The sequence below is a fragment of the Andrographis paniculata genome, unplaced genomic scaffold (assembly GCF_009805555.1).
Source record: "Andrographis paniculata isolate CXL003 unplaced genomic scaffold, ASM980555v1 Contig69END, whole genome shotgun sequence".
In the NCBI taxonomy this organism is placed as follows: domain Eukaryota; kingdom Viridiplantae; phylum Streptophyta; class Magnoliopsida; order Lamiales; family Acanthaceae; genus Andrographis; species Andrographis paniculata.
The window spans coordinates 7,899,418-7,951,537 of NW_026137605.1; the positions used below are offsets into that span (position 1 = coordinate 7,899,418).

The 52,120-nt window shown below is 25.6% G+C and overlaps 3 protein-coding genes across 3 annotated transcripts; all 3 read left to right on the top strand.

The window, feature by feature from the left end:
• The first annotated feature begins 30,153 nt into the window (after window positions 1-30,153).
• On the top strand, window positions 30,154-31,470 carry LOC127264086 (AP2/ERF and B3 domain-containing transcription factor RAV1-like). The gene has a single exon (XM_051293463.1). The coding sequence runs from the start codon at window positions 30,232-30,234 to the stop codon at window positions 31,300-31,302; it is 1,071 nt and encodes a 356-aa protein (XP_051149420.1). The 5' UTR covers window positions 30,154-30,231; the 3' UTR covers window positions 31,303-31,470.
• A 3,292-nt stretch (window positions 31,471-34,762) lies between these two features.
• Window positions 34,763-36,118, top strand: LOC127264233 (allene oxide cyclase, chloroplastic-like). The gene is made up of 2 exons (XM_051293693.1): window positions 34,763-35,233; window positions 35,392-36,118. Exons 1-2 carry the CDS (start codon window positions 34,996-34,998, stop codon window positions 35,916-35,918), a joined length of 765 nt encoding a protein of 254 aa, XP_051149650.1. The 5' UTR covers window positions 34,763-34,995; the 3' UTR covers window positions 35,919-36,118.
• Window positions 36,119-43,707: 7,589 nt separating this feature from the next.
• LOC127263347 (transcription factor HHO3-like) lies at window positions 43,708-45,776 on the top strand. The gene is made up of 5 exons (XM_051292329.1): window positions 43,708-44,166; window positions 44,244-44,539; window positions 44,628-44,883; window positions 44,962-45,038; window positions 45,324-45,776. Exons 1-5 carry the CDS (start codon window positions 44,016-44,018, stop codon window positions 45,669-45,671), a joined length of 1,128 nt encoding a protein of 375 aa, XP_051148286.1. The 5' UTR covers window positions 43,708-44,015; the 3' UTR covers window positions 45,672-45,776.
• Window positions 45,777-52,120: the final 6,344 nt, after the last annotated feature.

The following is a 52,120-nucleotide window of genomic DNA, read 5'->3' on the forward strand; positions in this document are numbered from 1 at the left end:
CTCAAGTGAGCCCGTTACTGCTTTTTCCGCTTAGTCAGACTCATCTATAATTATTCTTCTTGTTTCATTTCATTATTGCGAACTTATGAGTTCAACCTGATAACTCGTCATTATAAAGAATATAAATATATTTTTGAAAGAAAAATTTGGGAACTATAACTATGCTTTTCATTAATATTCGATCATTTACAATATGCCATGATCCGCACTCGTATCACTCAACATCACAAGACCCTTATTTTCCTCATCACACAACTTCTTATCTTTTGAATTTCACCCGACTACAAAATTTTGTGGAATACATTAGCAAAAAAAACTAAACTAAATTTAATAATAATAATAATAATAATAATAATAATAACATCATTATCATTATCATTATCATCATATTTGAATATATGTCCGAATCCTACAAAGTAAATCCATGTCCTTCGAATATTAGAACGATAAATTAATTAACTTTTTGGCACTTTTGTTTTTTGTTTTTTAATCAACCCGAGATTGTTTATTGAAAAGACACATTGATTTGTTGATCAATTCCAATTATTATCCTCCATTATTTTTACTTTTTGTATCTCCTAATTAATCTAAATTATTGATTAAATATTATATATAGTTCAATAATTGCATATATATGTCATCCCAATGGAATTAGAGCAGGCTCGTGAAAGTGAATAGTAGCAATAAGTTTGACTAATTATTGAAAATGGATACTTAGAAGATCATTCTCAATCTACTTTAGTGGCTAATAAGATTTGGGTGCTTTTATAATCTTGAAAAATTAATTAAAAAAATATCCTCAAAATCTTGCTTTGGGGATTGTTACCTGGGTTATTATATATAATAATCCTAATAATCATTGAAAAGTAGCCTAATAATTACATATTCATATAGGCTTTAATTTAAATCCAATATAGGTATATATCACAAATCATTACTTGGATCTAACTAATAATTAATTTACTAGATGCTGAAAAAAAAATGAAAAATAAAATTCTATTTGGTTATTATTTCAATTGTAGTTGGAATTTTAATTTTACTATTGGCATGAGATATTGTTTTATTAATATTTGAGTTATGATACAATATGTATTTAGTTAAATAAAAAATAAAATAAAATGTGTGTCCAATTGTTTTAGAGACTATATAAAGTATATTTAAACTTAGATATCATTTGGTAGACAAAAATTAAATGTTATAGTAATAACTACAAATATATATATTAACAACATAAAGTAGTTTTTATAAGAACTATAAAATTTTAAAAGTATATAAATGCATTTATTTATTTATAAGAGATAAAAAATAAATATCATAAGTAGATTCTACTTCAATAGAAAAATATTATAAATGAAAAAACTGAAAGGATATTGCCAATTAGGATTGAAAACAAAAATCAAACACACATTCCGATCAAACAAACAAACAAATAAATAAATAAATAATAAAAATAAAAATAAAAAAATCAAACACACATGTGTATATATTATAATATTTCATTTTGTTGTAAGGGAGTAGGAAAGGGAGGTTTTTTTTTAGGTGAAATAATTATTATATGTGATATTTTGGGTAATAAATAATAAAAAAGATTGGGCATGAAATTGGAATATTTTTGAAAAATTAAAAAATAAAATTGACAAATTAAAAATAAATAAATAAATAAATATTCAAGAGCAATAAACCCTCAGTACATATATGGCCTCACTTTAACATAAGAAAATACACAACCAATGGAAAATATTATAATCAAACTAATGTTTCTCAAAAAATTTAAAAATACTACAAGGGAAAAAAAATATTATAATAATAATAATAATAATAATAATAATAATAATAATAATAAAAAAAAAAAAATCAAAATCATCATCATAATTGAATTGAACTTCTATTATTTTATTCCCCTTTAGGTATGATGATCACAACGTGTGAGAAAAATCACAAGTTGAATTAATAATACATGGATTGATGTCCACTTTTACATTTTAGGGGAGCTGTCCCAAAAGGAAATTAACAAATCATATCCATATGTAGAATTATATATTCATGCATTATTATATGCTTATTGTTGCAATAAAATAAAACCCTTCCACTATAATTTCAAACACACATATATTTCAATAATACATAAAAAATTGCATGAAGAAAAATAAAACCCTCATCGATAAAAATTAAAACCCACAATTTCCCACACACAAATAATAAAAACTATCACAAAATGGAAAGACAAAAATGGCCACAAAATCTTCATACCAAAAACCCAGAAAGAGGGTTTGTTCGAAACAGATCGATCATAACAACTGATCTTAGAATTATTACACAACAACCCTCTTAAGTATGAAGATTATTTTGCAGCCCTTCTTTGCTTCTTTCCATAGCTATTTACAGCACACACACACAAATATATATATATATATATAGAAAGAAAATCCACGTGATCTTGGAGATGGATCAAACTGGATAGAGTTCATCTTCATCTTCATCTTCTTCCTCCATGGTTAACGATCTAATCTAATCATGGTAGCAAAGAAGCATTACAACGCATCGTCGAATGATGTAAAGCCTCGCCCTTTGCTCCATCAAACCCCTCTTCATCATCTTGCTCATCGTCTTCATTTCCCTTTTTTTTTTTTTTTTTTTTTTTTTTGCTAATTAAGAATCCTAAGAGGAAAAAAAAGCACAAAAAAACCCTTAATTTTTGCTGTCTTAGAGAGAGAGAGAGAGAGAGAAGGGTCTTTTTGTGTTCTCTGGTTAGGATGGGAGTGGAGGGGGTTCTTATAGAGTAGTGAGGTTTCTTGGGAGCAGATCTTGGCCGTTGGGAACGTGGGGTCCGCCCCACGGACGGCGTTGATTGAGTCTGGAGCTGGAGTCCAGGGACCGGGTGATTAGTTAAAAATGGTCGTTTAATGAGGCGACTTATGGGTCATGTATGAGCGTGCACTGCCTTAATCTCACCGGACAATTTCTCAATTCTCTGTCCCAATTTTTATTCAATAATTCAATAAAAAAATCTATCTGTCACACTATTTCAAGATTAATTTATTTAGCTAAATAATAATAATAATAATAATAATAATAATAATAGAGAGAGCTCAAAACACGAGTAAGTGATGACGAGTTATACAATATATACTTGAAATTGCATTAATTTATTTAATTAATCAATTGTATTAGAAAAGACAAATCAAGAAACCGCTTAGAAATAAAGTTTTAGAAGTTTTGACGGGTTAAAAAATTTTAAATATTAGATATTTGATTATATTTAATATAATATTTTTTTACAAAAAAAAAATTATTATTGAAAAATATTTATGTAAATAAAACCCACATAAAATTAAATAATAATTGTTTGTAACAAAGCCCTTTGGTGTTCCCCCCATTCTACACTAACGACATACTTTCCAATTAAATCCATTCTTTCATATCATTATATAATCGATTAAATTATGTGTGTTTGTTAAATAAGTGTTGGTTATGTGAACAAGAAAGTAAGGCCACACGTGAGGGTCACGTGGGGTTTAGTGTAACATGGTTGTCTCCCTCACGACATGATCAAATTAATAATTATATCTTCATTACTTATTAGTCAATTTTAAAATTTCATTTAATTTGGTCACATATATTTGACTAAATTTCCTAATCTAATCTCCATCACAATTCCAGATATTTTGGATTTGCATGTTTGATATAATTTGGATTCCATCTCTCATTATTTATCGGTTTTTATTTTATTTTATAAATCTTTAAATCAAATATTTTTTTCTTATTAAAAATATCCTTCAAAAACCTATTTTAATTCAAAGATTTTATATTAAAAAACTTCAAACCCATCCCCAATCTCCTTCCAAACAAAGCCAAATTTGAGTTGCTACAATTACTTAGGGTGTGCTTCTTTTGATTTTTATTTTAGATGTGTTTGGGTTTGGATTTTGAATAATAAAATTTTGAATAAAAATAATTATTCAAGTGATATAAAAAAATATGAATATTGATGTGATTTTTTTTAATGTAAAATTAAATTTAGTATAATATAGTAAAAAAAATGTATAATTTGATACTCCCTTCGTCCGCTTCTAAAGATCATATTCACCTTTTGCGTCATTGTACTTAATACTAAAAATATTTTTATATTCGTATAATAATATGTACAAATAACCTTCTATTAGTATTATAAGACACTAATTAAAGTATTTTTGCAATTTTTTTTATTTGTACTAAGTTTTTTATATAATAATTAATATTCAAATATCAACATATAAAAAGTAAATGTAACCTTAGAGCCGAATGGAGGTAGTATTGTTTAAGAGAAAATTTTTTTGTTATAGTGAAAACCAATTAGAACTCCACAAACAAACACAAATTTTGATTTCTTACTAGCTATTTTATTTTTACATTTCTAATATTTCATTCATCCGCAAAAATTAGTCCCGTTAGACCCGATGAGGAAATTGGGAAAAATGAGCATTTTACTATAAAAAAAAGTAAGAAAAGTAAAATAATAATTTAGGATGTTTTTAGAAATTTAGTTGGCGATTAAAAAGAATTGAGAGAAAAGATATGATAAAAGTAATGACAATTATGATAAATAAATATTGAATAAAATGCAATAGTTAAATATTCAATTTTGACTTTATCAAATTAGTAATGAAATAAATTTACCGATGTGAAAAAAAAAAAAAAAAAAAAAAGACAAAATAAGTCTATTTTTCAATAGACAAAACAAAAAGGAAAATAAGTCTATATGTTATGATATATATTTCGAAAACAAACATTATTTTATGTAAGACTTAACCCTCCAAATCCAAATAAATATTAATTGGTGAATAATTGGGTTATTACCTAATATATATTTGATAAGAATAAAATTGAGATATATATAGCCCCACAATATACAATATTTGTATTTTATTTTGTAAGATTTTTATATTTATATTTTATTTTGTTGAACAATTGATATATATTTTTATCAATCCAAATATTGATAAATGTAGTTTGAACAATTAGAATATTTATAACATTGGAATGGGGAAACATTGATAGGTAAAGAAGAATTTTCATACAAAAAAACAAAAACATGAAAATATTAAATTTACAGTAAACAGGGTGTACAATAAAACTATGTGAGAAAATCTAATTTAAATTAGCTACAAAGCTTGAAAAAGAAGAAATATAGTACTGAATGTCTAAATATGATATATGGTTCATAATGACAATTTCCTGCCTCTCTGTTCTCAAAATTGATCTCCGAAAGCTATTTAAAAATTTCGTAACATACAAGTAAATTCAAGATTTGAATTCGAAAGAAGACAACTATTGTGAAAAAACAATCAAATGACGATAGATAATCAAACAATGCAAATTTAACACTTCATTAAATAAGATTCCCAAATTACCAACTTTATTTCAATATCATTATTTAAATACCAAAATATGATGAGAGACACACAAAGAACATACATCCAAATAGAATTGCTCGATGTTGCACACATTAATTGTTATTTATCTCGAACAACTTATTATTGAAAAATTTGTCTCACATAGTGAAACAGCACCTTAATTCATTAGTTGTTATCAATATTGATTTAATCACTAGTTCTCAAAGTTGTTGAATCAAGCAAGCATATGTTTATACCTACTGTTAATTAAAGATGTGATCACCCACACAACTGCATCTATTACTGTATTTCAATACTTGTATTTGCATCCATTGGCATTTATACACAACAAATTAACAAATTTAAACCCCAAACACAAAGCTCTCTCTCTCTCTCTCTCTATATATATATATATATATATGTGTGTGATCTTAATCAGTAATGAAGCAAATGACATGTCATTTTCCCTTTAAGTATCAATCGGTCTCATGACCATCAAATGAAACATCATCATAGTCAATTATAATCACTATCAAAAATAACTATTCATAGTTCTAAAACTTTATAATAAAATTAGCATCACTTCCATTTTTAATAATACAAATCAACCAAATTGATTTAGAAAAGTCATTTTTGGTATTCGATCAATATCTATTAACATTTGCTCAACATAACATTTAATATTCAATAATAATAAACTAATCAGATTGACGTAGGCCATTAAAAATTGACGGAAGATACAAAGAATTTGCTTGCTCAACTCATTTTAATCCTCCCAATTTTCAACTTGCAAATTTCAAACAATTAGTGATGAATTCAAAATTTTGCATAAATTGTATAAAGAAAGCAAATTGAGAGTAGTATAATCGAACTCTAGACTCTAAATCCTACAAGACCAATACCTACACAAACGCTTTTGACTGATTTGGTCATTGCAATAGAAAAAAGAAAGAGCAAATGGTCTACGTCAAATAATTACATAATTGGCTTAAGCTAAAGAGGGAGTGAAAGCGGAAAAATGATTTTCGGTCGATCATAGCAGAATCGGCCATAAAGGAGAGGGAGAGAAAGATCGACCCAATTGAAATAGGAGGAGGAGAAAATCGACCTAAAATAGTTTTTCTCACAATTCGATTTTGGTATGTTTTTTCTCCAAACTGTCAATCGTATGTTCGAGTGTCGAATTTCGATTCAAACCAACACCTTCTAATTTTTTATTTAAAATACTCCATCCGTCCACAAATTAATGTCCTACTTTTCTATTTAGGATGTCCAACAACTATTGTCCTATTTCCTTTTTTAAATACAAATTTTATATTTTTACCCTTCATTCATTTATTACTTTTAATCTCTACCATACACTGAAAGGCAAATTTGTTCATTCATAACAAAAAGACAATCACCTAAAAAACCGTGTAAATATACTTCAGGACAATAAAAAATGGACGGAGGAAGTATGTATTAAACTGGTCGGCCACTAAGCATCAACTGCCGAAGCACCTACAAGAGCATAGGGTGAGTGAAATAGTAAAGAAGGAAATAAAGGAAAAAAAATAATGAATAAAATATAAGAATTGAAAAAAAGAATATAGATAAAACTTTGTGCAGTGCAAGTTGTGGTTGTAAATGTGTTATGTTTTGGTTATGATATATTTTTAAAATTAAATTATATAGATATAAATATATATATATATGAAAAAAGAATTGTGGTAAAAAAAGAGAAAAATCCGACAATAAGAAAAGAGCATAAATCGGACAATATAAATAAAAATATATCTTTTGTAAAGGAATAAGCGAAAATCGATCAAAAATAAATTTGTTTGGTTGATGTGCAAACAATCCAATTCAAATTTGGTGTGAGATCATGTGAGGTGTAATTAAGTTCAGCAAATGTTAAACTTAATTTTAACCATAAATCTCGTATAAATAATTTTAAAATTAAAAATAATAATTACAATGAATTATTTTGATTGGGTTCAGCCATGTTGAATTTGTTAATTCAGCGTGGGATCCATCTTGTTCACTACAAAATAATAATAATAATAATAATAATAATACATTTGTAACAGAATTCTTTTCCTAAAGTTCACGTAGCTAACGTAATTCCATTCCTATTTCCCTCTCTAATATCATTAGTAACGGAAAAAGTAGATTTAGAGACAAAAAAAAAAAGTTTTGTTACAAAATTGATTTTTTCTTGTAGTGTTCAAATTTTTCTTTTTTTTTTTTTTGGTTTTTTAAAAACATCTTATTTAATTATAGTTTTTTTTTGCTTATTAATTTTTTGTATTATAAAAAATTTTATACTCTATAAAATAATATACATATTAATATATTTTTTATTTTTAATTTACTCTTTAAATTAAAATTTTAGATATAAATATAAATATATATGAAATTTTAAAACAATTTTTTTATGAAGAAATGAAGAAAAATCGGACAATAAGGAAGAACAAAAAATCGGATAATATAAACTATTTTTAAAAAAACTATGAATAAAATTAAAAATATGGCATACGCATTACGTGGCTTAAAATAATTTTTTTAAAAAAATTAGAAATTAAATCCACACTTGTCATACAGTTTAACTTTAAAAGTAAAGAAAAAAAAACACATAACAAAAATTCTCTCTCCTACAACAACAATCAAATATAATTAACATTGAAAAAAATAACTGTTATCTTGTTCATCAAACTAAATGTATATAAATTAGTTTTGATGTTTATTTCTAATAAATTTAAAGTGAAACCACTACAATACATTCAACAGAATTTTTTCATCGCAAATATATTCATCAAGATAATCATAATTGATGTGAATTAAAATATAAGTTTGAGGCAATAGATACTGTGTGCATATAATTTTATTCCAATCACACGTGAGGTCACATCAAGTCTTCATTTGTTGCTTGTGTTTAAATTTTTAGAAATATTAGAAAAGTAATTATTAAACATTGACAATACTATAAAATCCAATCATTTAAAACAAACAACAAACAAACCTCTGTAAGTCTTCATATGACATTTGTTTTCTACACTATGTTTTTTCCGACAAGATAAAGATTCAAGAACATTGAAAACAAATATCATTAAGTACTTCCCAAGATGATTAAACATGACAATCAATTTTCACCATACAATTAGTATATGCACGGTAATATCCATTAGCAAATCTTTGAGGTTAGAGAATCTAAGACCCAAACAGAAAATTGTACAATCTACTTTTCAACAATTAGAGCTGTGTCATAGGACAAGACAATATGTAAAATTTAGCTTTGTTCCAAACCTACGGTAAAGCAACTAACACCTCAATTATCAACTTGAACCAAAACGACTTTAAAAACTCATTCATCCATCAACACATACCTCAATTACACTCAAATTAACATAAATTGAAATTTTTCTTACATAAATATCATACCACAAAATTGATTAACACAAAATTCAGATCTTTCAAATTTTCAAACAATGAATTCCTAAAAATGACAAAAAAAATCTACCAAAATCACCATGACCTAAAAATAAAAAAAAAGGGTAAGTACACAACAAAATCTTCACAAGACTAAAATGTGTACCTGGAACTGTGTCTTAGTTCAAGGAACTTGACATTGTCCAGCTCCAAAACTTCAACAATAAACAAGTGTACAAAAAAATTTAAAAAGACCCCGATTCAATCGACGAAAATACCAAGAACTGTCTAGCATCATCACATCATTCGTGAGAAAAAAGTATAATAATGATCATAATCATAATTTTGAAAGTAAAACATTTTCTTACCTTAAAAAATACGCAATCTATGAAATTAAGTATTGGTGAAATAAGTTAGCAGTCATATGAACTATCTTAATATTTCTATGGAAGACTTCCTTATTGTGGCAATAGTCGACAACATTAATAAGCTGTTGGAAATACTTTCTTATTTCATCTTCTTGCATTTTTTCATAGTTCATCTTTTTTGAAATTTTTACTCATATAAAAGCTTATATGCCCCAAAAACATATTTATTTTTTTTTAAAAAAATTAATCAGGTAAACCATATATATATATTGTATGAGTGGCTTTTATAAACTGAAAACTGTTTCCCTTCGTATAATCATAGAAAACAATTAACTAAAACATCTCAAAGTTCAATTTTTCACACCAATTTTTGTTGAACTTAAAACTACACAACTGAATTCAACTTTTAAAGTCCCACTTCTACATCAAATCCCTAAATCCTACTTCAACACATAAATGCATCTAAACTAATAATTCAAACGAATAAGTTCACGATACTCAATCCGAATCAGCAACTTCGAAATATCAAATTTTCGGAACTTTCTAAGCAACACGACCAACTTTTGAGGAAAAACGGAGAAAGTAACCATAATCAACTTCATCAAAGAGCAAATAATCATCAAAACACTAAAACACCTACAAAATTAACAATCAATCGATCCATTCACAAGCTTACAGTTACCTCTAAGGTTTTTGTTGCAGAAGTGTTCCCCAACACAATAAAAAAAATCAGAAAATTAGACCCAAAATAGACTTTATCAACGAGAAACGAGCCTAAATTGAATACAAGAAGAAGAATAGCTGGTGAATGGATGACAGACGGATGAACTGCGGTAAATTTGGTGTATGGGTGGTTGCGGTAAGTTTTCGGTCAACAAAATAAGGTAACAAATATTCGGTCAACGGAAACAACATTTAAATCGGATAAAAAATGAATTTGGTTTAAAGAAAATTTTGAGGTATAATTTATAAATTTGGGTAATGATACAATATGAATTACACAATTTGACAAATAAAGACAGAAAAATTTGATATTGTGAGGGGCACCAAGGTAAAAACAAGTAGTCATTCATACACTAAAGTATATATAGGCATTCAAGATATTGAAATATTTTAAAATTATACCTTAATATATATATTTAATAAGAGAATATATCATTTTATAAAAAAATTAAATGATAACAATAATGTGTAATTGTCCCATAATGATGTATTATACCATCAAAATTCAATTATAAATATTGATGATGTGTTTGGTTTGGGGATTTTTCGTACACTAAAGTATATATGGATATTCAAGATATTAAAATCTTTTAAAATTATACCTTAATAAATATATTTAATAAGAGAATATATCATTTTATAAAAAAATTAAATGATAATAATAATATGTAATTGTCCCACAATGATGTATTATACTATCAAATTTCAATTATAAATATTGATGATGTGTTCGGTTTGGGGATTCTTCACCAAATTTTTCTGTTTATTATTTTTTTTAAAAAAAAATATCAAATCAAATATATATTTTTGTTAATTTTTATATTAAACTAAATATTGATTTACATTCAAAGTAATATATCAAAGCATATTTATATCACATCGTACAACCATTCAAATTAAATTTTTACTATTCATAAAAACAAATACAAAATAAAAAACTTTAACTAAACACACCATAAAAGTAAATGCAGTAAAATAATGATCAAACTCTTATGGGCTGTTTGGTTCATGGATTTGGTGGGATTGCATGAGATTTGGATTTTAAAATTGTAATGAATCATATTTGGTTATAAAATTGATAATGGAATTTTAATCCTGCATTTGCAGGATTTTTCAGTAATAGTGTACCCCATTACTTTAAAATCTCATGTCATTATATTTTTCATTTTAATATTATATCTCCCATAAAAAAAATCATATTTTTTTTCTTTTTAATATTAAATGTATATAAATATATATTTACATTTATATTATATTTTATTGATTTTATAAAATATAATATTATATTTAACCATACTACTACAAATCATATATTTAATTATAAAAATGTTATATATATTTAATTCTTTTACTAATGATAATTTAAATAAATTAATAATTTAAATTTATTTTAATGGTGTATTAATTTTATATTTTTAGTTTAAATTGTTTTTTTTATATTAATATGAGAAAGAATGTCGATAGTATAAAAAATAATTAAATTGTCGTATTTTTTAGTGTATAGATTATATATTACAGTATATATTTTGTTTGAATATATATATAGGAGTATTATATCTTTTATTATTGATCGAAAATCGTATTAAATTTTTTTTATTAGAATACACTAAATTTAGCAAAAAATAAAATTTACGGGAAAAAAAATGGATGTAAAATTTAATTTATCACAATAAATAAAACCCGTTGAAGGATAATTACGTCATTTAAAATATCAAAAATCAAAGTCCTTGAACCAAACACCCCCAACCAAACACAGAATAGGATTCCAAATCTAAATACAATAAATCCTATCACATATAAATCCTACGCAAAATCAAAAAAGTCCTAAGACCAAACAACCCCTTAGTGTTTTTGGTATTCAAATTTTGTCGTCCATGTGTTCCTTGAGTGACAAATAAATCACATAATGAAACATATATTAATAAAATGCAAACAATACTCAATGTTTGTTTATTTAATTTAGCCTCAAATTTTGTTTAGATTTGAGATAGCAACTCAGGTTTATTCTACTATATTATAATAGAAGCAAGATACAAAATACCATGCACAAACTCTATCTACAACAGTTACAAACAATCAATAAATATGCATTAGTTTTTTTACCAAATGCAAGTACACATTCCTTAACAAAAGCAAACATGTAAAGCTTTAACTTCAGTTATCATATACTTTGAATTAGAACGTTAATTGTAGCAATCAATCAACTTTTTCTCATTCAACACTTCTTTTAATTTTCTTTCTTTCAGCTCGCTATATAAACAATAGTATTTCTTCTCTTAAAAGACTATTGGAATCATATTTGAATAATTTCCGACTTTTAAAACCCAAAAACAATGAACAAGGTTCTATATAAGAAAAATATTAGAAATCTTTCTAAAATTTTTTTAATCAATACATGGATAATTTTACTATAAATTCTTTAAAACGGAAGGCAAAACTTAATTTATAAAAACATAGAATTAGATCATATAAAAATAATAGTACGAAGAACACTCAAGCCTTTCAACTTACTCTCTTCTCAACACATAACATTTTTTATTAGTATTATTTTTTCTCTAAAAACAAATTGTGAAAAGTTCACTAAACAAATTTAATAGTTTATATATCTATATATCTCATGAACTCATTTTTACCAATTAGTATACAAAATAATTGGTGTAACATGCAACTAATAAGTAGTAGACGCAATCTAAATTACTTTTCAAGACTCTTGAAATATGTTCAATATGCATCAAGTCCACTAATGTGATGTTGCATCACTTACCATTTCGAGTAATATTTCATACACATTAACTTTTTTTGTTGATTTTATTAATTTGATGCAAATATTTTTGTCTTTGAATTGTTTTGAATAATTAATTGAGTAATATACCACATGAAATGGCTCATCTAGTTCACCATATCACGTGTCAAAAACTTTAGCTCAGCGAACCTTACATAGATTAAACAGACATATAAGAGCAATATCAATTGTTTGTTATTATAGATGACCTTCCATATTAACAAAACTTCTTTTTTCTTTTTCATGTCAAATAAAAAAAGAAGCAATGATTTTGTTTGAAAACCGAAATACATAAGCAAGTGAGTAGAGTCCGAGCCTCGTGCAAGTAAGGCAATAGTAAAATATTTTTTAAATCAGTTAAGTTTATATAATTTTTTGTTTTCAAAATCTATAGTGTAATTATTTTTGTTCAATCCGTTGATCCAGAATTTTCTTATGTCACTTTACAGCCATGTAAGTCATTCGAGATTTTTTTTTTTTTTTTCAAAAACAACCATTGTGTATGCTTTAAGCAACATTTGTTGCTCATCCAGTGTTAATACAAATTAACGGTATAACAAACAAAATTAAGTAACAACAAAAATGTCTAGAAAATATATATGTTTCTCCCAATTGAATCTGTGTTTTTTTTTTTTAATAAATTAAACAATAAAAATATTTTATTGGTAAATAAAATAATGTAAGATGATTTTGATATTTTTTTCATATAATAACAAAGAAAATGATTATTTTTTATAAATGCTAAAGGTACTTTGTTATTTATATATGTATTACTTTTATTATATGTTTTATATTTTTTTAATAAAGCATAGGAGAATAATAACAAAGATAGTTTGAATTTAGATGGCAGAATTGTATTCATTTTGAAAAATATTTAAAATAAAATGCATAGTGTCAACAACAATGTAACTGATAACCAACAAAGCAATTTTAATTTAGTCTTTTTTTTTTATAAGAATTTCAAAGTTTTGCAGTTTGGTTTTGTGAAATCAAATTTCTTACAAAAAAAAATTAATATATTACATAAACTTATTTTTTTATATTATTTACACAATTTTTTATCTCATATAAAAAATATTCCTTTGAACGATCTCACAAAACAATCAAACCTTTGAGTTTGGGATTTGAGAATACTAAAAATATTGTATATTTGATGTAATATTTTGTTATAAGAAATAGATACTTGATATAATATTTTTTAAAAAAATTAATATTAATAATAATATCAAAACTAAGAACAAAATCATATATAATCATATGCATAAAAATATAATATTTGTACATAATTAATAAAATGATTTTATAGATTTTTTTATTATTATTCATTAATGTGTCAATTTTAGTCTTTTTTTTTATTTTATAATATCAATTTTAATTTTTTTATTATTTTTCAATTAAATATGCTTTTAGTCCTGTTTATTCACATCGTGTCAATTTCAATTCATATATTATTAAAATGATATTTTTAATCCTTTTTATTTTTATTTATGTTAATTTTAGTCTATTCTTTTTAAAATGGTAATTTTGATCTCTTATTGATTAATATAATTTAGATTTTGTTTATAATTATCATTTTAAAAAAAAAAAAATAGATATACTTATTATATGCATTGCCACAATCATATTATCCTTACAAAAATCATTTTATAAAAATTACACTACAAAAAAATATATATACTTGTAACGGAATTTCGTTCCAAAAGTTCACGTAGCTAACATAATTTCATCCATAATTTCATCTCTAATATCACTAATAACGGGAAAAAAATGAACTTATGGACAAAAAAATCTCATTACAAAAATGATATTTTCTTGTAATAATTACTCTCGTTATAGTATTTATCTACAAAAATATGTGTATCACTACATTTAATATTGTGCTTTTAATTAGCTAAAAAAAAAAAAAAAGAAGGCTCTTTCGTCTTCATATGTTAATAATTTAATTAAGATAATCAACTTGCAACTAAACTATTTAGACGAATGATTTTTAAATTTAGTGTTTAAATTTATTCTAAAATGACTTGTTTGAAAGATTTGTGTAAATATAAATTAATTTAAATAATAAATAAGAACTTTTCCAATGAAAACCATATACTACCTTGGTCATAAAAATTATGTTTAAATTTTTTGACATAAATTTTAATATAGTGTGTATTTATTCTTTTTATCTTTATAGTAAAATATATGTATATAATATGATTTTTAATTAAAAATAAAAATAGCCATAAGTATAGATGATAAAAAGAAGATCATTGTATTTTTAGATCACCAAGAAAATGGTGATTATATTTATAATTTTTTTACAAGAAACAATAATTAATTATTAAAATTGAACTATTTAATTAATAAAGAACCAAAATTATATTTTTAAATAGAAGGAATAAAATTGATATATTAATCAAAATTATCATTTTAAAAATAAAGGGATTCAAATTAACCAGGATATAGAAAAGAAGGATAAAAACATATTTTACCTACATCTATTATTTGAAGTGATGCCTAGTGAAAATAATAATAATAAATGTTTGATATAATCACTTTTTAATAAAAAATAATAATAATAATAATAATAATAAATAATGTTTGATATAATCATTTTTGAAAAATTAATGTTAATAAATAACATCATTTTTCTATATAAAAAAAAAAATGTTTATATCACCAGAGTGATTGATTAATTGATCTAGGGGAATATGTCATTTGTTGATGTGTGTTGATCTGTACAACAAACAGGGGAGGAACAATGGGCCTTCAATGGGCCCAGAAAGTTTCCAATGGCCCAATTTTTAACCAAATTCAAATAATCAGCCCATTATAAAATGGGCTTTGAATGGTACCCACCAAACTGTCTACAGTGGCCATTGACACACACATATACATAATACTTAAAAGTTATAGTACAACTCGTGTATCTATATAAATGAAAGTTAAATTCCTAAAAAAGAATAATAAAAATAAATAAATAAATAAATACACTTATTATTTCGTGTAACTAAATTTTCAAATAATTGATGTTAATTGTGTACATTTGCAAATTAGAAAAATAAAAATAAAAATATATACTTTATAGTTTACAAATATTTCCTTGTATTGTTCCCAATAGATCTCATTATTATTATTATTATTATTATTATTATTATTGAGATCCCTTACATATATATTTTCTGCTAGTTATTGATGATTTTCTTGATACATTTTGGGTGTGTTTGTTTCAAAACTTTTAAAGAATTTTCATTATTCATATATTTTTTTTTTCAAAAACATCGAATCAAATATTTATTTCTTATTTTTTGTTATATTATGTTAAAAATCAATTTTAAATTCAAAACATCGCATCAATATTTATTTATATTACATCATATAATTATTGAAATTCAAGATTTCAACACAAAATTCAAACTTCCAAACTGTTTGATTTTTATATTGCACATCTTGAAAAACCATGAAAATAACACAAATGCAATTTTGTTCTAAATTAACCCAATCCATTCACAAAAGTAATTAAGAAAAAATAAAACAGAAAAATTAATAATATGAATCTACTTATTAAATTATCAAGGCAAAAAATAATAACAACAACTCGTAATAAAAATATATATTACTCTCTCCATTCCAAAGTTTTTGTTACTGTATTATTTATAATTATTTGATATTTTCAAAAATTTTACGACTTCTTTATTTACACACATTTTTTTTCTTATTTTATTACCCTAAATACATTTTATAAAATTATTCTAAACACAAAATATATATATATACTTCATCCGTCTTAATACAATAGTTTTGTTTATCATTTTTATTTCCATAAATAACCATATCATCATAAAACTACTCATACTTTTTCATTTTTATTACACAATTGTCACTACTTTTTACACTAATACAGTCACAATTTTTTTACCAACTATTAATATAATATCAATATTCCTTAAATCTCGTGTCCAACCCAATTAAAACTATATTTATAGGACGGAGGGAGTATTATTTAAAAAATTTTGGTGTAATGGAGTACAATTTATCCAACGTGAATGACTAGATGCATGCATGCAGTCACGTGATTTATTTAACTAATTACATGTTGTAACCATTTTCTTGTTAATCAAATACATAATAATAAAATAAAATAAAATAAAACATTAAACTATAGATTTAATAAATCAAATATAAGTTAATTAGGTAGTCGTACGCATTTGTCTTTTTTTTCTAAGACTATTCAAATCAAAGCTGACAATTTTTAAGACAAGACTGAGTCATCCACGGTGCATAGAATTAGATACGATGCTATTAAATATTAATATAACTATTTAATAATAAAATATACATACATAATTTTAAAATTTTTAGAATTTAATTAAAAGGGAATATTATGAGTGTTCACATTGACATATGATGCAAATAATAATAATAATAATAATAATAATAATAATAACATTAATAATGTCGTGTTTATTTATTAAAATAAAATAATACTTCCTCCGTCTCACCGGAATTGAACCATTTGATTAGAGACACCGTATTTAAGGTGAAAATGTTTAATTACTTAATAATAATTAGTTATGATATTATTATATTATTTTTTGTATAATTAATAATATTTATAGTTTTAAAGTAAATTTAATATATAGGATTAAATATTTAAAAATTTAGTAGAAATTAAAAAATATATGCAATATATATGGATATCATTTTGCGGAGAATAAAATCTTTTATAATACAAGTAAATAAAAAAATATTTTTGTTTATTTATAATTAACATAAATCAATTTTATAAAAGATGTATAGTTTTAAATATAGATAAAAATATTTATTTTTTTTAGGAGAGGGGTAGAAACAAAAGAATTTTGAGGGGATCCTACGTCATTTATGATGTTGTATGTTATGTAGTTAATTAAGTTGATTTATATTTGTTAAATATATTTTTGCTTAATAATTTTTAGTAAAAATAAAAATGTATCAATTATTACGGGACAGACAAAAATGAAAATAGTGTCACTCGTGGTCGGAGTTCAGTGGTGACTTCTGACTCCAGAAATTAGGCAACAAAAAGTCCCAAGTTGACAATTTTCTATTCATTCATAACAAAACCATATATGATGGCTTTCAAATATATAAATATTATTGACTTTTTGGGTTCACAATTTAAATTGAGGCCAATTTATTTCTTCTTTTTCTTTTAATTATTGACCCCTTATAATTAGTTGGGGAAAAAAAAGGAAATATATATTTTTCAATTTAGTAACTTTTTTTTATAATTACATCAAATATCAAATTAAATTTTTACCATATATATATATATATATATAAAAACATCAAATTTAAAAAACTCCTATCTAAACGAACCTAAATTAATCTCATTCAAATCGAGTGATTTGAATATTAAATAATTTGGAAAATGGTAAGAAAAAAAATAGTAAGTGATGTATGATTTTGTGAGATGAAATAGGTTTGATGGACTTTTTCGAAATATTTACTATTAATAAATAATACCAGAATTTTATTTTTTTTATTATTGTCATCTAAATTTATTTTTTTTTAGTAAAAAATACTATTTTTTATTATAAAAGTTTAAAAAAAAAATTCTATTTTTACCAACTTTTCTTAATTTCTGTGTCTGGTCAAATAAGAATCGACGGAGAGGGAAGAGTAAAACTTATAAATACAATTCCTAAAATGAAAATATATTTAAATTGACATTTTTTTCTGTCCAATAAACAATATAAGTAAGGTTAGCTCCACGTAGACTACGACGTCGTTTGCATGATTAATTATTAATTAACTAATTAATATCAAATCTCAACTACCAATTAGTCTTGCCTGTGATAATTGGACAACATGATCCAACAAAATATTATTATTATTATTATTATTATTATTATTATTATTATTATTTTAATAAATCAATTAGTACAAATGTGGCAAGAGAAATTTAATAATAAAAAATAATAAATTTATTTCTTAAAATAAATGAAGTCGCAGAAACACGTTGACCGATACTTGTTGACTTATTCCATGCAAATATATAGTCTCACATGAAGAGATCACGTAATAAATTTATTTATTTTATTAAATGTGGCAAATACATTATTAGAATTTTTAAAATAATACTTAAAAATGATGTGATTGCACAAACCAGTGATGGAAATTATTATCACAATTGGAAATTATTCCTTACACATCGTGTGATGAAAAATAATACTACCTCCATCCTACGTATCGTATCTGCTACACTGTAGATACGGTATTTTAGGAGGGGTATAATTAGTAGATAATTAAGAATATATTATTATAAATTAAAATTAATATAACTAATTAGTTTAATTAAAATTTTTAAAAAAATAAATTAAAAAGTTTAAAATGAGATTAAAGTGTGTAATCATTTTTCAAAAAATAAAAGTGACATAATATGTAGGACGAACAGAAACGGCAACGTGGACATGGTATGTGAGATGGAGGGAGCAGTAATATTCATTTATTTAAATAATTATGTGACAAATAAAATTAAATTTAGAGAAGGAAACAAAAGAGAATTAATTGGCAGGGACGTTGACAGCCCAAGTTGTGGTAAGGATGTTGACTTTTTTTGGTCTTAGCGCGTGCCACGTCAGCAACATATACAGCCAGCTACGCGTATTTGTACGTATTACCTACTTCATTAAATACGTGTATACATATATGGTCCATCTTATTTTGACCAATCTATTGTTACAGTTTTATATAAATATATGTTGATCTAATATTTTAAATATTAAATTGATATTTAATATAATATAAAAGATAAAAATAATAATAATTTATTTTTCCGAAAAAAAATAGTGAATAATCAAATTCTAGATAAAATCCTCCACAAAAATACATATACACCGGTAATACTGTCCATTTACTACAATATAAGGCTTTAATTTCTTAAGAGTGTTTTATTTTTCCTTTAATTTATTTATGATGCAGTTTCACTAGTCAAGTATATAATATTATACACATTTATATTTTATTTCCACTGTTCACTTTATTATAAATATATATTTATTTTTTACATGAAATTTAATAAATATTATACTTTAATGATAGTTATTAATAGTTTGATATGTAGAAATTATTTTACTCCTATATATAAAATTATTGTAAAGGTATTGATATAAATAAATATAAATATAAGAGTGTTTGTTAGATGTAGTAGTGTTCATATTTATTAAAAAAAAAAGAAATTAATAATTTTTATTTGAATAATAAAAACTAATAAAATATATACTTATCTAAAATTTTATGTATACTGAAAAAATATTTATATATTGATATAGCAATATATTGAACATTTAAAAATTATATTTTAGTATCATATATAAATAATAATAATAATAATAATAATAATTGGTACAACAACCACCGGTACCAAAAATGTTAGTATATACTAAAATTGTCAATAATTGATTAATAGATTTTTAGTATAATATATTATGTCCGTTTTGTAAAAATATGTTCATTTTATCATTTTAGTATGTCCGTCAAATGTGTGTTTTTTACCTAAATTATATTTTTGTATTTCAAAATTTATATCATAATCCTATAAAAATTCCAACTCTAATCCTTATAAAAAGTAAAATTATATATTTTCTTCGTTCGATTCTAAGGTCTTTCATTTACTTTTTACTTTATTATATTTAAAATTAAAAATATATTTATATTTATATAATTTTTATATAAATATTATTATAATAATATTATAAAACACTAATAAAAATATTTTTATTTTTTATTTTTAATTTATACTTATATTTTTATATAATAATTAATATTTAAAAATTATCATACAATCAAATAAAACTGTTGCCGGACAATGTAATAATATATATTAAAATATTATTTCCTGATTTGCGGTGCCAGCGTTACTTGATAAGTGAAGAGTGAATGTGGGCCCACCCTATCTAGTAATTATTATTATTATTATTAATTTTGTTGTTGAGTGTTGGCGTGGGGAAGGTGCAACTTGGCACGTCAACAAAAACAACTTGGCTGCATGTATAAATAAATATTTAATTAATTAATAATACATGCACGCCAACTTGCATGGCTGCTATGGCATAATGAAAGTAATATTCCCTCCCTCCATGTAATATGAGTTTTGGATATTAAAAAAATAAAATTAAAAATTAAAAAAAAAATGAAATTGAAACAACTTTGGACATTATTTCTAGGGTTTCTTCACATGCTTTTTATAATTGAAGTTAATTTATGTCGTACACGAACCGTGTTACATATACATCTGATTTAGCAATTATTTCATAGCGAATTTTTGTAATTATATATATATATATATCTACATTATTACATGTACACTTGCATGACTTTTCATTTGGACATGTGTGTACAACAATTTTAATAAATATTCTATGCATATATAAGTCATCTATTGGTGACAAAAAACCAAGACCTAAAAATTCTTTTAGATTGGGACGTTTTCTTTGACAATTTTGAGGACCAAAATTTTTGTATGAGTTGACATCTTCAAATAAATGGTTTACATTTCTTATTACATGTTTTTTATATGACCTTAACTTTGTACCTATTTCAATAATTGAATCAGAATTATTAATTTCAGTATGATCAAGATTTATTTAAAATCAAATATAAATAAACCATGCAATTCTAATTTTAAATACTTTCTACATATATCGAATGCACTCAGATTTTTATATAAATAATTCATCACAAATAATATATATATATATATAATTTTAAAAATATTGTTCAATAATATTTTTTTTATTGCTATATTAATTAGGTCAAAAATAAAGTTACACACATGTCTTCCAAATAGAAATTTTAATTAGTTAATTAATTTAATTATATGATATAATACAAGATTAATAGAAACAATATTGTCATCAACACCAAATCTCATTCATAACAATTAATTAATTAATTTTTTTTTTAAGTTGCATTTTTTTATTTTATATAGTTGTGATAAATTGATGTTACTTGAAGCATCAGTGGCTTCCATTAAGGCCAAGTTGTGCCTTCGGACAATAAATTATTTAAGACATTAAGCTAATTAAGCGTGCCAAATTATTAATTCATCTGTCGATCTTACAATAATCAAATTATTATTAATTTCCCCAAAATTTCATATCAGATATGACCACATGGATTGACCCGAAAATCTGGGTCTTCTACAAAATTATTAATAAATTAATATTTTGTAGAAAAACTCTTTCTATATTATACAACTTGCAAAGATTCAGACATACATGGACTGCAATTTTTAGTATAGTACAGATAAATACAAATCCATGAAATAAATCGAGTTGAAAATTAAAAAGCAAGAGACAAATGGTCCAAATTCTAGAAAAAAAAATAATAATAGAAAATACATTTTCAAATTAAATTATGACATTTTTTACTAGAAAAAAATTACTAGTATTGGTTTGTAAAATTTAAATTTTGAATTAAAATAATTATTTGATGCGATGTTTTAAATATTAAATTAAATTCTAATATTATATAATAAATAAATAAAAAACAGCCGTTTTATTTGATGTTTTAAAAATAAAATAATTTTTTAAATACTAAAATCATACTCAATATCTTACAAACAAGCGCACCCTTTAATGTATAGATTTGAACTTGGGGTTCGGCAATAATAAAAATTTGAATTCTATCCATATTTAATGTGTTTGATTTTATGTTTGAAATGATAAAATATTTTTGTTTATGTACATAGTATATTAAATAAAATTTATGTATTTGATTTTATGATTTTAGAGTGAAAATAATCGTTAGGTGTAATATTTAAAAAATAAATAAATTGATAAATTCTTATTAGCAATAGTAAAAAAATTGAATAAAAACACACGCATCCGTTATCATAAAATTGTGCAATCAGTGTTCGTAATACTTCCTCTGTCCTATAACAAAATATTCATTTTTTCATTTTATTACGTTCCATAACAAAGTATTTATTTTTTTTTTAGTAACTGTACTGTCTACCTAACATTACAAATACCCTTACAACTTATATTATTTTACACAAATGTCATTATCTTTATATCACACATATTAATAAGGTTATTTTAGTCATTTCTATTTTATTCCTAAAATATCTCAATATTATACTAATATTTCTAAAACTACGTGCAAAAAACAAATAAAAATTTACTTATGAGATATAGAGAGTATTATAGTGATTATTTAGTTCTACATAAATAGTGGTGGGTAAGTTAATAAATTTTAAAAATATATTCGTCTGATCACCTAGCGTTTTTATAGATAAATTGATTTTTTATATAGTATAAAATATTGTATTAGTAATATAAAAAAAAAAAATTGTGTTGAATACGAGTGTATAATATATATTATATTAATATGTGTATATATTTATATTTTTTAAATAATGTTTATAGAAAATTATTTTATTAAAAAATGATAAATGAATAGACCGTATATATATTTAGATTTTAGAAATAATTAATTAGATATACAAAAATCGTTAAACATATTATTCCGTGACGCTTTTTTCCATAACCATATAATATTAGTAATACGCATTCGGTTCTCCTAAAGTCGCATTTGGGGTCTGTGAAGCGGAGCTGGCATTCGCATCTCAGGTCATATATGTATATAATAAGTCATCTCCCACTTGAAAATACTTCTAAAGGCGCTACTTGGGAAAACACGCTTTCTGATGCGCTGACGTGTACCGGTGATTTTTTTTTTATATTTAATTTTTATGAATCATTATATATTTTATAAAAGTAATTCGAAAAAGCAGCAGATATGCATGAATCAGCACTTGATGTAGGGATTTCATGGTGATTATCGTCATCTAAATATATAAATAATTAATTTTTATTGAATACACTTTTTAAGAATATATATATATATATATGTTGTAAAAGACGAACCAACAGATAACTATGATGATAGAGTGGAATATTATGTAATGATCGATCTGGTGAAGATAATGATGTGTGATGAGTAATATTTAATTAATTAATGTCACAAAATTGAATTACAATAGGCCAAATTATGATTATGATAAATATATTATAATATTGAGGATAATGATCATGTGATTAATAACTATTTCACCTACCAATCTTTCGGTTGGAGATCCGCAATTAGTTAGTGAAACATGTCAAGGATGCCCACAAGATAATATATAATAATAATAATAATAATACAAATCTATAGTGCCTTCTGCTACCACTGTGTGATTATTAGAATTTATTGATAATTGTTTTTAATTATATAACGCGTAAAAATGTATAAAATATTTCGTATTTTATTTATTATGTGAAACTCTCTTGTATTAATATAAAGTTCGCATGAAACACCCTTCTTGTCCAAAGTTGATGTTTCGTTCTAAATAAACATCTAAATTACGCAAATTTTATACAGATAAAAAACGTAAAATATTTTAAATATTTTTTTAATAAATAAATAATTGATTAATCCTTCATTTTATAATTTTTGGGAGACAAATTGTTATATGATTTTTATAAAAACTATAAAAATAAATGATTTAATCAATTATTTATTATTTATTTTATTAAAAAACTTATTTAAATTATTTTACACTTTTTATTTGTATAAATATTAAAATTTGCATAATTTAGATCTTTATTTAGATTCAAATATTAGCTTTAGACAATGAGGTGTTTTATGCAAACTTTATATTAACACAAGGTGCGTTATATAATTTACCTTTTTTTTTCACATTAATAGTATATATTTTATTATTATGTTGTGTATAATAAAGACATAAGAATACGAACGTGCTAAAATCAATTGTAGTATGTGATGTGTAAGATTGTATCATGTGTATAGTAATATTGTATATTTTCTATTAATTAAACATTATGTGTTGTCAGTACAGTGTTGTAACTGCCGGTATATATATACACACACATATATCTAAACACTTTATCTTCTCGAGATTTTGTTTACATATATATTTGTAAAAATATTTAAGTTATTAGCCAATGGTAAATGGAAAAAAAAAATAATAATCATATATCAAATAATTATTTTTGTCATAAAATGTTATCTTAACTTTTTTTTATTATTATTATTTCTGAAAAATTCCAAAACTTAAAAAACGTTTATATAAACAGAAGTGAATTAAATTTATGTAGGCACATTTTTATGATTTAGAATATGTGCAAATGTATTTGGTTAAAACAAGTCATGTCGATCATCCGACATGTTGAAAAGCTGATAATAAATTGTGTTCCAATTTCAAACTATTATTTCCTAGCTATGAGAACGACATTGCTTTCGGACCAAGGAATTATCTGGACAGTACTATTTATATTTATATATTTTTATCTATAATTACCAAATAGTATCTTAAATTATTAAAGAAAAAATCGTCCAAAAGACTAATTACCAAGGAATAATGTTTAGTTTGGTTGTTTTGGTTTGTCAAATAATAGCACTTTTTAATTGAAAATTGTTTAATATATATGATACTTCCCAAATCAAAGAGGGCCCTTTGGTTTTGAGTAGATTAAAAAAAACATAGTAATAATATTTTATTAATTAGTGAAAGAGCGTAACAATTTTTTACATTTTTGTTTTTTGGATTTTTATATAAAATAATTGTACGTTTAATGGTATATGTGTAATTTAAATAAAAATTAAAAGTATTTTGATATTACTATTTTATTAATTTTTCTAAAATAGAAAATAGATACTTACTTTGAAACGAAAAAAAAAAAAGGTTTCAATTAGGACATATGGAGTATAATATTTTGGATTAAAAAATATATATATAATATGATTTTTCTTAAAATACTATTTATCTGTTCCAATTCAAAGTAATTTTTTTACTATTTTCATTTTCACTTCCAAAAGTATTTCTATCTTATTTTAGAAAAAGTAATTATACAATAATTTCAAAATGCTTTTATTTTTTACTTAAATTACAAATATATTATTACACATGCAATTACTTTATACATAAAATTAAAAAATAAAAATATCAGAAACTCAAACATTTTTACTAATTAATAAAATATTATTATAGACCTTCTAAAAATATGCTATGAAAATGATTAATACTGATAAGTGCAACTCCCACTTTTAAAAATATTAATCCCAATTCAGAGTGACATCTGATGCCAATATTATTAATTTATTTTCCACCAATACAACATAGCATATGTATTATTTTGTTAATTATATTAATATACACTAACAATAATTTAATTATTTAAAAAAAAATGAAATATTACTTTAAAAAAACGTGTACAAATACGAGGATAATAAGGTTGCCTCGTCAGTTCTGGAGGTGACAGCATTCATTATCCACCCCAACAAAGCCAGCCTGTCAAGACTGGCAATAGCCATTTCATGGGAGTGGAAATAGCAAAAATTAGGCACAACTGCCCGTACGATTTTACAAATATTTATTTTAATTTTTTAAAAAATAAATAAATATGCTATCGAACATTTTCACATGAAATGTATCGAAATCCCATCACCGCACAAAATCCTACGCGAAATTACTAAAATACCCCGACCATATAATTCTACGTACAAATTAAATAAATAAATACATTGGTAATAATAATGTTGTGACAAAATTAGCATTATTAAAGCATTTATTGTGCAATTACATAAGACAGGGACATGTTGCTGAACCAGTGGCATGAAATTGTTTTGGTTAAATAATTTTAAATTAGAGGAATCGCCACGTGGGCCCACTTTTTTTTTTTTTTTTTAATTTTTTCAAAAATATTGAAATTTTGTGTTCATGTCCAACTTGCAGTGGAACCCTCTCCGTACAGAACACCCATAATTTATTTATTATCACTACTGTTTTATTATATACATGATTTTGAGGAAAAACGTATTATTGCAACAAATGTAAGGTTGATATTAGTAGAAATCGAATTAAATTAAATTAAATTAAATTAAAATAGATAATGATGTGAAATTGCATGGATGGTGCTATGATGTTATTCTTATTCTTATCCAATAAATAAATAAATTAAAAGTTTGGTGAAGACATAGTACGTACTGTGTTAGAAGATAAGGTCGTCTGGGAGGGACTATCAATAATAATGATAGTACTTTGATAATTGTGTTGAAATAATAATTAGTGACAATAACCTAGTCTACGTCAACTATCAACAACTCTGCAGGGTCATATATATGTTTTGCCCACAACAAATTTCCCATAATTAATTTTTTTAATTATTTAATAAAAATAATTATAGATGATAATATTAAAATTAAAATAATTGAATAATTTAGTTAATATTTTAAAAAATTATAAATTTTAAAATTTAAAATGAGATTAAAATGCATGACTATAATTTTAAAAAAGAAAATGACGAATTATGTGGAAAAAATGAGAGAGTATGATAATATAATTAAACTAAATGTGTTTAATTAAAAAATAATAATAATGTCTTAGTTTACTATGATATTTTTTTTCAGATTCTTTTATTATTTTGTAACTTATTGTCACGAAAATGTCACTATTATAAAATATTTCTGAAATTTTGTTGCAGTTTCTGTTGCTATATAAAGTCACGGACATGTCATGGTATTATTCTATAACTTATTGTCACATAAATGTCAATACTTAAAAAAAGTCACCAGCAAAATTCCACATAAATAATTCTATATATTTTCCCGTGACTTTTTATTAAAATAAAAAAGTTACCAATTTGTATTAAAATCGTGACTTTCTTTATCGCAACTATAGCCTAATTTTCTGGTAGTTTAATGTATTATTATTTTTACTATAATATAAAAATAGTATTTTTGAGCGAGACGAATATAGTAAAACAAAACAAGTACTTTAATTATACATATATATATATATATATAGATAGTAAAGAAGGTGTCGTGCATGTCAGTGTAGTGCATGTCAGTGTAGAAGAAGAAATAAGAAAATGAAGCGGAAGGCAGAAGAGGAATAAGACAAAGAAATATGGAGAGATATGGTGGAGAAGGTAATGTAAGAAATTATGGGACAAATGCTAAATATCGAAACATGGGCATTTATAATATACATACATATATATATATATGTATGTATTTGCAGTGCTGCATATGGGTCTATTATGCCATTGTTGTTGTTCTTTGTTCATGTTCATGCATGGATATGGATGGATTCATAAATAGATTGATTAGATATACATAGCTGCGATGATGACACCTGTCCTTCCACAGCTCTCAGATATTCCCACGTTTATATTACATCGTCCAGTTACAAAGTATACATATTTTTATTTTAGGATATCCAATTACAAAGTAAACAATTTCATTTGTATTAGGCAGACTATAATAGAAAAATGGATACTTTATTATCAGACGGAAAAAATATATGTTTATGAGTTGAAAATGTGTGATTATTATCTTTTTTTTAAGTGTATTATAAATAAATTCTTGATAGAACTTAATAGCTAGCAAATTAAACAAATAAAATAAGTTATACTAAGCCAAGGTTTGTGGGGGCAAATAAAACCAAGCAATATTGTCCTCTATAAACTATATAAAGTTATATTTATTTATTTTTCCAATACAATTGAAAGTATATTTTTACCATTTTTGTCTGGTATATTTAAAAGTAATTTTTTTAACATAGTAAAAATAATCATATATATTAATACACGTGTAACTTTTACATAAACTATCAATATATCATTACATATATATATACATAAAGTATAAATGACAAAAATGTCAAGATCACCTTACACATTTTTATTAACTAATAAAATAATAGTCTCTCATCTCAAACACCCTGCAACTTTTCATCTTTGGTATGTATCAAACACACCGCAATATTTCTAAAATAGCAAATAATTAATCATACGTAATCTCTACTCCACACTTTATCTTATCGCATCATCTAAAAATTAAATTAAATAAAATATACATTTTTTTCTCCATTACATCACCTCATTTCTATTATCCTACTTAATACTCTCCATTTAAAATCCTGTGTCAAACTCAAATGTTGCTCTTTGTTTGAGAGTTTGGGACGAATGGAGTATTATTTTTTACTCTGTTACAAACATCTAAAAAGATACATTTCATGGAGACAGATAGAGTAGATTTTTATTGCCCAACATGAGGATTTCTTTTGAGGTTATCCATTTTAGTATTATTGTTGCCAAAGTACGATTAAGTTTGGAGGTCCGGTGTGTAATTGTAGTAATAGTATCTTGAGTAATAAATTAAAAGCAGGTTGAGTTTGCACTAACGATATATAAAAAGTTTGATTCAAGTTAAAAATGAATTAAAGTAAAGTAGCATATGCATATGTATATCGATCTATTCACTTTTGATTTGAATAAGAGATAAATGTAATTAAGTAGTAGCTAGTAGTTATCACTTGTCTCTGTCTCTTTCTGCTATTATTGGTGTGGTGTACATGCATGCATGCATGCATGCATATATCTGATATATGGACTATCTATCTTATTCCGTAGATAGATAGATAGGTTCTTATCTGTGGACCAACATCAGTATGTGAGATCTGATGATTCAATTGTATTTGGATGTTGAGTTGAGTTAGAGAGAGAGAGAGAGAGAGAGAGAGTGTGTGTGTGTGTGTATGAGAGTGTGTGGGTAGAGAGGAGACCAATGCACATACCATATCCATACTCAGGGGTGGGGTGGGGAGGGGGGATGAATGTACTAGTACTACTACTATATTGCAGGTCCACACACACACACACACACTCATGTGACCCCCCACCAACTTGCCTTCTTGCATGCCTTCCCCACCCCACCCACACTCACCTTATCTATCTTACCTTACTATAAGCCCCACCACCCCCCAATCCCATCCCACACAAATACATACATACATACATATATATTTATAATTGCCACCATCCCCATCTCAGTTCATCTCATCTCATATCATTTCATATCATTTAATCTAATCTCATCTCATCCCATCCCATCCCATCCCATCTAACCTACCTAGCTAGGGTTGACCCCACTTTACCCACAATACCCCCCTCTCCCGCTCCCTCTCCCTCTCATCTACATTCTACACCCACACACACTTGTACATATTATATTACTCTCTCCGTAGCAAAAATTAGAATATTTGGTTCCGATACGAAAATTAAAAAAATATATATTTTATTAAAAAAATGATAAAAATAAAAAAAATAGTTAAAAATATTTTTAGAAAGTAAATTAAAAATTAAAAAAAATAAAAAAATATGTAATAAAAATAATAATATTTATTGTAAATAAATATTAAATTAAGGATAATAGTTAAATATTAATTTATTAGTTTTATCAAAATTAATAATTAAATAAATTTAACGAATATATTAAAAATAAAAATGAGAGTAAAAAGAAAGCACTATTTACAACTACGTATAAGTATGTACATGTACATGTTCTTAGGAGATCCCGGTCCTGGACCAGACAGCCACGAATCTCATCAGGTCCTCGGGTCCTAGGACCCCTTCTATAACTACCTTACAAATACTAGTCCTATATATACTCCTCCTCCCCCAAATCCATCTCACTTCATCTTCTTCCTCACCTCCTTCAACAATCTCTACATTAACTCTCAAGCTCCAATCGGATCCCAAAAACAATGGACGGAATCAGCTCCGCAGACGAAACCACAACCAGCGAATCCATATCAATCACCATCTCGCCGCCGGCGGCAAAGTCGCCGCCGGAAAGCCTCCGCCGCGTCGGCAGCGGCGCCAGCGTAGTACTCGATGCAGAAAACGGCGTCGAAGCTGAATCGTCGAAGAAACTGCCGTCTTCGAGATTCAAAGGCGTCGTTCCTCAGCCCAACGGCCGGTGGGGAGCTCAAATCTACGAGAAGCACCAGAGAGTCTGGTTAGGGACTTTCAACGAGGAAGAAGAAGCCGCCAGAGCCTACGACACGGCGGCGCAGCGGTTCCGCGGCCGCGACGCCGTCACGAACTTCAGGCCATTGTCGCCGGAATCAGAGGACGACGAAATCGAGGCGGCGTTCCTCCGCGCGCACTCCAAATCGGAGATCGTCGACATGCTCCGGAAGCACACCTACGGCGACGAGCTACACCAGAGCCGGAGAAATTACGCCGGAAAAAGGACCGGCGGCTCCGGCGGAGGCCGATCGGCGAATTTGAAGGCGGCGCGTGAGCACCTCTTCGAGAAGGCGGTTACTCCGAGCGACGTCGGAAAGCTGAACCGCCTCGTCATCCCCAAACAGCACGCCGAGAAACACTTCCCGCTGCAAAACGGCAGCCATTCGAAGGGAATCCTTCTGAACTTCGAGGACGCCGGCGGCAAGGTGTGGCGGTTCCGATACTCCTACTGGAATTCGAGTCAGAGCTACGTGCTCACCAAAGGATGGAGCCGATTCGTGAAGGAGAAGGATCTCTCCGCCGGCGACATTGTTACCTTCCAGAAATCCACCGCCGGCGACCGGCAACTGTACATTGATTGGAAATCGAGGAGCGGACCGGTCCGGTCCCGGCCCGGTCCGGTCCAGATGTTCCGCCTGTTCGGCGTGAATATATTCGAGGAACAGAGTAACGGTAACGGTGACGGCGTGGTGGCGTGCGACGTTAACGTTAGTAGCTGCGGTGGGAAAAGGATGAGGGAAATGGAGATGGAGATTTTGGGGTTGGATTACAGCAAAAAGCAAAGGGCAATTAATGCTTTGTAACATTTTAATTTAAAATTGAATTTATTTTAATTTAGTGATTAGCTGTAATTTTTATTTTTATTTTTTCTTGAAATGTTGTTGCAAGTTGCAAGAAAAGCTGCAATTGTATAGTAACCAGACATGAAAAAAGAAATGCAAAAAATTAAATGGAAATTCTTTTTTGGTTCTTGACAAAGTTTCGGCTGTTGGTTGGTTGTCTATCTTCAATTATTTATTTATTTTATATTATTTGTTTTGACTAAATATTGGTCGTATTTATCTTTTGTTTGCTCTCATTTGGGTATATTATTTTCTTTTTAGAAATTATTCATAATTGGGAGGAAAAATATTGCACTTATCCGTGCATGAAGTTGTTGTACATGGTACATGGAGAATGGACGGTCCCTGGACTACGAGTCCAGGAACACATATGCTTAATTATGAAAATATTAGAAATTTTTATAAAAAAAAATAATTTTTTTCTCAGAAAATTATAATCACAAGCATTTAATTCAAATTGATATAGGATTTATGGTTTTAATTACAGTTCCCTACATTTTAATTTTCCTTTTTAGTACACTATGTTTAATAAGTATATTTATCCAAAAGAACCACTTGTACTAACTTTTATGATATTTTTTAAAAAAAAAAAAAAAAAAAAAAACCCTCTCGAAGAAGAAACGTCCTAATAATGACTCTTGAATTCTATTACATTATAAGATGGAAAATAGAATACTATTGTATGAATAAATTTTAGTGTATGTTAATGAAAAAGAAGCAATCACATATAATAATAATAATAAAAATAATAATAATATATTTTTCTTTGTATCTCTTATAACTAATTTATTAAATATTGAAGCAAAATATATATATATATATATTTTGAATCTTTTTCACATGTTAGTCCTACTAATTATTAATTATTACTTGTTTTATTATATAAATATGATGCCTAGGGATACTGAATTTTAATTAATGTGATTTTACGTACACACCATATCATGTATATGTATATATTTTATGACCAAAGCAATCTTGGAAAGCTGTGAAATCTTTAACCTTTTGCATTACCTCATTTAATATTAATTGATTTATATTGATTTTTATGTTACATTCAACTCATTTATGGTGTGTGTTTAATTTATATCACATATTGGAGATTATTCAAAATTATTTTTTTTTTAAAAATATTATATCAAAATTTTATTTCTTATTCGAAATATTGTATTCAACAACTACTCCATTCTAAAGAAAATAAAAATCAATAAACATAACAATACAAAAATAAAATACAATTAAGACAAATAGAGAAACTCAGCTATGTTTATTTAGAGTTTAATTTCAATTAATTTTATGTACAATATAATTCTCTTAAAAAAACTAATGAAAAAATTCTCTTAAATAACTCTTTAAATAACAACACAAAATCATACACTAGTATAACAAACCCTTGAATGTTGAATATTTATGTACTATGTATCAATTATTAAATTCATAGCTACATAGATACTTGAGTTTATTGTTTTTCGGGTGCAAACCCAAGTCCACGTTGGAAATTGTGAAGAAAATTCTACACTTTCTAAGTTCAAAGTGAATTCCACTGGTACGAGGTTTTTTGAAGAATATCAAAAAACAAATTCGTACGGGCTCAACCCAAAGCGAACAATATCATACTAGTATTGAGTTGTCCAATCCCTGCAATTGTATCTTTATATATAGAGAATAATCATTTTGTACAAAATCCATTTATGTTTTATTCTAACAATATATTGTGCTTCCATGGGTACCTTGTTTGCAAACAAAACAATTAAAGGTTTTCTATTAGAAAATATCTCGAGAATAATAATTATTGAATAATTCAATAATTGCATCGACTTGAGTTATAATTTCTCTCTGCAAAATGAATATTTCCCGATAATATTTTCGATTTTGTAGTGTAACATCCCCAAAGATAAAAATAAAATAACATTATACTTCAATATTTCGAAACTTAGACAAATTTAAAAGTCGAAAAACGAAGCTATGTTCAAAGACAATTATCAAGGCCCAAGTCCAATCTCAAGAATTTTGAATTTAATTAATGTGTTTTTTTGAAATTTCGAATTAAAGTTAACATTATTCATCTTACAAGAATACCGAATTTAATTTCTTCTTCTTTATTAGATGATTGACTATTAAGATTAGGTTATTAGTGGTAACCCAAAATTATGCAAATGAAAGCATCGGTATGTTAACTTGTATTCTAAACTCTATTTTCTACTATAGTTTTTATGATAAAATTATTAAATTCGATCATTATTTTCATTAAAAAAAAATTATATACAAACAATATTCAAAATAATAAAATAAAAATACTTCTTGATACCTTAGCAGACAAGCAAATAAATTAAAATTCGAAAGCTAGATATCAACTAATTAATTAACTGATACGCTCTTTCTAGAAATCTTGTCACCATGGTCTCATATATATTAAATTAACTATTTATATGCATTTGTCCATAAGGCTTCATGTATAACTTTTCAAAACAAACAAATATTATACTCCCTTCCCTTCGTTCTAATCCAAAATATTATTTAACTTTTATTTAAATTTAATGAGAATATGATATATATATATATGTATGTATGATTAATCAACAAAATTTGGTCGAATTCAGTGATGTATGATTAATCTTGATGTGAGAAGGATCTGATCTGATCATTAAATATTTCTCCAGTTTTCAGTGTAATTCTTTTATTCATCCAACAAGTCTTCACTGGATCAGACCAACCTAATCTGAGCCCACTTCAGTATAACTCCTAAACTACTAAATTTAAATTTATTGAGATTGATTTACTAATCAAATAAAAAATAAATAAATAAATAATACTACTACACTCTTACCTCATTGATCCATAAAGTTGCATGCATTACAAAAGAAAATGTAATAAACAAATTAGTGAAACTTAAAATTGTTAGGATATACAAATGAATCTTTCACAAAAGCCCCATACTTAATCCAATACACGATCAAGAATGACCTAAATGGACCCAAAGATGAAGGGTGTGTTTGTTTGTTTGTTTTTTTTCATCATGGAAAAATATCACAATCAACATTCTATCTACTTTAGTTAAAACACAACATCCCAAACATTTTAAGTCATCCAAAACAAAGTCATCCAAAACAAAGCCAACCAAGCACACCCTTTATAAAAATGAACACGATTAACTAAATAAAGAATCCATTTTATTATAAGTATTTCAAACCAGCAAGAAAACCAGGACAGGATACAATCATATCATATGTCTCCATTTCCATCTTTCCAAAACGTGGCTGCAAAACAATAGTAATAATACAATACAGAAATGTGCACCTAGATCCATGATCCCAATGGTAAAAATGAAAAACACTTGACCGACAAGATTGATTTTATAATCCAACCATGTGTGTAACATCATGACTGTATATTACTTACTAGTTTGCCCCACACCACCAATGGCTGCCATATTTGAATATTCCCTAAAATTGGTATCTGTCCATTTCCAGATGATGCACCATTCTCCATTTCTCTTCCCATCACTTTTCTAAAAGTAATCAAATCTCAACATACCAACAAATCTCAATATAGCTGGCAGCCATTTCCATTGACAACACCGGAATAACAGAACCCTGTTTCTCTACTCTCCACCCCATCTTGTTTATCTCAGAATTCACACTAATTTCAGCATCAATGGCTTGTACCATATCCCTAAACACAATTTCTTGCAGGGCTCAATCAAGATCTTGTTTGGTGTTAAAGGGGGATAAATCTAAACTCCCTTGCTTAATCAGTTTCTCAAACTCACTACAATCAAAAGATTTCAAGATTTCAATATGGAGTGATCAGAAACTCCCAACAGCAAGATCCACTAGAGGCCTCTCTACACAAGCATTCTTCTGGAACAAACCAAAGCCAACTTCAAGGCAGGGTAAGCTGATTAAATTATTCATCTACGTCTACATATTTAATGATTTGTGGATGGTTGTGGATTGTGCGTACTTAATCAATCCTGGCATTTAATTTGATAGGTTTCAGTTTTGTGCCCTAATTTGAGTAAACCCTAATTTCAAATTAATTTCCTCTTAGACGAAAAGGCTCAAGAGCTATTCGTGTATGAAATCAACGAGCGAGATCGGGCGAGTCCGGCGTACCTGAAGCTGAGTCAGAAGGAGGTGCACTCGCTCGGAGACCTCGTCCCCTTCACCAACAAGCTTTACTCCGGCGATCTGCAGAAGCGATTGGGAATCACCGCCGGTCTCTGCGTACTGATCCAGAACGTGCCGGAGCGGAAGGGCGACAGATTCGAAGCTATCTACAGCTTCTACTTCGGCGATTACGGCCACATTGCCGTGCAGGGCGCGTATTTGACTTACGAGGATACGTATCTCGCCGTAACCGGCGGATCGGGGATTTTCGAGGGGGTTTATGGCACCGTCAAATTGAAGCAGATAGTGTTCCCTTTCAAGCTTTTCTATACCTTTTACCTCAAAGGAATCAAGGATTTGCCAGCGGAGCTGGTGGTCAAGCCCGTGGCGCCGACTCCCTCCGTCGAGCCATCCGCCGCCGCCAAGGCTGCGGAGCCGCAGGCAGCAGTTTCGAATTTTACAAACTGATCCTGCATCGGTTCGAATCCCAGGGAATATTGTTCGGGAAAGACCTTCCACCGGATTCCACCATGTCCGATCAAAATTCCGATCCGATAGGAGCCCATCGGCGAATCAAATAAAATATCTCCGGCGTCCTAACTAATGTCTGATTACATTTTCAAATGCTTTTCATTTCCACTTGTTTAATTGGAAGATCTTCACCGTCAGTTCCCACCTGTGTTATTCATATTTCAACGGTCAAGATCATTCTAAACCGCACAAGTATTTTAAGCCTGTCTGCCACGTCAACTTACTCCCAATAATAAATTAATAGCAACAGCTTTAACAATAATTTTTCTTTCAATTAATACCTTTATTAATTTAAAGAAAAATTATAAAACAACTATCTCGAAATTTTTACTCAAATTTTCATTATTGATAAAAAGAATTCTCAAAAATATATAAAAATATATTATATATATATATCAATAATTAAATTTATATAGAAAAATATTATAAAAATATTATGGATATGTTTAGTTGTGAGGTTTGAGTTTAGAAAATTAAAAATTGTAATAAAAAGTTTATACTTGATATTAATAATATGTTTCTGAAAAAATAATATAAATATAAATATAAATATTTTTATTATAATAAAAAATATATATATATATAAATTTGTACAGCAGTAAGTATTATCTTAAAATATAATGATATAGTGATTCAATTATACTGTGGAATTTAATTTCAAAGTAAAATTCATGGACTATAAAATAATTGAATGGTCATTTTAGGGCCCAAGCATACTGTTAGGCCCAACTGATCAAAGGCTAAGCAGTGTACACTTGGGTTCAATTGGGATTGTAATTTTTATATTACACCTCCTTGATGAGACAAAGAGTGTGTTATTTAGGGTTTGTTTGTTTTGTGTTTTGATTTGAAAAAAAAAAATATATGAATTATAGAGAATTGTATAGATAATATAACGAGTATGTTTGATATATTCATTTTTTAAAAAAAAATGTGTTGGGTATTTTTTGCTAAAAAGATTTTATGTGAGTTATAGAAATTGTATAAATAATATAAATATAATGAGTATATTTGATATATTAATTTTTTAAAAAAATATGTTAAGTTTTGTTTGCTAAAAGAACACTGTGTTTTAGTTTCAGATTTTTTCGAAGTTAGAGTACAAAAAATTATATTAGTAACATAAAAAAAAATTATATTTTTTATTAAAAATTATTTTATTTGTAAAAGAATAAAATGTACATATTATACTATATATTAAAAGTTGGGTCGATAAAAATCTTGATTAGGCAAAACAAACCATGTGTGTATGTGTTTCTTAATTTAGTTTGGTATTATTTGAATTATATATATTTCTTTTATAAAATATTGTTTTAAAAATTATTTAAACAAAAAATTCAAATTTTTCTATTAATTTTTTTGTTTTAAAATATATCATTTCATTCCTTGTTAACCTATAAAATTATTTTTAATATAAAATATAAACATAATAATATTTTAATTATAATAGATAATTAAAAGTGATGTACAAATAATTTTGCTCTTATATTTAAATATAAATGTAATGGCATAATGGTGTGTATATATAATAAAGTAGTATAATCTATATTAAATAAAATGGTCCAAAATTACTAAAAATAAAAATATATATTAAATCAAAATGAACAAAAACAACAAAATGTACACGTTAATGCAGGATGGAGACTATAGCTTTTGCAAATCTGCAGACATTTGCTTGGTTCTTTTTTCTTTTTTTTTAATATTTTTTAAAAATAATTTCAAAAAATACAATAATATATGAGGAGATTTGCAAGAACATGTAAAACTCTAGCAAATTAATTTTTTATTATTTTGATAATTATGATTTAATGAAATAAATGTAATATATATCTGATTTTTATAGAGAATAAAATTTTATATAAAATAAATAAATAAAAAATTATAAATATTTATTTACAATTAACATAAATTAATATTCAAATCACGTAAGTAGTTTTTGTATGAAAAGTAGTTGTGAATTGAGACATTTTTAGGCAAAATTGATTATTTCTCAACAATAAAAATTTTGAAAAGAAGAAATAAAAAAGAAAAAAAAAAAGTGAAGTAAACAAGAAAAATACATGTAGCCTTGTTAAGACCATCCAATGATGTTTATAATTTTGTACTAATATATATATATATATTGTTTCATCTGAAGTCTTGGGTTTTGTTCTTTTTATATTTTTTCACACACTTTTTTTCAACAAAATGAGTACATTACACATATTCATTATTTTTATATTTTTTACACAATTTTCTATATTTTATAAAAAAAAATCCAACAATCTCACAAAATAAATACACCCTTGATATTTTTTTTTCGGGGGGCTATGAGGAAAGTAAAGAAAAAATAGATGTATGCGTCTCCTAAAGTACTCCAAAAACTTTTTATAAAAGATTGTTTCGTATCAAACTGATCGGTAAAAGAAAATGAAATTAAACGAGAATCCAACAAAGAACAAACACAAAATTGGATTGAACTTGAATTCGAAGGCAAAAAATATGAACAAAATACATAAATCAACATAAAAATGCAGGAGGAATTGACAAAAAACATAATGAAAACAAAAAATGGAATTAAAAACATAGAAATTTAGAGTGTGTTTATTGGATATGTTGTGTTATGCGTCCGTCAATACTCTTCACTATACTTCATTTAATTCCATCGATACTTTTTTATTTAACTTCTACCATGATTCCCTTTTCATAATATATATATATATATATATGAGCTTTACACAATCCTCTCATTCACTTAGAGAAATATTTTAATTATTTTTGTTTTACATTTTGAAGAATTGTAGTTTCAAGAATTTTAAATTCTTAATATAGTAGGAAGAGATGAGCATTACTTTATCACAACGGTGTATAGTTTAAAAAGAAAAAGAAAAAAAAAAGTGAGAATATATATATTTTTATATTGGTTAAATATGTATAAAATTGATAAATTTACTAAAAATATAAATATATTAAATTAAAATAAAATCAAATCAAATCAAATATTACGAGACAAGAAAATAATAGATTTGTAAAATATTCCATATAAATCAGCAACGAATATATATACACATATATACATACAATATGATAAAGAAATCACCAAGATATCATTTGGGATAAGTCATGTGCATTCATATTGTGTGTTTCAATAAGTGTATTTTTTTATATTATGTATGAAAAGTTAACGTTTTTAATATAAAAAATAATAAGTTTATTTGTTTAGTGTTTTGGTGTATATAATTTTTCTTTTTTATGCTTAGTGTAGAGAATTATAGAAAAAATATATAAATTAATATTTTATATTGAATACTTATTTTTTTTTTAAGATAATAAAATATAATATAATATATATATATATATATTAAGAATTATATCATAAAAAAATGATGAAAGAACAAGTTGAATATTTTGTATTAGAAATTTTAATTTTTATGAGTAAATTGAATATTATTATATATATTATTTTAATATATATATTACTTCCTCTGCCACGGTAGATACGAAAATTTAGGAAATATGTAACTTTTAAATAATTAAAAATATATTAGTGAAAATAATTATTATATAAAAATAATTTTAGATTAATATAATTAATTAGTCTAATTAAAATTTAAAAAAATTATAAATTAAAATATTCAAAATGAGATTAAAGTGTATAATTTTTTTCCAGAAAACGAAAGTGACAAGATAAGTGGGATGGACGGAAATAAAAAAAATGGACACCGTAAGTGAAAAGAGAGTAATATTTTTATAATACTCTTTCCGTCCAATAATAATCTTCCCATTTGACTTTTCATTAAGAAAAATTATTATTTTATAGATATATAATGTTAAAAGTAATATAATGTCTATTTTATTCTTAAAAAGGTAATGTGAAAAATTAAAAAATAGTAATAATATTTTGGTATTTAGTTCAGAGTTATTTTTTTTAAATAAAAATGAAATAAAATATTTTGATTTAGACAAACAAAAATAAAAAAATTAGTAGTGGAGCGTGTGAGACAAATTAAAAACATTGACACTACATACATAGAGCCTGATGTAGTTTTTGAAAAATAAAAACAATAAATATTTAGTGCAATATTTAATTAAATATAATTATTTAATATAATATTTTTAAAATACTTAATATTAATATATAGTAGTATTATAAATTTTGAAATATCTGTGTGAAAAAAAAAAAAAAAAAAACATAACTATTATTACTTGTTGTTAATTGAATAGTATTAACTATATAAAATTTAGCAATGACATTCAAATTGTTCACCGATAGACTCATAATCAAATATGTATTCTCTACATCCATTCTTAATGGATTTATTTTGACATTGTAATTTGTTTACTATTAATGTATTTTATTTTTTTTAGTAATTATATTTTTTATATTAATAAAAAATCTTATATTTTAATCTACTTCAAAAAAAAATTAAAAAAAAATAGTTACATTCGCCTTAGAGATATTGTTTTATTTTATTTTCTCTAAAAGCAAGCATTAAAATCAAGATTCCGAACAGAAAGCGTGTGAACCTAAAAACCCGCTTTTTGAACCATATTTAGCGGTGCCAATTAATTTCTAATGCGCCAATACCCCGAATATAATTTTTGCATAAATAAAATAATAATAATAATAACCGTTGCTTTTTAGCGTGGACTCGACCGTACCTGATCCCCACCATAACCTTATCCGAACCAGAATATTCCAGGAGGCCTGTGGCCCCCTCAAGAATGCCCCCTCAAATGGACCTTGTCTTCTATTTTTCAATATTATAATAACAATTATTCTTATGATCATAGAAAAAATTCACACAAATATATATTATATTCACATTAAAAATATTTATTCATAAATTTTCCTAATCAATATTAAAATAAATAAAAGCAGCCACGCTAAGCTGTCTTATTAGCCTCTCGAATCAAATTGTTGTTCAATTATGCGGTGAAGGTATATTCCTATTGCTAAATTTTTATTTTTTATTTTTAAATAAGAATAAAAAAAAAATATATGTCGGAATATTTTGAAATAGTTGTCGGGAGATTAAAATTTATTGGACAATGGAAAACAACACTGGAATATTCCCTAATGATTCCATCACATTTTTTTGTGTACTGATTTTTATTTACTCGGATTTTCTAACATTCACGTCAAAATATAAAAATTGTGAAATGATTATTTAAAAAAATAAATAAATAAATATATAAATAGGGAGCGCTAAGTGGGGGCACAACAGGATTAGCACAAAACTTCGGGGGGCAAAGGACAAAACAATTCTTGTTCTTATCTATAAAAACGTGTGCGAATCATCTGTAGAATATTCTCGATTTTGTTTGAATTTAGATTGTTTTTAATATAATATAACTATTTTTTTTTTTATTGAAATTGAATTTAGAGATTAATATTTAATTATGTTTATATTTTCAAGTTAAATCATTATCCAACGTAATATTTTTACTAGAATATCAATATTAAAGGTAATATATTTTTTTTAAAGGAAATTTATAAGTATAGTGAGAGAAAGGGTTTGTTACTTTGAGTTTTTTAATGAATTTATATATATATATATATATTATATGAAAATTTGTATTGATAATAAAAGAAAAAATTATTTTGTATTGAATTATTTATTCTTTGCAAATAAATATATTAATTTGAGATTATATTATATGTTTAAAAATACTAAATGAACAAACCGAATCCATAGCAACACAATTACATTTATATTATTACGAAATATTTGTGTTTATCCGAGAATGCGCACTGATTAAACCCCAGCGTCGGGGGTTTGAACCTATAACCTCATGGTCACAAATCCAACTCATACACCACCAGCTTATACACTTGTTAATTATTTATTAATTATATTTTACTTAAATCATCTTATCTAAATGAAACTAAAAGTATAAAGTGAGACGAAAATAATATATTTTAAATAATATTATTTCCGTCCGGTTCTAAAAATCTCATTTATTTTTTTTTTTCGTGTTAATTTTTTAATATTAATTATTATATTAAAACGTAATACAAATTAAGAAAAAATTGAAAAAATACTTTCATCAATGTCTTATAATATTAATAAAAAGACATTTATAAAAAAAAAATTATAAATACAAAAATATTTTTAATTTAGATATAATGACTCAAAATATAGATAAGATAAAGGGACGGAGGGAGTATTTTTTTAGAACCATATATAACTCTGAATGGTTACAATGACAAATTAGTCTTGGGTTTGTTTGGCTTTAATTTGAAATTTGAAATAATGATTTAAGTTTTGATTAAATTATATGTTTTATGTAATATTTTGTAAAATATAATAATATGTTTTTATTAACAATTATGTTTTATGAAAAAAAAAAAAATTGAAATCAATCAAACAAATAAAGTTTTTACTTAAGAGTGTGTTTGTTTGAGGGATTTTGTGGGATTTCTACTATTCCCACAAAATTTTTCCTAAAAAAATATTAAATTAAACATTTATTTTTTCTTTTTTATATTATACTAAAAATCAATTTTACATTCAAAACATTACATCAATTCTTATTTATATTACATCATAGAACTATTCAAATTCAAAATTTTTTCTATTCAAATCCCAATCCAAAATACAAACCCTCAACCAAACACACCCTTAAAAGATAACCCCCAAACAGACACACCCTTAAATGATTTGTGATGGGCATTGTCTAACCTTATGGGATTGTTTGGTTGGGTTTGGTTGTATATTGGTATTTTAAAATTATTTCAACTATAATAAATTATATTTTAAATTATTGTAAAGTATATATGAAGAAAGAAAAAAGAAAAAGGGTATGATTAGTAAAAAAATAAAAACTATTTTTACATATAGTATACTACTATTTTATCTCACTTAAATTGTCTTGAAAAAATTATAATAATTTTTAAAAAATATTATATCAGCGAATGAATTTGTGGAAGATAAAAAAAAAATTAAAATCAATCTGTGTTTTGTGTGGTCAAAACTAAAGTGAAAAGTGATAGTATTTGATAAAATTAATATGAAGGTAAATTAGTAATTGAATGAAAAATGGAATAGATTATAGATGAAAATAGGCTATTCAAATGAAATAATTTTAAATAAAAAATAAAATAATTTAGATGGGACGAAAAAATAAATAAACAAAGATCTTGCTCCGTTTTTTTCAGAGGAGTTGATTTATGGTGTATAGTAAGTTGAATTGTGTAAAAATATAAAGTATATTATTATTTTAAATTGAATATTTGATTTTTTGTAATAAATATTATTTTTTAAATTTTTTATTTTTGTTAAAGATATTTCGTATTTGTATTACTATTATTTTTTATATTACAATTGAAAAATAATATAATAACAGTAAGTGTTTTATTTGATATTTTTTAAAAAAATTAATAATGATAATAATAATAAGGAAAACCAATTCATGCCTTCAATAATTAATTAGGATGTGTTTATTTAGAAACTTGATTTTTTTTTTAATTTGAATAATAAAAATTTAAATTATAATAATTGTAAATAAATATAAATAGATATTAATATAATATTTTATATATAAAATTAATTTTAAATATAATATAAAAAATAAATATTTGTTTTAACGTTTTTATTAATTGAATTAATAATAGAAATTCACTCTAAATCTTAAAACTTCTACTTCTTCTTCTTCTTTTTCTTTATTTTTTTCTTTATATTATTATTATTTTTTAAAATTCCAAGTACTATTCATCGGATCAAGACTCTCCCAAGCCTTCACGTTACGGAGTTTTCTGCAGGCGACGCGGCGCCACGCGGCCGCCGTCGCCGACCCTAAACTCCAACGGGAAATAAATATATACGTACACACAGTGGTTGTATGTTTATATTATTGTCAACATTATTATCAATATTATTATTATTATTATTATTATTATTATAATTCTGTTTCGATGATTCTGTATAGATCCCTTTATTCTCGTATTTTCATTCGGATCTGTCTATGCAGAGAAACAGACCAAACGGCTTCTCCCAATTTCCCCTCCTCTTTATAAGCTAAAACTAATTAAATAAATTCTAACTAAAAAAAATGCTGATCAACACCACCACCCATCATCGCCTTCGTCTCTCCGGCGAAATGCAGAGCTGTCGGAATTACATTCTCGCCTTGGAAGAAGAGCGCCGTAAGATTCAAGTTTTCCGACGCGAACTTCCTCTCTGTCTCCACCTCGTCACTCAAGGTAATTAATTAATTTTGAGTGGTCTGAAAAGTTTTGATCTTGTGATTAATACGACGTCGTTTTGGAGCTCTCTGCAGCAATTGAGTCATGCAGGCAGCAGTTCTCGGCGGAGTACAATAATAATACGACCGGAGCCCAATCGGAGGAATTTTCCGACCAGATGTCCGGCGACGCGCCGGTGTTCGAGGAGTTCATTCCGATTAAGAGATCGGCTTCGTCGCACTCCGACGACGACGGCGACGAGGACGACGATACTGATTTCAGCAATAAAGATGGGGAAAGCGATTGGAATAACGACAAGAATTCGAAGAAATCCGACTGGCTTCGATCCGTCCAGCTCTGGAATCAGACCTCAGATCCATCCTCTAAAGAGGTAGCTAGCTTCGATTTTAATTTTCGATCAAAAATAGAAATTTAATTTCCAGTAATGACTGGATTTTGGGGCTGAATTTGGGAATTAGGGTTCGCCGAGGAGAGTCGCTGTAATGGAGGTGAAAAGGAACGCCGGCGGCGCATTTCAACCATTTAAGAAGGATAAAAGTCCTGCCGCCTTCGAAGCTGTGACTCCGCCGGCACCACCGCCATCCACGGCGGACGCCGCCCAAAAGAAGGAAGAAAAAGATAACGGACAGTCTCAAAGAAAGACCAGACGGTGTTGGTCGCCGGAGCTGCACCGACGATTCTTGCAGGCCCTCCAACAACTCGGTGGTTCCCACGGTACATACATACATATATATATAATAATAAAATTATTTATTTATTTATTTTTGGCCATGATTATCTTGAATTTTGCAGTGGCTACGCCAAAACAGATCAGGGAGCTGATGAAGGTCGACGGGCTAACAAACGATGAAGTTAAGAGCCATTTACAGGTGTGCAAATTTCAACGGCTGTGATTGTCTTAGATTTAACAGAACACATCATCCGTCCGTTAGATTTTCACATCTTTCTGGTAGATGTTAAATTGTTAATTAACTTTTATTTCAAGAAAAGCAACAGTAATAAATATTAGTAGAAGGAATCAACTACTACTTTTTAATTCTTCACCAGTAAGATTGTTTCTCGGATTATATTCTCTTCATACCAAAAACACGCTTTTTATATATATTTTTTCACTTTTCTTTTAATTCAGAAAACACGCTTTTGCTTTATTTCAGAAATACCGCCTCCACACGAGACGGCCTACCCAAACGAACGCCGCCGCCGCCGCCGGCAACAGCGCGCAAACGCCTCAGTTCGTGGTGGTCGGAGGCATATGGGTGCCGCCGGAGTACGCGGCAATGGCCGCGACCGGCGAGGCCTCCGGTGGAACTTCCAAGGGAGTTTACGCGTCAACGGCGGCGCTACCACGACCGGTGTTTCGGGAGGCGTCGGGCTCACCTGAACGGAGGCGGCATAACTCTGACGGCGCCGGCGCCGGCGGAGGAGGGGGGCGGTCGGAGTCCGCGTCGGAGTCCCCCGCCACGTCATCCTCCACGGCGGCGGCGGCGGCGGCGGCTAACTGAGCAATTTTATTAAATTTGTATAAATGGGTTTTACTGAGATGGCTCTTGTGACAGTTGTCGATTTTGTGTCATTTTCGATCTTATTTTACTTTTACATTTTTTGGATTTTTGTGTTGTTATTTAGGTAAAAATCATGTCATCTATATTTATTTATGACTTTGTTTTTACTAGTTAGTTTTTAAAAATGATCAAATTAAATATATATATATATATATTTCATCAAATATTAAAATTTTAATTTTTCTAATTTATTTTAAAAGCTTCAAACTTTTACTCCCTCATCCATCAAATCTATTTTCACTTCTTTTATTTTTGTCATCTAAATTTATTCATATTTTTTTAAAAGTAAAATAGTAAGATTTTTTGTATTTTTCTTTTACCCAAAAAATAAATAAATAAAATTTTTATTTTTCTTAAATTTTTTTTGTTATATACTCCTCATTTAGTAATTATTATTATTATTATTATTATTATTATTATTATTATTGTTATTGTTATTGTTGTTGTTTAATTTATTCATACATATATGCATATAAATAATGAATAATGCTGATAATTTACCATGGCTCTAATTGTTGACATGCGTTATTGAGTACGCGCGCCTTCTAATCCTCGCTTGTAATAAATACAAGTGTGTTTGTTTGTTTGTTTTTTAATAGTAATATGATATAATATTTGATGAGTATAAATTATGAATATTTATATAAAATTGTAAAAATTAAATAATACATAGAATTTTAAAATAATTGTCAAAAGAAGTAAAGAACACATCTCAAATTTTCATCGATTTATTCATATTAATGATTATAGTTATTAAATGGCATGTATTTTCTTGAACTATATATATATATTCATTTAAGTTTGCTATATAAATTACAAATATTAATATTTTAGATTCATAATATACCTGCATTGAATTATAAAATTCATTTATATCCTTCTGTTCTACATAGTTTGTCCACTATTTTTATTTCGATTTGTCCCAAATAATTTATTTTTTATTTTTTTAAAAAAATATAATTATACACTTTAATTATATTTTAAAATTTTAAAAAATTTAAAATTTTTATTTTAATTAAACTATTTAGTTTAATTAATTTTAATTTATAATTATTTTTATTAATACATTTCTTAATGACTTACTAATTACACTAGCACACTAAAATCGAATTAACTGGGACTAATGGAATAATATTTAATACTATTACTAATAAAGTTCAATAATTTATTGATTGATTGCTCAACAAATTGAAGCACAATAATTTCTTATCTATGATTTTAATAAGTTTATATTAATTCGACAACAATTTACTGTTATTAATATATTGTATTTAAGATTTTGTTTATAGTTTTTTTTTTATTATTATTTATAAAAAATAGTTTTCAAAAAATAAAAAAATAAAAATTTATTTTTTATTTTTTATATTACAGTAAATATAAATTTTACCTTTAAAACCCATAAAAAGATTTTTAAAAAGGTGAAATATGTGTATTTTTTAATTATTGAGAAGTATTACTAAAATATTTATTTATTTTATTATTTTTATATTTTTTTATTAAAAACTATGAGGATTAGACAATTATTATTATTATTATTCCGTTTGGGCTTGTTATACTACTATTTTCGGATACTAAAGAATAAAATAAGACTAGTATTTTAAATACAAAATATATACTTTTTCTCTTATTTAATAAGGTATTTATTTATTTTTTAATTATTGTAGATATCTTTATATTGGTATAATATTTTATACAAATATTATTATATTTATATTATACAATACGAATAAAAATATATTTTTTTTTAAATTTGTATTCTTTGTAAATATAATATTAATATTTAAAATTTTACATGAAAAAATAAATTGATACGGTCTTTGTAAATATAATATTAATATTTAATATTTTTAAATGAAAAAACAAATTGATACGGGCGGATGGAACATAATAAAGTCCATTTTGCTATAAATTAAATATTTTGCCAAATTATTGGAGTGGGTAAGTCAATTTAAATAACTTTTCTTCCTTTAAATTTGAAGTCGTTGCAAAAAAAAAAATCATAAAATTAACCCCTAGTGTCACTACTACCCAATGCTTATTTATATCTAACTCTTATGATGTAGTGAAGTTGAGATATAAAAATAAAAATATCTAAATTTTTCGGTAACTATTTGAGTAAAAGAAATCAAAATAAAAAATAAATGATTTTTCTCTTTTTTTGATTGATTGATTGATTTATTTGATAATATGAGAATTCTTAAGCGCTATTCGAAAGAACGCTTTGGGTAAATCTCTAGTCGATCCTAATTTAAATATAAGTACTAATTACATATGACAAATTTTTTTTTACGAAATATTACTTCACTGAAAATCTCTATTATTCATTGTTTTTTAATGATCAGTTTACTTTTTTATTTTCTACTTGCAATATATAATATCCTTTAGATCAATTCATCTTGATCATTGTATTTTTTTTTTAGTTGAATTCTTAATTTTACCGAGTAGAAGAATTAATTATCATTCTATATATATATTCAATTTATTTTTTTTACAAATTTATTTTCTACTATCGTTTTTTTACAATTTTATTTTTTATACCAAGCTTAATCTTATATTGTCATTTTGGAATTTGTTTAGATATTTAAATTTAAATTTAAGTAATTGTTTAATTAGATATTTGTTTGACAAAAAAATATAGATTTGTTCCTTACTATTTTTAGATAAAACGTTTTTCTATAAATATTATTAGAAAAACTACATTAAAACTAATATATATTTTACTTATTAAAAAAAATTAATAATTCAATGCAAAATATTTTTTTTATATTACCAACATAAATTTTTATATTTAATATATAAAATAAATTTATTAAAAAATACAGTGAACAAACCATACATATGTTTGCTTTCAAATTTCATCGTAATATTAATATACTCCCTCCATCTACAAACTAATGTTGTATTCTTTTTATTTCGGACGTCCAACAACTATTATTCTTTTTTTTTTTTAAACATAAATTTTATTTTTTTTTCCCTCCATTCATTTATTACTTTTAATATCTAGCATACAAGTAAAATTTGTTAATTCATAACAAAAAGACAATCACTCAAAAAATCGTGCAAATATACTTTAGGACAATAAAAATTAGGCGGAGTGAGTATTATTTTCAATTCAAATATATTATTTTCTAAAAAATATTTTTAAAATAATATAAAAATAAAATCATATTTTTTAATAAATAACAAAATAAACCCATAATTTATAAACAATAAGATACAATACATGTTTATGTCCCAAACTAAACTTACCATTATTAAGTGGGCACGATTTTTAATAAAAATAAATTATTTTATTTTTATAAATATTAAATCAAATTACTATTTAAGTTACATTTTAAATTTCAAACTAAAACTAAATATAATATTTTTATATTTTTTTTGATCGGATTAAAATCAGATATTTTTTTTTGTTGGTTTGGCCGTTTGGGAGATAAATTTGAGATTTTAAATAATTATTTGATATGATATAAATAGTATTGATATAATATTTTAAATGTAAAATTATTTTTTAATATAATATAAAAAAATTAAAAAATACGATAAGAATCTAGTTCTGAATTATAATTTGAGCATCTATGTTGATTAGTTTAAAATTTAATTATCTTAATTATATTAGTAATATAGTTAAATGATATAAATTCATATATTTCATCCGTCCGCCCTAAAGGTCTTATTTACCTTTTCTGTCATTATATTTAACATTAAAAATATTTTTATATTTGTATAATTTTTTGTACAAATGTCCTTCTATTAGTATTACAAGACACTAATAGAAGTATTTTTTCAATTTTTTCTTAATTTGTATTACGTTTTGATATAATAATTAATATTCAAATATCAATACGCAGAAAGTAAATGAAATTCTTAAAGCCGGACGAAAGTAATATGTATTTTCTAAAGTATTAAGCACCTAATCCATGGGCGTAAAAAATATGAATATAATTTGATACTCCCTTAGTCTCACTTTATTAATGTATTTTTTGATCTTTTGTAGTATATTAAATACTACTAAATATTATTAAAAGAATACTATTATATTATTTGGATGAGAGTCGAACTCAATACTCTGCAAATCAAGTTTGACATGTAAGTCACGTTAGACGAATTATGTGTGGCTGATAGATTTGGGGGCATTATAGTTTGAACTCGTGACTTGAAGGTCATGACATTTTATATTTTATGTATATATTAATAATATGTGTAATGATATATTTATAATTTATGTAAAATTTTAAAATATTTTAGTATTAATAAATAATTATTTTTACTATAATAAAAAATATTTTTTTGAATCAAACATAAGAAAATAATTAAAAAAACTAGTGAATAGTAGTAATAAATTTTAAAATAAGCACTCACAAACAAATAGAGCTATATATATGTATATATATTTATAACGTGAGAATTTACAATAGTTATCTTTCGGATGCGTTTCAGATAAATCCTGATCGAATTGAACTTAATAGTCTGCAAACTAGATCCGACAAGTCAAGTCATACTAAACGAACTATATGTGACATACGAGATCTGAAGACGTCGAAGTTTGAACCCATGATCGTATCCATTCCAACACCACCAAATCATGGCTTATGTAACCAATTTTTTTTTTTTTTTATTACTCCCTCCGTCTAATTTCTATTGTCCTAAAGTATATTTGCACGATTTTTTAGGTGATTGTCTTTTATTATGAATTGACAAATTTGTCCATTATTGTATGGTAGAGATCAGAAGTAATAAATGAATGAAGGGTAAAAATATAAAATTTGTGTTTAAAAAAAAAATATAGGACAATAGTTATTGGACGTCCCAAATAAAAAAAATAATCGTTTTTTTTAAAAGAAAAAAAAATGAGTAAATAAGCAGGAGAAGTCGGAAATAAAATCTTGACCGTTGCTTCATCGCATGGCATCGCATCGTACGGCCTGGAAAACTCGTCGGAACTACCTGCAACATTATTAAACTGTCGAGAATTTGGCCTCAAAAATGTCAAACTTTGTTTTTATTGAATGCACACCCGACACCCTCCCCCACCCATACTAATTATTTTATAAGCTTTTTAACATTTTTTTTTTTATAAAATAAAAGAGAGAGGGGTATGAGGTGTAATGTAATGCAAGAATATTCCGGAATCATTAGAAGCATCAGCATCAGTATTTATTAGTATTAGGTTGGGCGGTGCCTTGTAGTAATAATAATATTCTCTCCGTCCCACCTATCATGTCTATGTTGTCATTTTTGTCTGTCTCACATTTTATGTCACTTTTTCTTTTTTTTTAAAATAATTAGACACTTTAATCTTATTTTAAACTTTTTAATTTATTTCTTTAAAAATTTTAAGTAAACTAATTAATTATTTAATTTTAATTTATAATTATTTATATTATAAAATATATTATTTTTATTAATATATTCTTAATTATTTATTAATTACACCCCTTTTTAAATACTATGTCTACAGTGTAAGCATACAATACGTGGGACGGAGAGAATAATAATAAACGTGATTAATTCATTGAAGTGGAGGGAGGGAGGAGTAGTAGTAGTCCAGACTATAGAGGTATATTCCTTCCTTTGTCGTGTAGCGTGGGTCAAGACGTAAGAAAGATAAACCCGATTCCTACGGGTGTGTTTGTTCGGAGATTGAATTAGATTTTCACTATTTATTTTATTTTTTTTTAAAAAAAATATCAAATCAAACACTTATTTTTCATTTTTTATATTATACTAAAAATCAATTTTATATTCAAAACATAACATCAACACCAATTTATATCACATCGTATAACTATTCAAATTCAAAATTTTTACTATTCAAATTCCAACTCAAAATCCAAATCCCCAAACAAACACACCCGTAATGGATTCCTTATTATTATTACTATTTTCTCCCTCTCGTAATAAAATATTCATTTTAATATGTTTCATAATAAAGTTTCTATTTTTTTAATAACTGTATTATCTATCTAATATTACATAAATACCCTTACAATTTATAATATATTAAACAAATGTCATTACTTTTATATCATACATACTAATAAGATTATTTTAGTCATTTTTACTTTATTTCTACTACATTTCAATATAATACTAATAATTTTAAAACTACGTGCAAAAAACAAATAAATATTTAATTATGGGACGTAAGGAGTATTATTATTATTATGGAAACAGATAAAATTATACATGTCTGTTTACTTATAAGATTTTAGCTCTAATTTTATTATTTTAATTTTTTTTTTAAAAATATTAAATCAAACACTCAATTCTTATTTATTTTATTATACTAAAATCTAATTTTACATTCAAAATATCACGTCAATACATATTTATATTACATCAAAAAATTATTTCAATTTAAAATTTTAATATTCAAAATCAAAACTGAA

Excerpts from the sequence above, each read along its gene's own strand:
- LOC127264086 (XM_051293463.1), top strand. The coding sequence starts at position 30,232 with ATGGACGGAATCAGCTCCGCAGACGAAACCACAACCAGCGAATCCATA.
- LOC127264233 (XM_051293693.1), top strand. The coding sequence starts at position 34,996 with ATGGCTTGTACCATATCCCTAAACACAATTTCTTGCAGGGCTCAATCA. Across the intron at positions 35,234-35,391 it reads AAAGCCAACTTCAAGGCAGG|ACGAAAAGGCTCAAGAGCTA; the intron begins GTAAGCTGATTA and ends ATTTCCTCTTAG.
- LOC127263347 (XM_051292329.1), top strand. The coding sequence starts at position 44,016 with ATGCTGATCAACACCACCACCCATCATCGCCTTCGTCTCTCCGGCGAA. Across the intron at positions 44,167-44,243 it reads TCTCCACCTCGTCACTCAAG|CAATTGAGTCATGCAGGCAG; the intron begins GTAATTAATTAA and ends AGCTCTCTGCAG. Across the intron at positions 44,540-44,627 it reads CAGATCCATCCTCTAAAGAG|GGTTCGCCGAGGAGAGTCGC; the intron begins GTAGCTAGCTTC and ends TTTGGGAATTAG.